At 38.9% G+C, this 72,089-nt stretch overlaps 1 protein-coding gene across 1 annotated transcript; it reads right to left on the bottom strand.

The window, feature by feature from the left end:
* Window positions 1-39,499: 39,499 nt before the first annotated feature.
* LRATD1 (LRAT domain containing 1) lies at window positions 39,500-41,307 on the bottom strand. Its single transcript, XM_084262123.1, has 2 exons — window positions 41,223-41,307; window positions 39,500-40,606 (listed from the first exon to the last, which is right to left on the bottom strand). The coding sequence occupies exon 2, from the start codon at window positions 40,567-40,569 to the stop codon at window positions 39,715-39,717; it is 855 nt and encodes a 284-aa protein (XP_084118249.1). The 5' UTR covers window positions 40,570-40,606; window positions 41,223-41,307; the 3' UTR covers window positions 39,500-39,714.
* Between the last annotated feature and the right edge of the window lie 30,782 nt (window positions 41,308-72,089).

The raw sequence follows: 72,089 nt of genomic DNA, 5'->3' as shown, positions 1-72,089 counted from the left end.
AGGAGCCAGACATCTCAGCTCATCTGAGTGTTGGATTGAGTACCTGAATGGACAAAGTGCCAGTCTGGGCTTTCCTGTAGCTCTAATCAGAAGTGCCAAACCAGGGAGAAAACATGCTGATTACTGCTAACTCAACATATGGTCCTATGGAAGAAGACAAAACATACTGCAATGGCTAATTGTTGAAAATAGATACATTTAGATACGATGTGAGGATGTTTATAGCCACTAGAGCAAATCATTAAGAGAATGTGTAGGTTTTTCACTTCCTAATATCTCCAGATTAAGGCATTTTATGGAAAATATGTGTTAGTCAAAAATGAAATATGAACAAAAAATAACTGGTTGAAAATGAAGGATCTGTGGTGTATACAGTCTGAATAATGCTATGACTAAACCTTATAAATACAGCAGTGGAAAAAACCATAAGTATTAATTTAACCATGAGGAAAACAAGCTCTAGCTCTGTTGTGTATCTGGCATGACACAGGGCCAGATACAGAGTTTAAAAAAAGTGTAAAGTGAACACTAAAAATTAGTAGCAGTTGCCGTTTTCCCAAATCCATTGCCTGTCCTACTGGAAAAGAGAAACTCAGGGGTTAAAGGCATTTTGATTTATTCCAATAAAAAAAAAAAAAGGGATTTTTCCCCACGCACTTCCTGAAGATTATAGACTGTTATTCCCTTTAGCGGTGCACAGGTTCATGAATGATTAATGAAGTTTTAGGTCCAAAATCACTGAGTAGAGGTATATTGCAAGTTTTACAGTGTGATCTGCTACCAGCAAATGTATCTTTTGGTGTTTCATTTGTTGTATATACTGTGCTGTGAACTGGATAATCCTTCCAATTTTCCCCCTTTCTAGAAATTACCAGTGAGGTGGGAGTGAGAACAAAATTTCACTGCCTAAAATGGTTATTGCTGTTAATCACCTTGTTTCTTGTTTGCATGCTTGGTAGGTGAGGAGTTGGGGGAGAGGATTTAGCTCACTCTTTCTGGAATTCTTGTAAAAAGGTATAATTTGCATAGCTTATCATTGCTGCTTTTTTTGCTGCTGTATTATCTGCCCTTTAAGGAATCTACTAATACTTATCTAAGTAGCTTTGTTTGGAAACCCTTGTCATGATTGAATTTTAGAAGCTGAAAGAAAAGGATGTGTCACAGCAAATTTCAGGGTGTTTGTGATCCTGCAGCAAAGATGAATGGAAGAGTACAGGGGTTAATAAAAGTTAGTATGTTTTAAAATATTATAAACCTTGCCTGTGAGTGTGCAAAGTTAAAGAAATGAAAGGGCAGTCTTGTGTTGAAGTTATTAGTGATGCAACATGCTCTGTTTGAGTGGTTTTATTCAACTGCCATAAAGACCATTGCAGAAGTCCATTAAAAAGATGTTGTTTAACTCACTAATTTTAAAATTAGAAAATGTCAATATGGTTTCCCTCCTGAGAATGTCAAAAGTCTGGATCAAATATTGGAAACACTCAAGAGAAGGTAACAAAAATAGCCTCCAGAGGGAGTGTCAAACAACTTGATTATAAAGGTGAATATGACATGCAGTTAATGAGAAGATGTATTAGAAGGGAAGTAAATCAAGGGGCAAACTATAAAATTATAAATATAACCAACTAAGATTGGCCTGAGCTGCAATTCCAAGCTGAAATTGCCAGACTTCACCTCCCACAGGTTTTTTCTTGGACATCTACTCAGTCATATGATTGTAATAGTCTGCAGAAGAGTTTGCTCTTTACAGGCAGACAGACCAAAAGTCTGTACTATCTACATATAATTCTTGGTATAGAAATTATCTATCTAACCAGTAAGACAAATACAGTATCACAGTTTCCAGTTAGACAGACAGTTTTCTCTGTGATTTTTTCAATGTATTAGCTGTAGATTACCACAAAGGTTATGAATTTTAAGTAATGACTGGAATAAGGATCTGAGAGCAATTCAGATGGGATGAGAAGGAGCTATCTTCAAAGTAATTATTTTCTTGATTGGATTAAGCAAAATATACTACATTTAGTTTTGAACTACACTGATCATGGGTGAAGACTACAGGCTTCTGTTTCAGCTCATGCAACCGCTTGTGCTGCTGTACTTTGCTGTTTGCATATAGAAGAGACAAGAGGGCAGAAGGGGAGTTCATGAATGGCAACACAGCAAAGTGATGTGAGAAGGATTTGAAAAAGCATTTACTGCAAATTAAAATGATAAAATCGGCCAAGTTCAGGGGTTGTTAATGTTAAAGTACAGCAGAAGTTAATTATAATTTTTAACTGAATTGATTAAAAAAAATTATTTCTGAACTAGATAAATAGATTAAATAATGTTTATACAAAGCGTGTATGGCATATCTTGAAAAGAAACAAATGTATTTAAAAATTATTACTTCTGCAGTGTTCTTCATCTTCTTAACCCCATTATGACCCAGCTGAAAACTACCTGGGAATCTTTTAGAAAAAAAATCTTTAAAACATAAATCTTAACCAAAACCCACCTAATGGATATGAGATATTATTCTTGCGTTAATAACCAAAAAATGGTACTTCATGAAAGACAAAATAAAATACAAGGGGAATTTCAAGCTGACTGATCTTTTAGATAGTTTCAATGGGAAAAATATGGTGGAGGGAAGACAACAAAAGCTGCTGAAGCTGTAATTCAGGCTGTTACACATAAAATGAGGAGCAGGACTGAATTTTTGTATGCAAACTAAAGCATAGATAATAGTGCAAACATGATCTCCCTGGCAGAGCATGTATTCCTTTTAGTAAACCCAGTGGCACCAAAATTATTATTTTTTTTAATTTTATTATTTTTTAAAGGAATAAATACTTTCCAGGGGAAAAATCTTGCATGTATAATGGAACAATGAATTGAATTTTTTCAATAAAATGTTGATATTCTTTCTAGATAATCATTTCTTAGGAAACAAAGGGCAATAGAAAATTTTTTACTTGTTAAGAATTAAGTTATTTTAGATTTGCAGAAATAAACTTAATTAATGCTTGTTTTGAATACTATGGTCTGTCTAAACAATATGAGATGCTTCACGTTTAGGATTTGGACATATCAAAATAGAATCAATCTTCAGACCAGTGTAGGTGAATCCTTTTCCTGAAATCTTTCAGTGTCAGGTTGAGGTAGAAGCTATGGCATAGTGACAGACAGAAAGGATATGGAGCTTTTTTATAAGTAGTCAGCTCCCAGGTGGTTTGGATCAGGTCCTTTTTGTTATTTAATGAAAATAGGTAGCGTACTTCATGATGAGATTTGCAAATGTTCCTCATAAAAAAAAAGAAAACCCAAACCAAACACTAAAAAAAAAATGCCAAAAAACCCTAAACCAATGTCTGTCAAGGTCTGTCAAGAAAAGGTCATTTACAAATAATTGTAGAGTTAATCCATACAGAATACTGTCTTTCAAATTGTGGGATTCTTGGCTATTTTGGATTGTGCAACTGTTCAAAAAACTTACTTTGTTGCCATGACAATGAATTTACTGTATTTTCTTACTCTTATCAACCCCAAAACAATCAAACTACGTTACTGAAACTTCCACAAAAAATCATGCTTTGGCAACATCAAGGATGGAGAAATCTAATATAACAATAAACCCTTCCCCAGCTCCCAAAACCAAACACATGATTAAGAACAAGTGATTGTCATGAGTAGGGTTTTTACTTTATGTTTGAAATATTTTTGTAATGCCAAATTGCGTTTTAACTAGGACGTGGCAATGTTAAGAAACTGTTGAAATATATTATCTTAAGTCCTGCTTAAAATGGGGATGAGAAACTGAAGTCCTGCTTAGATCCAACACTGCAACGTCATCACATATTCTCCCACACTGTTTTCTGAATGGTCCATAGTTTCCCTTGATGCTTGACTACTGATATGAAAGCATTTGTAGAAGCACACTGATTTGGAAGGGCTGATACCTGATTAGCTTCCATGGCAATCCAGGTCCTTGAAAGGCCTAAACTTTTGTGGTCTTGATCATGATCTTGAATATGATGATAAGAATATGATGATAAGAACCATTACAAGGGATGTGAGGCTGGTGATGGGTTACTTACAAGCTTATTATATCACATATTCAGTCAAAAAAGCAATAGATGTTTGGCTTGGAGGGAATTAAATCCCTATCATTCACAAATAGTTCTTTTTGAACAAAGAAGAGTGCTCTTAGTACTAAGCCATTGGATAGACATCACAAGCATTTTCACAAAAGAAATATCCTTGAAGCTTATGTCATTAAGTTCACAGGATATAAGGAAGTCAGGACATAAAAAAGGCTTGTGGTTAGCATACAATGACAGTGTTTGCAGTTACCTAGTTACTATTTTGATTACTGTGCTTCCATTTTTGTTTTCTCTTTATCCTTTTGATCTAAATTAGTATATAAGGAACATTGTAAGGACACACATTTTATTGACACTCATTTTCTTTTAAGCATGCCCCTTCTATCAGGTTTATGACATCCAATCTGTTTTGGGAAGATCATGGATCTTGCAACCTTGTATGTGAGACATATGAGCTGGATATTGTTTAGTGAAGAGTATGACACAGAAATGCTAAAACATAAGGAGTAAAGTACTTTCTTAGAGAGCAGAAGGAATGAGCTCGAATCTCCTTAGATTAAGGATACTCTGAAATTACAGTTCTTTCATTCCTGGCAAGTGATATAAACCATAAAATATAGTAGAAGAGTAAGACCACATTTTGTACACATCTTCTTTTCACTAGAGCCAATCTACTCTACTAGCTGTTGATTTTAAGAAAACAATCAGACAGCCTGGATGTAAAGCCTAGTTGGAGGGTGCCTGGTGTTTCCTCCTTATTTCTTATACACTTATTGAAAAAGGCAGAATTCAATTTTTTCACATTTTTGTTTACTCAGCTTTTTCTTCACTCTAAAATAAAATATTAAATTGCTGCACAAAACCATAGAATCATAGAATAATTAAGGTTGGAAGAGACCTCCAGAACCATCTAGACCAACCGTTCCCCTACCACCTATATTACTTACTAAACCATGTCCCTAAGTACCTCACCCAACCTGTCCTTAAACATCCCAAGGGATGGTGACTCCACCACCTCCCTGGGAAACCTGTTCCAATGCCTAACCACTCTTTCTGAGAAGACATTTCTCCTGATTTCTAATCTGAACCTCCCCTGATGCAACTTGTAGCCATTCCCTCTTGTCCTATCACTACATATCTGCGAGAAGAGGTTGACCCCCAGCTCACCACAACTTCCTTTCAGGTAGTGGAAGAGAGCAGTAAGTTCTCCCTTGAGCCTCCATTTCTCCAGGATAAACAGTTCCACTTCCCTCAGCCACTACTCATAAGTCTTGTGTTCCAGCCCCTTCAGCAGCCTGGTTGCCCTTCTCTGGACACGCTTCAGGGCCTTGATGTCTTCCTTGTAGTGAGGGGCCCAAACCTGAACACAGTATTCAAAGTGCAGCCTCACCAGAGCTGAGTACAGGGGGATGATCACCTCCCTGGTCCTGCTGGCTACACTATTCCTGCTACAAGCTAGGATGCCATTTGCCTTCTTGGCCACATGGGCACACTGCTGGCTCATGTTCAGGAGAGTGTCAACCAACACCCCAGGGTCTTTTCCTCTGTACAGTTTTCCAGCCACCCTGTCCCAAGCCTGTAGTTTTGCCTGTGGTTGTTCTGACCAATGTGCAGGGCCCAGCACTTCACCACATTGAATTTCATCCCAATGGCCTCTGTCCATAGATTCAACCTGACTAAAATGTACCTACTGATCTTCTCTACTAGGTATGTAAGAGAAGCTTATTTCTTATACAACTGGATTCTTTATTTCTCACGATTGAGAGTTTTCATGTTCACATATTCAGTACTGTGGGTTGTTTTGAATAGTTTGGGAATCTTTGTGTGATTTCCTGGAGGAAATTCATCTGATACAATAGCTGGGTTTTATCACACCTTATTTCTGATGTCAGGAGGTCATACAATCCAGCCTTCTGCTCAATCCACTTCAACATTCATTTCAGACAACGATGCTCAGGGCTTTATTCAGCCTGAGGTCAATGAATCTGCCTACTCTTTGGATAACCTGTTCCACTGTTTGACTGTCCTCATGGGGAAAAGTTTTTTCCTTATCTCCAGATGGAATCTCTCTTGATTCAGTGTATTATTTTATCTCTTACCTTGCTACCAAGCACAGCTATGAAGATCGTGGCTGCATCTTCTTGAGGATCTCTTCACAGATATCAGGATGTTGCTGTTAGGTACCCAAAAAGCCATCTCTTCTCCAGACTGAACAAGCCCCATTTCCTCAGCCCCTCCCATAGGGCAGTGCTCCAGCCCTCTAACCACCCAGTGATCACAGGCTTGGTGCTGTGCTAGGATGCACTGCTGACTTATGTTTACTGTGGAACCCATCTCTGCAGCAGACTGCTGCCCAGTCAGTCCATCCCCAGCCTTTATCATTATAAGGGCTGCTTCTTTCCCGGGTACAGGACTTTTCCTGAACCCTCACTGAATTCCATGAGCCCATTCCTCCAGCCTGTCTAGGTCTCTCTGAATGGCAGCTCTGCCCTCAAACATATTGATTGCCTAACCCTCAAGGAACCATATGTTTGCTTTTATTATATTATCATAATCAACGTTTTAATTCATCTCTCATAAGAAAGAATGGAAGTTACTAAGGAAGCAAACAAGACAGTCAATACCTCGAAACTGAGAAAATTAGTATTTCAAGCTATTAAAGTTTTGATACTTTTTTTCTTTGTAGTGGTATGACTATAGTCTTTCAGTGCTTAGCAACACAGTGAGTCTGACCTAAAGATGCAGGGTGCTGCTTATCTTTCTGTTCCTGATTACTATCTTTTCAGTAACATTTAATAAAGAACCATGCTAACATCTAGCAGAGGTTTCTAGCATCAACTTTAAAAAAAGCCAAAAAACAAATAACAAACAACTCCTGGGGGTTAAAATTCTCATCTGAAATTGCAAAATCCAGGTTTAAATCCCGAGACTGAGGGTAGGCTGACCTGATAGACTGTAATATGGTGTCTGAATATTTGTGCCTGCTTAAGCAATAAAATACTTAAACTGCGGTTGCACAAAGTTTCAAATAGTCTAGATATTCTAGGCTATGTGGATTTCCATGCTTATTGCAGAAGATTGTTGTCAAAATTTGCTCTGATGCCTCTACTGTGCTATATTATCAGTTGGACAAGCTAGGGATTCAGAAAGATGCCTGCTAATCCTAGTGCGAAAGCTCTAAGTCATATCTGTTCTGAAATCTATCCTTTTATTTTTTAAATATTTTCTCTTAGGAAAAAGTTGTTCAACATATGCAGAACAAAAACACATTTCACAACTGTGATTGTTTTATTTAAATGAAGCAGATTTTCTGCTTTGCAGTCAGATATGCCTACAAATATTGCTACATAGCTTTCAGTAGTTTATTTCCTCAAATCCTTCTATTTCACAGATTGTCTGCCAAAGTGTATATGGTGTATACAACACAGAACCCAAAAAAATTGATATACTTTGATGTTATTTTAGCTGAATTTGCAAATCAGTGCAAATTAATTTACTCTGTTTTTTTCTAGTAAAAAAATATTAAATAGATTAATCTCTTTTTTTCCTAACACTTAATTTCCCTGAAAAGACCATCTGGGACTGAGAAAATAATTTAACATATATAAGAAATGTTCAAGATGGCTATATTATTAATTTTTTCTCCAACAGGCTAATGAACTATTTCTGATATAAACCTAAGATGCTGGAGCTACATTTGAAGGCCTCAATATCTTTGGTGTTCCTATGGATGTGGTGACTGAGGGACTTTGTTGATTCTTCAGAGATTTGATGCATGGATTTCTTGCAGTGATCTGAACTCCAGTTAAAATGCACACAGACTTCCTGCCAAAGCTTAATAAAGCATTTTTGTCCAATGGTTCTACTGTTTGTAAGCTACTGGACTTGAGGAAGGAAGAGAAGGTCTGAAGGAAACTTGTGTGAGAGGTGAAATTCTGTACTAATCTCAAGTCCTGCTATACAGATTGAGCAAGTAACTTTATATAGAAATATAGCAGCAGCATCCATTTTTTATCCAGTGAAATGCAGAGCTAGTTATACTGGCAAACAAATGGGTTTGAGATAAGCTGCCAGGAAAGGTTTAATAAATATCCTCAGACAGGTGTTTGGAGATAACAATTCTGATTGAAATTTACAAGGTGGTCAATAGTTGCAATGCTACAATGGAAAACTAAATGACCCAAACTAGAAGGCTAACTTTAAAATTAGCGGAGGTACTTGAGCGAACCATAGCTGTCAGGAACAGCACATGTGGTAGCTTAGCTTAAACATATGGGTTCAGTTATAAATGTTCTCATTGGCCATCTAGCTGCGGCCAAAGCCTATGCGAAGTGGCTGAGCTTTGCCTGAGCTGCAGTCAGAAGGTACAGCCCAAGCACTGTAAAAAATCAATGAAATTACACCAAAAAGCAACAAGTAACAGAGACGTGTTGGTTGAGTAGTGCTCTGTTTCTGGAGAACAACCCTACTTCTCCAGTAACTCATAAAAGTTGCTTCAAGTTTTCAAAACAGTGTAGGGAAAACTGAATTTTGTCACCTCAAGGATGAAGAGCTCCCAGAGCTAAAAGGAAAGAGCTGAAGAGGGATAATAAGTCCTGGTATCGGGCAGAGAGTTTGCAAGGAAGGAAAACTCTAAAGTTTCAGGTTGTTCTGTCAGGTGGAAATACTCTCTTTGAATACTTGTGCATTTTTTGATTTCTACACTTTCTGATTTCTCCTTCAGCTGTGGGGAATCGGTGTTGTAAGATATGGCAGGTCACAGGTCTGAGCTCATTTGTCTCTAGGTATTTGGCTGCTTACAACACTACTGCCTAGTACCAGGCTTGACTCCCAGTATGATTGTATTGCCTTACAGAAGCTAGAGCTTTGTTCACTAAAATTGAGTATTGCATGTCTGGAGGACAAAACAGATTAAAGAAGTCACCATGTGATTTCTGTGGTTTTGCCCTTTGCTGCAAAATTTCACACTGCCACTGTGTCATGCTCCTTTTTAATTGAAATTAGATATAATTTTTAGAGGCAAATATTTGTTTAATTGTAGCTTTTTTAACTCTCCTTGGACTCTTTTTTTTTTTTTTTTTTGAGGTACAGCTGGAGTGAACTGCATCACAGTGATGACCCTGACTTTACACCATGCTCATCATGATACACAGTGTCAGCTTGAGTGGTACAATTAATGTGACATGACCTTATGCCATACTGAATGTCACAGCAACATTCTGTTTTTTTCTCCTTCATTCCAGGAATAACTGTCATACATAATTTTTTATTGTGTCAACTACTCAAACACTTATATCCACAATGTTATGTGTTATAAAACATTCAAGAGCCACACTCCAGGTCTCCAAGAACAATTTGAGTGAAACCCTGATCAAAGCTGAGGAGGAAAAAATGCCTGCCATTTTAATTCAAACTTTCCATTGGATGAGGGTAAGGGTTTTTTGGTCAGATATTAACATAAATTATTACAGTCAATGAACCTTTGGTGGTTTGCGTCCCCTGAACATCTGTTTTGGCTGAGCTCGGGCAAAGTGCTTAAATTAATATTAACCAGAGGATGATTATCTTATTTCTGGGCTACAGATTTTATTTTCCGCCAGCTTATGATACCTCAAATACTTGCTGCAAATATTTGGCTTTCCTCACTCCACTGAAATAATAGCCTCCACTGTAATAATATTCCTATTTTGGGACTCAGTGCAACTCCCGTTAGAGCTATTTATTTAATTAGGAGAGAACTGAAGTAATATTCTCTTGGTGACCTTTTGCTCTGGAGTGCAGAGAGCTGATGTCTGTCACCCTTCAATTCATTTATTGCTAAGATGCTTCTGTTGAGTTTGCTTTACTGTTATTAGCATAAAGTAGCTCCCAGTTTATTCAGAGTTGGTCCTTCCAATGTAGAAGTGATTTATCCTTTCACTGCAAACTTAAGATCATATATTTTGCTCATTTTTGAAATAGGAAAGAAAATAATTCAGGCTTTCTTAATGATTCAAAATGATTAAAACTTCTGTTAGCAAATTCATCTTTGATACAAAGAAAGGTAAAAGGATTTCTCTATGCAGTCCAACTGTGGAAACCTTGATTTATTTGCCCTAGTTAGGTTAATAGTCCTCCTAGGTTGTACAGTCACAGGAGAAAGATATGCTCCTTCTTAAGCATGAATCCTTATAAAAGTTACCTTTGGTGGTGTTGATCAGCCTTTAGATGAACCCCTCATGCTTTCTCCGTTGACTCTGTTCATAATCCCATAAAACAAAATGAAGAAAAATTCTAAGAAGTACTGAAGGCAGCCTGATCTTTCCCCAGTATACTCTCTACCTCCTAGCAATAGTGGTTTAGGTAGCTGCTGACATGGAGATTTAATTTGGACCACTAGTACTCTGAAATAGTTCTACACATTTGGTTTGATTATTCACTGTGATATTTTTTGTGTCTTTTAGTGCAGGTCTGTCATTTAAGAAATATTGTTTTTGGGGTTCTGGATGCAGCTGAAAATACCAAGCTTTCTGTTTCACTCTCAGTTTTCTTGCTAATAATTTCTTAATTTTATATTTCCTTTTTGACTTCTGTTAAGCAGGCATTGCCTTACAAATATCTGCAGTGACTCAAAAAATTCTGTCCTCTAAGTGATAATAGCTCATTTAGAATCTATCATTTTATATACAGTTTTCCCCATGGTTATTACTTTCCATCTGTCAACAAAGAATCATTTGTATACTTTATTACCCATTTGCTTCTATAACTCTGTAATCAAAATTATCATTGATGTCCTTGATTGTGTATCATCAGCAAACTTTGTCACCTCACTGTTCATGTACTTAACTGAATTATTTTTGTTGATACAGTAATCTCTTGTCCTAATTACAGTAACCTTCCTGGTATCTTTTTTTTAGGTTTGAACTTATTTTCTTATTTTAATCAGTTAATAATCCATAAGTGAGACTTGTTCTTTATCAATGAATTATCAATGATAATTAATTTTTCTAAGAATCTTCTGACAGGAATATTGTCAAAAGTTTATAACAGCTTTGTGTATGCAGGTCTGACTGGACCACCCATATTAATGTGCTATTTAATTTCACAGAAATCCAATAGGTTTGTGAGGCACACCTTTCCTCTATAAGATGTTAATTATTGAACTTTGTATCTCAAATTTATCCTGGTATCTCCTCAAACTTATTCAACTGTTTATCCCTGCAACATTCCCAAAACCTTGTCTTTAGAGATAATTTTTGTATTCTATTACCAAATCCAGCTACCAGCAAGTAATAGTTCATTATTATTAGTGCTATAAATTTATACAAATGAAGTGTTTAATCATAATTATCTATATAATTAAGTTAATCTAGAACTTTTGAGCGTGTTTATAATCAAATATATGTACCTTCACACGTACATAGCAGAGAAAAATGGATTCAAAAAGGTTCTTTAAAATTATTAGTTTCTTCTTATTTAGGTTAGGAAATCTCAACATTACCGAGTTGTAAAATGTTAGGATTGGGGTTGGGGTTTTTTAACTTAGAAAAAACCCCTTCTATTATCCCCTCTCCCAACAACTAATTTTTAAAAATGCCTTAAATAATCCTATTTTAAGTTTATACAATAATTTAAAATTGAGAACATAATTTTGTGTAGGGATAGCCAATGTCTCCGCAACTAAGAATGAGGCTGCTATCATTGTGCTGTAATCAACATTTCTGATGTTTACTCAGGCAGTATAATTGCAATTTATTGTCTTGTTATTTCTGTCACTTCATCTCTTAAAAATGAAAATGGAGTGCTATGTGCCAGAAGTTGACAGTGAATGACCATAAACAAAGAATTACCATGCTCCTTAAAAACACAATTTTAAGACAAAATCAAACCTTTCACTGTACAGAATACAAACATGGCATTTTTCCAGAAACCTACAACCTACAGATTTAGGAGTGGCAGCTGTTAAACAAACAAGGACAAATATGTGAAGTGTCATTTATTACTAACTGGAAGACATTCACAAAGCAATTAATTTATAAGATTAGCAACCATATACAGCTAAATATGAAAAAAAAAGGAAAAGATGGAGAGAAGTTAAAAAAAAAAAAAAAGAAAAGAATAAAGAATGAAAGCAAATGAGAATGAGAACAATGTACAGCTTTCCAGGAGCAGTGTGTAACTATACCAAAGGATAGACATGGGGATTCTGTCTCCACTCATTTTAGTTTCCTTTCTTTAGAAAGAAACCCATAGTTCATTGCCAGTTAATATAATCCTCCATTAAAGGAGTGTGACAGACTGGTGTTGGTCAGCTACACAGTAGCCTGTTGCTTCTCGACTGAGAGTGTAAATTCCTCAGGATGCCTCATCATGCTTCATATTTTGTGCCAGCACAAGACAGCCTTGTGCCATATGTGAACACCAGTGTAATGGAGACAATGAATGATAATAAAGGGTTCAGGTAGATAGAAAAAATAAATTAGGGAGGGGTAAATCACTGCCAGATGCCTACCAAAGCTGCTCTATCATTCCCCTTTTCAGCTGGACAGGAAAGAAAACGTGTTGAGAGGATTAGGAGTCAAGGACAGGGAGAGATCACTCAGCAATTAACGTCACGGGCAAAACAGACTTAACGCAAAATAAAATTAATTTAATTTATTTCCCAATCAAAACAGAGTAAGATAATGAGAAATAAAACCATATCTTAAAACATTTCCTTCTTCCCAGTCTCAACTTTATTCCTGAATTCTCTCCCCCCGGCAGAACAGGGGTACAGGGCATGGGAGTTGTGGTCAATTCATCACAGTTTGCCACTCCTTCCTCCTCAGCGGGAAGGACTCCTCACACTCTGCCCCTACACTCAACCCCATATCCTGCAAGGTCCCTCCCATGGGAGACAGTCCTCCATGAACTTCTCCAAAGTGACTCCTTTCCATGGGTGCTTCAGTTCTTCACAAACTGCCCCAGTATGGCTTCCATGCAGTGCAGACCTTCAGGACCAGACTACTCCAGGGTGGGTCTCTTCCATGAAGTCACAAGTCCCCCCAGCAAACCTACTCTGGCATGGGCCTCTCTCTACATGGGCTGCAGATCTTGCCAAGAGCTTGCTCCAGTGCAGGCTTCCCACTGGGTCTTACATCTTCCCACTCCACAAAAAGCAGTTGCTTGAGGGTTTTTGTTTTTCTCTTAAATGTTATCACAGAGGTGCTGCTATCATTGCTGATTGGTTTGGTCTTGGCCAATGGTAGGTCCTTCCTTAAGCCTGGCTGTTACTGAGTCTCTTCCCCTTCTTGTAGGGGAAGCTTCTAGCAGCTTCTTGCAGAAGCCACTCCTGCAACCCCCTCCCCACTACCAAAGCCTTTCCACATAAGCACAAAACAATCATTTGCTTCTTGTAAACCTCTCTCCATAACTTGATGGTTAAAGCAGGAGAAATTGAGAATTCATACTTGCTGGAGCAGGCTCTTGACCCATCTGACAGTAGAGGCATTGTGGATAAAGAACATGATGAACCAGGCTTACAGGATCTGCCGTTTCTCACAGTGATGTCTACACGAAACGTATTTTATTTGTACTTTCCTGCAGTAGCTCATGGTTTTATTCTCTGTCAAGAAAAACTGTTTGCATTCCTGTTCTTGCTCTCTATTATAAATAGCTTCCAAAATTATTCTAAAAATAGATGTGTTGGGAAGATTCCTAATGTGTATATCCCTGAATTGCAGCTTCAAGGGAAAAAATCTGGAATATTCCTGTTTTCTTTGTGTATTCTTTTGTGTAAATTTTTCTCTTTTCATTCATTTCCAACAAAAAGTTAAGAGAGACATTAAAAACATAGCATGCACTTAATTTGGATAGATCCCAAGGGCCTTACAGAAATAGTTATCTTTTACTGTGACTTTTTTTAGGAATAGATATTGATATTTCACTCCCGCTCTGATTCACTGGCAGAAGCAAAAATTAATGCAAGGACAAAAATCACATGTGGAGTAATATCTATTCTATGGCTAATTTAATTAAAGTCATTATACCTACTGGTGGCTCTGGATTAGCTTTCTATCAACAAGGGTAAAAATACCATCCTAAGAAAGAGGACTATAATTTGTTGATTGGGAAATGCGAATTCTTCAAAACTCATACTTGTGTTCTTTTTGTTTCACAAAATCGGGTTCATAGAGACTCTTACAGACCTTTTGGGCAGAAAATTACCATAGAGCATATTCGCACAGGGAGTTTTATCCTCCTATATCATTAATGAACTCAGTTTAACTTTCTCTGTTTCTTTTTTTTTTTTTTAAAGCTTTTGTGTGGCAGCTGAACTCTTGGTTAATATGACAGGGACTGAGCCAGGAACTTCAAGAGCTAAGAACATTAAATGCAACAGCTTGAGCTAAAAATCCAACCCTCTGTAGCTGGGAGCTATAATTCTCATATTCTCTGTGAATAACTCTCTAGTATGTTGATGTTGCTCTCACTGCTCAGCTCTGATTTACTTTGCATAATTTAAACCTAAACTTTTTGTTCACATATTTACACTCAAATACTTTATTCATTTTTGCTTGGAGTTTAGCTCCTTGTAAATGGTAGACAAGCTTTTCAGATAAAAGTGGCAGACACACAGAAAGTGTTTCCTCTGATGTCCTGTGAGGCTTACTCCAAGGATATGAGATGCCATTTAACTTCAGCTGTCTTTTCATGGTTTAACCCCAAGCAGTAACTAAGCACCATGCAGCCACATGATCACCCCTCTCCCAGCAAGGAGATGAGGAGGGTAATAAAAAAATAGTCAGTTGAGATAATGACAGATTCATAGGATAACAATGGAAGAAAAGAACAGTAAGAGTGAAAGAGTAAGTGTACTAATAGCACTAGCAATATAAAATACATGTGATGCTCCCCATGTGTGAAAGGGAAAAAAGCCAACCAGACTGATGCCCAGTCTATTTCCAAGCTTCAATTCCACCTTCTGGTTGGCTTCTCCAGTTATATACTCAGCAAGACCTTCCATGATAGGGAATACAGAATCGTAGAATGATTTGAATTTGAAGGGACCTCAAAGATCATCTAGTTCTAACCTTCCTGTCATGGACATGGAAAATCTTTACTAGATCAGGTTGCCCATATCCATGTGGCCAGTTAGGGCCAGCTGTCCTGGATGTGTTCTCCAGCTTCTTGTGCCAGGGCTTGGGATGCTGAAAAGTCCTTGACTTGGTGGAGACTCTACAACTACCTAGCAACAACTAAAAGCATCAGTGTGTTATCAACATTATTCTTATACTAATTCCAAAACACAGCATTATGCCAGCTACTAGAAAGAAAACAAACTCCATCCCAGCTGAAACCAGGACATATGTAAAACAAAGTTATAGAATCATAGACCTTTAAGATCCAACTGTTAACCTAGCACTGCCATGTCCACCACTAAACCATGTGCCTAAGAACTGCATCTACATGTCTTTTCAATGCCTACAGGGATGGTGGCTCAATCACTTCCCTGCACAGCCTGTACTAGTGCTTGACAACCCTTTCAGCAAAGCAAATTTTCCTAATATCCAATCTAAATCTCCCCTGGCACAACCTGAAGCCATTTCTTCCTGTCCTGTCACTTGTTAGTTGGGAGAAGAGACCAACACATGCCTCGCTACAACCTCCTTTCAGGCAGTTGTAGAGAGCTACTATGAAGAAAATTAAGAACCAAAACCAGCACACCACCGTTGGATGCATTCCAGCATCTCAACATCTTTCTTGTAGTGAGGGGCCCAAAACTGCACACTGTATGTGAAGTGTGGCTGCACCAGTTCTGAGCACATGGGATAGTAATTTCCTTAGTCCTGCTGGCCACACTATTTCTGATAGAAACCAGACTGCTGTTAGCAGCCATGGCCACTTGGGCACGCTGTTGCCATTTCATATTCAGTTGATTATCAACCAATACCCCCAAGTTCTTTTCTGCGGGGCAGCTTTCCAGCCACTGTTCCCCAGGCCTGTAGCATTGCCTGGGTTGTTGTGACCCAACTTCATGACCCAACAGTGAGCCTTGTTGAACCTCGTGCAGTTGGACTCAGCCCATCGATCCAGTTAGTCCAGATTGCTTGTACATACCATGTGATGACATTCAAGATTATTTGCTCCATAAGCTTTCCTGGCACTAGAAACCTGTAGTTTTCCAGATCCTCCTTCTGGCAGACATGTGCCACATTTGCTAACCTCCAGTCAACTAGGAACTCCCCGTTTAGCCAGGACTGTTGATAAATGACAGCAAGTGGCTTTGTGAGCACTTCTGCCAGCTTTCTCACTCCCTTTGTGTGCATCCCATCTGTCTCCATAGACCTATGTGTGTAGGTGGTGTAGCAGGTCAATAGCCATTTCCCCTTGGATGATGGGGGCTCCACTCAGCTCCCCATCCCCGTCTTTCAGCTCAGGGGGCTAGGTGCTCAGAGCCCTACTGGTCTTACTGCTAAAACTGAAGCAAAGAAGGCATTAAGTATCTCCGCCTTGTCCTCATCCTTTGCCACTATGCTTCCCATTGCCTCCTACGAAGAGTGGAGACTCACTCTAGCCCTCCTTTTGTTGTTGATATGTTTATAGAAACAATTTTTATTGACTTTTACAGAAGTAGCAAGATTAAGTTCTTTGGCTTTGACTCTTCTAATTTTCTCCCTGTGTAACCTCATGACACCCTTGTAGCCTCCATAAAATGTTTGCCCTTTCTTCCAAAGGTCATGAACTCTTTTTTTCATTTTTTTTTTATTATGAGTTCCAGCCAAAATATCTAACTGAAAATAGACAACTAAGCTACCTTTACAGCCAATGGAAAGAAACTTGAAAAACTGCTCATCTCATTATTTCATTAGGCTGTTCAAGTGGAATGAATAAATTCTAGAGACACCAGTGCCTCCTTTGGGTGATAATCTTTTTCACCTGCAGCGAGAACCAGGTTCTGAAATATGGGTGTTCAGTGCTGTTTGAGATAACACTTCCACTTGGCTTTCAGCCATCACTCAAAAACTGAGTGGATTTTTTGGCATGACTTTTGTGTTATGCCTGCCAACTCCGCGCTGATGTCTCAGATACCCTACAATACCTGAAAGTGAAGTGCACCTATGCGTAGGTACCTGAATTTTTCCCCTGACCATAGACATGAAGAGTGGTAAGGGAGTTAGCTACACTTTAATTCCAAATTTCATTGACATCCCTAGCAAAGCAGATTTAATTTTAGTTGTGCAGGTGCAGACCATTACCTCCCATGAGCCTCAGATTAGCAAAAAAATACACCTGACTAGACAGTCTAGATGGAGAGTATTTGCCAATAATTTTCGTCTCCTTTGTCGGAAAATGGTAAGTATCAAAGATAGATATGCATGATTATTTTTCAGTAGAAAAAAGGACTCAGTGTAAGATTGCCAGCTGGGTTTGAAAATTTTGTATGTTAAATAACTACAACAACAAACTCCCCCCAAATGCCCCCCCACCAACAAACAAAAAACCACAACACCCTACCCACCACCACTAACCTCACACCCCCCAAAAAAACTCAAAACCAAAAATACCCCCACACAACACCCAGCTGGTTCAGAATATGAGTGAATAGTGAATTTTGCAGTTTGTTAAGTTTGAAGTTTCACTGCTAGGAATATCTTTATTTCTAATCAATAGAACAAAACCAAAGAGTTTTAAAAAGAAATGTGCATGATTACATTATACAGTCAAACAATCTATGCCTGCACAGTTTTGTTATGGAAAGCTGTTTGCTTTGTCTATTAAGAAACTGTATATTGTTTGATTTCAATGCAGTGAAAAGCAGTCTGACAAATAGTGGAGGGACTTAAATCTCAGAGCTGTCCCCTGCTTTGATGTTTAAGTCCCTTTAAGAAGAGATTTCTACAGAAGAGATGTCTACAGAGACTTTTGGTGGGTTTTTTTTTACACTCCTCATAATATTATGTGATTAACTAGTAGATGCAAAAATACTTCAATTCAAAAGAAATATGCATGTATGTAATGTACACATTATAGCAAACCCAAAAGAATTCATGTATTTGTAAAAAGATTTATGAAAATGTTTTAGCTGTTTACAATGCTGCAGTTTTTCTGACAACTTTAAGAACATGATCATAAGCCCTTCTGAGGCTAAAGACTGTCTTAAGTGGCATCTTGCTGTGTGACAACAATGAAGCAAGACATAGTCATTTACACACTTTTAGTGGCAGATGTAAACCAGAAATAAATGGAATTCCTTTGAAAAATTGTTCTGTAAATACAAATCATGTATTATATCGTGTATACAGGCCAGTTGTCCAAAATCTTAATAGTTTTATCTCCCTCTGAAGAAAAATAAGAGAGATCAGTTTACATCTAAGTTCAACCAGCTTCAGGAAAAAAAGGAAAGAAAAAAAATATAGCTAATCTTCTCTGTAGATTAGTATGGCATTTCATTGAAAAACAGAGTTGGTGTATTGCAAAATTACAAAGGTTTAAAACATCCACCAGATGCACACTGAAAACTAGTAGGTGCAGAAGAGTCTCATAGCTTTCAAGCATTTAATTTAAACAGGTAATGTGTGTGTTGCTTTGTTTATCACTAAAAACTGAAGATATTTTCCATATCCAAACACTTTTAAAATATTGGATATTTATCCTTCCCTTCCACTGAATTTTAATTTTTTTGTTATGTAAGCTAGGCAAAAGAGGACTCTTTCTGAATGTGCAGTAATGATACTAAATCTTCATAAATGCATCGAAGAAGAAGCAGGGCATCAATAAAAAGTACCTGAAGTGGAAAGAGTTTTGACAATAAACACATTTTTAAAAATTAAAACTAAACCAGCAGTCTCCAGCCAGACAGCAACATGAATCATTGATCATATAACTTTCCATGTAATTGTTTCCTCCTTAAATTCTGCAGATATAATTCAAGTCTGGTAAGAAAACCACTAAGATGGCATTCCCTGCTAGGCTACTTAAGCTATTTCAAACTCTTGGAGTGTTTAAACTGAGTCATGTCCAAGGAGGTATTTCCTCTTGAGAAGCAGACCTCTTGGCAATGAGATGAAAACTCAGGTCTCCGAATGCCATGGACCTCAGGAGCTTTTCACACTCAAAGGCACTGTGTTGTGGACAATGTAAGATACTTTCTGCAGGTCTAGATGTTTGTGCTTCTAACTCGTTGGTTTGCCTTCTCCCAACAGGCTGAGAGCAATGACTAGGGAAAGATCATTATTACCTTAATGATCCCATATGGATTCACAGAAGTTCTAGATTTTCCAGTTCCTCCAGAGTCCTGCAACTGATATTTAACTTCTTCAGGGGCCAAATACTAAAATTCTGCACCGGATACTATTTCTGTCTAATTCTTACTTCATGACTTAGAGACCTCTGTTTACCCATTTAAACACTGGCAACAGATCAAAGTTGACACCTGCCTGGAAAAGCAAGAACCAGAGCACTCCCAAAATGAGTGGTTCTCTGAGCACAGATGGATGAACAAAGTATGAAGTGAGTCAATGTTGAACTTCATAAACTTCCTTAGCCCAGGATAGTCTTTAAGTTCAGTGAAAAAAAAAATAAAACCCTCTAATTCTGTTGCTGAAAGCAAAACCATTTTACCTACACCAGATTCAGTGACTGGAGATGGGAATGTCACCATTTACTGATGTTCAGCCTAAGTGTAAAGCAGCTCACATGCTCTCCTAACAGCTTTTTAGCCTCTATCTGTGACAGCTTTACTCCTATTGAAACATAAAAATAAGTTTTCGGCTTTTGTACATTGTAGGCTGAGTTCTTTCAGTTCTCTAGCCATTAGTACTGCCATTAGTATTTTTTCAAAAACTTACTATGCAATTGTGGATACTGCTGATCACAACAAATCTTTAGAAAATGTAGCCCCGCATCTATTTACTTCCCTAATGACTGAATTTCACATCATTCTTCTGCTGTCAATTTTCTCCTTGGAAACTAGAACTTATTTATTTATTTAATAATTTTTGGGTATGCTTAAGACAGCCTGACTCAATTGCCTCTCAGTTTAGGGATAATTACATATTAGATGCTATAAATGGACACAAAGAATATATTTCCCTAAGAATCCGGAAGAGGAGGAAAAATAACAAAGCACAGGCTTTAGAAACACTTGTAAGCCACTTGTCTTTCCATAGCAGCTGTTTGACACTAGCACTCTCCTTGAAATCATTTTTAGACTGAAATCACACAGTGATGCTGCTTGTGAAATTCTAATGTTTTCATGTCTAAGGCAAGACTAGATTATTCTCCCCTGAAGTTTTTTAGCCAGCACCAACAACATTTTGGAACCCTACTGTTGACAGTGTAAAAGAGCTGCCTTCTGCCGTGCTTTCAGGGAATAAATGCTCCTTGTGACTCACAGTGTCTTCTTCCTCTTGAATGCAGCTGTCTTTTTCTCATCAGAGTTCAAGTAAATTTATAAGGGTGCTTTAGTGAGAGAAAACTGAAAAGGCTGCTTATTCTCCAAGCTCACTATGTTGGCTTTTTTCTGAGAAACACTCATTGTTCAATAATGATATTCCCTGCCGAACTCACAAATTGAATCTGGGGGAGAGACAGGGAGGATGTTTAGAAGGTTAAATTAAATGACAAGTTTTATCAGAGTGGTCCATAAAGATCATAATGTGTTATTTATTCAGGGATTTTTCTGAGACCACGATTGTACAATGTGGAATTTTTCCTGTGTTTGGAGCCTAACTACTCCGATAATCCACCATGGATTTCTGGTGTTCCATTAGTGTAATGTGAAACTGGTTATATACTTCTGATCTGGGCACTGTGGGTTGTAGCCACTTCTGACCACTCAGGTTGAACCAAGGAAGTAGGAGGTCTTACCCTCTCTGTATTGTCACATGTCCAGCACTGACACAGGAAGATTAATTTAACTACAGCTCTGTGTCCTTTCCTGGTGATGGGACTGCTGAAGGTATGCTGTATGTGTGTCTGAAGAGATGATCATAAAGATCTTCAGGGAAAAAGCAAAGACAAGATGATGGGAAAAGTAGGAAAGAACAAAACAGCACTGTTACCAGCACTGTTGTGGGCTTTTTTGGGTAAACTCACACAGGCAGCACTGGCCAAGGTTGATTTTTTTATGCTTTGGGAACATCCTGAATTCCCTATTGTGACAGTATCATTTGTCACTGTTAGTGGTGCAGTGAATTAGCAGCTTTGCTCCATCTCTCTTAGCAAACCTGCTTAACAATAACTCAAAAGGTATGCTACATTTTTCTCATAGCCAGCCTGTTTCCTTAGAGCACCAAAGGACTTCCTTTGTCTCTTAGGTGCTGGGTGAGTACTTTGAAAAAAAAGAAAACAAAAACTTGTGTGATCCTGTTGAAACCAAGGCTAGATCAAAAGAAGCAGCAAGCCAAACTTTTGGGTGCACTCAGGAGAAAGGGAAAGCTGGAAGGAAGTGACAGCAGACAGTAAAATACTGCATGCAGTGTTTTGCAAATAAAAACCTAACATCTCAGGTGACTTTGCAGCAGATTTGGTTGAGTGTTACATAGGTGATTGCAGAAAATGTTTCAAAAAAATGTGGAAAGTTTACTACGCTTTAATTCTCTGCAAAACTGAATTACTGCCGCCATTTTGGATTGAGGCCTAACAACTTCTTTAAACCTTTAATAATTGAAAACCTGCAATTCCTTTATTGCTTTCATTTGAGAATGGACCTTCAAAATATTTTTAACTGCTATAGGAGGAAAGAAATCTTTATCAGGAACTAATTTGAAATTTCATCTATATTATGCCAAGTTTTTGAGTAAAATGTTTTATAACATGATCTCACAGTCTGAGGATAAAGAAACAATTTGCTTAGAGCAACTGTGTAAATTACAACTCCAAACCACTTAATCTGTTCTTTTCCTATTTGCCCTAGATTTGTGTCAAATAACGAGAAGGGCCTGACAGTATTCTTTAAAATCTGTAGAAGAAAAATAAACCAGAGAAGAATGTTAATAATTATATTAAGTTGGTACAGGTAAACACATTTGCTTTAAAAGGATAAAGATGTTAAGATGTTGTTGCAGTTTAACTCCAAGAAGTAATTAAGCACCACACAGATGCCTGCTCAGGGGATGGAGAGAAGAATGGGAAAAAAAAGCTCATGGGTTCAGATAACGACAGTTTAATAGGAGAAAGAAGATGATGATGATTATGGTGGTGGTGATAATAACAACAACAATAATACAAGTGATGCACAAATGCAATTGCTCACCACGTGCAAAAGAAAAATTAAACAATCTGATGCCCAGTCTGTTTCCAAGCAGTGAACCCACCTCCTGTCTAGTTTGCTGAGTTCTAACCAGACATTATACATTATGGAATATCTGTGTGGACAGTTGGGGTCAGCTGTCTTGGCTGTGATCTCTGAGCACCTACCAGGGCATGAGAAGTTGAAAATCCTTGACATGGTGTAGCCATTACAACTACCTAGCAACAACTGAAAACATCAGTGTCATAGTTTCACCCCGGCTGAGGGCCAAGATCCACGCAGCTGCCTGCTCCTTAAAGGAAAAGAGCAGGTTAAAGGGAAGACGGAGGGGGGTGAGAAGGGAAGAAGTTTACTAAGATAACAGAAAGATACAATTTAACAATGCTAACAGGACTTCAGAGCAAAAATATATGAAGCTGTTGATACACAATGCAGTTTCTCACCAAACCCACAACTCAGGCCGTGCCACCCAGAGCCGTCCCAGAACCTGACCGTCCCCCAAGAACCGCGCGTCCCGGAGCCGCCCCCGGCCTTCCTCCCGTCAGCCCCCTGATATCCTGGGCAGGACGTAACTGGCGTGGAATACTCTCTTTGGTCAGCTCGGTCACCTGTCCTGGCTTCGCCCCTCCTTTCTCATGAAGAGCTGAGAAAGTCCTTGACTGTCTGACAGCAATTAACAACATCAGGGTGTTATCAGCACTACTCCCATTTTAACTCCCAAACACAGCATTCCATCCGCTGTTACAAATGAATTTAACTCTATCCTGACCAAAACCAGGACAATAAGTGTGTTATCAACATTATTCTCATTCGAAATCTAAAACACAGCACTATACCAGCTACCAGAAAGGAAATTTACTCTATCTCAGCTGAAACCAGGACAAATGTATTAAAAAGACCCCAAACCATAGTGTATACAGGGAGCTTTAAAACGTCTTTATATAAAATCATGATGCAAATTAGTGAGCTGTATTTGGAGCCTTGTCAGTTATGTAGCAATAGCAAGAAAAACATTACTTAAGTGGAAGGAGTCCGAGATGGTCACAAAAATGAGGCCTAGAAAAATTCATAATTAAATCACAGTATGTTTGCCTTTTTTAGCATGGTGAAAAATTAAAGCTAGAAAATCATAAGTAGTATATTGAAAGAAGATTGGGAACTTCTTGCTGCATCTTAGAACAAGAATTGATTTTACATAAGAAATAGAAGCAGGATATCAAAACAGAATATGCTAAGTCAAGAACTTAATTGAAAACAAAGTGTGTGCAGATGTTTGTAAGTTCTACAGGCTGCTCAGAATTATAATAAATTATAATGAATATTATAGAAAAGACGTTTTGCTCTTTTAAAAATTAGAGAAGACAAACACCTACATATTCTCTTATGGCCTCTGGTACTGGTCACTGTAAAAAGATACAGTAGTGAGTTGGATTGATCTACTAAGGCAAAAATACTTTTAAAATTGAATGCATGTAAGTTAAAATTTGGTAGTTAAGGTTTGAAATTGTAAACTCAATTTAGAGACTTAACAGTTCACTGATCAAAGGGAGAGGAAGCCCAGTTTAGGGAATACCATAGGACAAACCACAAAAATTAATAATCTAGGGAACTACCTAGTGCTTTTTTGTTGATATGCTTTGTGTACCTACAGAGGGAACCTGAAAAGATATATTTTTGAGACTTTTATTTCCCTGCCCTGAATACTATCTACTTTACAGTTACATGGATGCACAAAATTGAGAATAATCCATTGGTGTCAACAAATCATAGATATTCTCTATGGTCAAGCTAAGATTCTAACTCTCAGTACTCTAAAGTGGCTGATATAGTCATGCACAAATTTTCAGCTGATGTTAATCATAAATTGGCCATGAGTGAGTGCATTGTTTTATTTCTGCAGCAGAGGATTGATTTTATCTCCATTCTTATTTTATCTTAATGGCTATTTCACCCACTGCTCCCTGATTACCATCTGCTGTCAATGTCTGAGAAAGCTGAGGACACGTGAGCCTCCTGTGTAGAAAATGTATTCAAAATTCCTTGTTTTGGCCACAAGTTTACTCTCTGATCTATTGAAATTTAGCAAAAAAAAGCAGCAGACCCTGGGAACACAAAAATGGATTTTGAAGTTTTGTGGCATTTTTTTATTGTTGGTTGGGTTTTTTCTCATTTTGTTGGTACCAGTAATTCAGTATGTTAAGACAGTATGGGACAATCTACCCAGAAGTCATGACAAAATTCAAGTCTACATATTTTTACAGTTGAAGCCCTTTTTTGTTAACTTGTTTGCTTGATTTTTCATTTCAAGAGTCTACCAAGACTTAATGATAAGGAGTCATACACACGCACAAGGAGAAAATAAGCAGCTTTGATAAAACTAACAGGCAAACGTGAGACTCTCGTGTTGATACTATCACATGACAAATAGGTAATGGCAAGAAACAGTGTCTGATGATCATTCCACTGATGTTCTTTGGTCCCAAATGCTCCGTATAGTTTCAATCTATTCCTTCAGCTATTTTAGTCTCATCAGGGGAATCAGTATTGTAATTCCTCCACTTCTACCACAAAAGATTCGGGAAGTTCTCGTAGCATAAAACTTACAGTTCCCACCTCTTTTACTCCTGCCTTCTCTTCCTCCCAGTAAAGAGGTAGTAAGTTTTTTAATAATAATAATGACTTGAATGCAGGTGTATAGAAGAAAAAAATTCAGCTCTAATGCAGTGGTGTCTTGATGAAGGTCCTTCTGAATCATTAATTGTAAGACTGACTGCAGAGCTGACATCTGCAGCATTGCAGAGCTTGAGAAGCCTAAAATGATGAACAGGTAGATTATGAAGCCCTCTGAAGAGAACTAGGGGACAAGGACTTATAGTAAGTCCCCAAATGTAGTCATCTCTGATGTTTTCTGCTGAATCAAAGAGCAGATGGTATGGCTGCTATTTGGTCTTCAGAATCTTAGGCAGACAGCTATACTGTGAATAGGAAGCTATTCACTGTTGTCTATTAAACTGGATGTCAATAAGCAACTCAATAAACCATGTTTTGGTTCTTCTATTTGTTTATGAAAAGTCCAGGAACTAGAATTTCTACTGCAGATGTTTATCTGTCTGTATGTTTTTAATCCTTCCCAATGAAAATTACTGTCCTGTGGTGTTAAAAAATCTAACATGACGTAAAATCCAAATACATTCAACTGCATCATTGGTTGCTGTTTATGTCTGATGGAGTAAATGGAACAAATCTGAAGATCACATGAAAGGAATACTTACCTAGCTTAGTTTTTGATACTGTGACCAGAATCACCAGTGAAACAAAACCATTATTTGTCCAGTTCTAGAGATCATCATATTTTCAGAAGATTATTTTCAGATAATTGTTTGAGCAACAGAAGTTTAGTGTGTTATCTGAAAACAGGAGGAAAAAAGATTTATGTATTAAAATGTTCTAATCCTCAAATGAAATCAGGAAATAGAATTAATTATGTCTACTTCTTACAAGTGAAAACATGTTTTCATCAATGGAGATTTCAGAAATATTTAAATTCTCATATGCATTTTCAAAATTTATTCTAAAATGCACTCATAATGAGTGAATGAAGAAGTAACTAGTTCACTTTAAGAAAACAAATGTTAACTATTACATCTTCCTATGGATGGATATTAAAATTTTTTATTTCAGGATGGGATTATTTAAATGTATTTGTAAATTCTTCCAGTAATGAAAAAAAAAACCTGAATAAAGGTCAATCTTTTGAATAAAGACCTGGTATCAATATATATAATTATACTACTGCAAATAATATTTCAGTTTCATCCCTGCTTTATCTTTGATCTTCTTTTATGCTTCATGGGGAATGGCTTAAGCATGGACCACAGAATAATGTTGGAATTTCTTAGGCAGCCATTTTCATTAGATAATTTTCAGTCAAGTGTGAAATTCACCAAGGGAGCATTTAAGATTTCTGCATCTCATTTTTTAATCTGGGTATCCTTTATTAATCTGTCTTTCTAGATAAGAAATGTCATTATTTCATGGCATTTGATAGAGTGATTTATGAAGTCTGATCAATCAGAGCTTATGGCATCACAGCAAACTTGAAAAAGTATGGATGAGTAGTGAAATAAGATATACAAATGTTTCCTGTCTTTGTAAAATTTGTCAGGGAGGACCTAAAATTCAAGGAATCAAGACTTCAAAAAGAGCATGTGCAGAAAGGCAGCTATAATTTTTTATTAAATTCACCTTTGATATTAGAGAATTGTGCAACATGAGCACACCAGTGTCTTCCTAATTTTAAGTGGTTTCTTTCATATTCTGTCTCATGGCAGCTACAGACAGACTATAGCCATGGACAAATTGAGTCTAGAAAGAGTTTCAGAAGCAAGTCTACTTGCTTCTCATTCAAACCCCTTTGAAATGGAGAGAGGGTCTATGTTGGCTTTGATGAAGTCCTGGTTTCAGCTAGGATAGAGTTAATTTTCACAAAGAGCTAAGACAGGCGAGCTGAGCTGGCTAAGGGAGTGTTCCATACCACATGACTTCATGCTCACAATAAAAAGGGGCTCACTGGGAGGGGAGGTTCCATGTGGCTCCAGGATGGTCTGAGTGTGGCCTGAGCATCTGTCTGGTCAGTTTTTGGGTCAGTAAATTGCCTTATGTTATCACTGTTGTGTATATTGTGTTGTAAGACCTACTGTTGTTATTTCCCTCTCCCTTTGCTGTCTCAGTAAACTGTCCCTATCCCAACCCATGAGGTTTGCCTTTGTCTTTCCATTCTTCTCCCCATCCCTCCAGAGGAGGGGTAAGCAAGTGGCCATGTGGTGCTCAGATGCCAGCTGGGGCACAACAGATGGACTTTGGCTTGAACTCTTCCAGCTTCCACAGTGTTGCATTCTTGCTCCAGATTACATGAATGTATTTTTTTCTTCAGTTACTGCTTATTTATATGTATTGAACAGCACTTGGAATAGATTCAGGAATACAGGACTTTTGCCTTCCAGGATGCTTCTTTAACAGTGAATGCAATAGTTATTTTTATTTTTATTTTTTCCCCAAGGCCTGATTTGCTACAGTGATGCCTATTTTGTTTTAGGGGGATCTTCCATCACTCCAGAATTAGGCCAGGGTGACTGGACAGGTGAGGGTAAAGGAATAACTGTCTACATCATAACTACTTCTGTTACCATTCAGGCCTGAGTCAAAATTGCACGTATCAAGTTGTAGCAGAAAATGGTTTTCATTGCATTTCACTGGTTTCCAAAGCTGCCTGAGTGTGGGAAAAGGCAGGAGCACAAGCATTATGAGAAACTGTCAGACCAAGAGCAAGGTACCTGGGAAATAAACTAGAGATGTGGCTAAGTGTTTTTGTGAATTTAGAAAGTAAGGCTAAGTCTTTGGAAGTTTGTGGCCTTTCCCTCCACTCTCTGTGAGTGGAATGTGCTGATCTAAGAAAATGAGGAGGGGGACAAATGGTCCACCACCTGCTGCCTGAATCAAGCACTTACCCGCAGGTCACCAGTCTTGTCAAAGAGATTTGCATTGATGGAATATGAAATGGCATTGCCATCAAAACATATAAGATTATCTTTCCTTTAAAGAAAAGCAACAGCTACACTACTTTTGAAGTTTGAGGACATTAACACAATTAGTTCAAAGTACTGGACACATATGGGGAAATTAATTCAATGTTGCCACTAACAGAAACTGACAGTTTGAAAACCTGAAAGATAGGAATAACACATTTCAATGACAAGTCCCCAGCTAGTGAACTGATTTTGGACCATAAGAATGGAATCACTTGAACAACCATGTCCAATCCTCAAAAAAGTAAATCTTTCTGCTATAGCTTCCAAAGAACATCTACTCTGTGTGCTGCCATAGCCTCATGAGCCACAAACTATGTTCTGATAATCCACATGCCACTGGAATAAAGCAGATGAGATTGTGGGAATTGCACGAAATCTGCTAAATAAAACTCTGTGAATGATCTTAGAAACACTATATGCTATAGAGAAAAAACCCTTCTCCACTTGCAAAAGACTAAATAAGAGTCTGTTTAATGGGAAAATCCTTGAACATATGAATAAAATACACCAATTAAGCAGTGGATTCTTAAACATATCAACTTGGATCTTCTGGTTGCCTTTAGCTCTGTCTTAACTTCAGCTTTCTTCAGTTTACATGTTAATCACAAAGGGTTACATTCATTTCTTACACTTCATTCTCCTGAAATACAATCTGGTGACTTGCTGCTGGGCTGACCATCACTATCAGCAACTGAGTGAGTTCTGATGAAGACAAATGGATATTTCTCCAGCTGACAAAACATCTTGTCAACCATAGACATACAGAGCATAAGTGTTAAAGCCCTTACTAGTATGGTTACACAGCTGGTATTCTAGAAGATCTATTACTGTATAAGAACTCATAATTTAGTAATGCTTTCTCATTATCACAGGGTATCTTTTAAAATGTAATTTATCTTAGTTACCCATATTTTTTTCAGCCTGTGTGCAGGCTACCTAAGACTAAGATAAGACTAAAGTCAACAATCACTTGATAATTTTTAACAAATAGAGAATATATCATTTAGGGTTTAAAACAGAAATTGCTCTGTCATAAACTGTTAATATTCATAAATACGTGCTGATAATGTTTCTTTTTTCAGACAAACTTGAAGGTGGTGTTAACAATATTTAAAACTGAGTGGTATGGAAATCAGCTTTATGTTAGAACTTCTCTCTCACTATTTCCCCTGATAAAAGATCAAATAAGTTGCAGGTGTCCTAAATTGGGGCATCGGATTAACATTTTCTTAGCTATCAGTGGTGGATTCTCACACTGGAAATCTATTCCTCTGGCAGGTCACCAGAATTTAAATTTGGCAGGCTGCAGTGCAGTGTAAGGTTTACTTGTTCAATCAAGCATTCAATTAACTAAGATGTCAGTATGTTGGTCCTTTGTGAGACAAATAAAAGGCAGCTAAAGAGCACTGAGCCATCTGAATGGATAGTTGTGTAATTAATATTTGTTTTTAATTTATTGTAAGATGTCCAGATGCTCTGATAGTCAGTTCCTGGGAAATCCTTAAAATAATTGACTGAGTTCTGTAAACTTACTAGAGGGCAGCAGGTTTTCCTTTGTGTGTGATTAGAATTGGCCAGATGATTCAGGAGACCTTTTCAAAATTTTTTTTACCTATTTTTTGATTAATACATTGTTTGCAGTTATGATATAATTTCTGTCCAATTGCCTATTGGCTAAATATTAGGATTTCTCAATTATTTACAATCTATCTAAGCCTGTCATTTTTTGGGCTCACACAGCATTCCCCAAATCAGTAAACTAAGCTTTACTAGTCTGAGGTTTGACAAAGCAGCAAAGTTCTTCCTGGAAGAGAAAAAAGTGTGTAATTTCAGGATATTTTTTTCCATCTCATCTTTGTTAGCTATTCTAGCAGTAATCTCTTCCTAGTTGTGAAAGCACTAAACAGAAAGAAAGGCAATTGAAGTGTGTGATTTTATGACGTGTGCTGAGAGAGGATAAGTTGTTCTCTGAAAGCATGGCTCTCTACTGCTTAGATGAGTCACTTGGCTACAGATACCACTTTTAGATGAAAAAATTGGAGGGGAGTGGACCTTTCAGTCAGTTTTTATCTCACTTAACTAAAGTACATAAACTACAAGCATTGCTACACTAGATACCTCCTATAGCCCATGGAGATGCAGGCATCTTCAGAGAATGATAGAGCTTGGACACCCCATTCCCATTAAGTACTGAAAAAGCCTAACCCTATATTGATAACTGAAATCAGATGACTTGGATCTTTATGTAACAAAACTTCGCATTTTTCTAAGATCTCAGAGTAAATGGGATGCTTCTTAGCTAACCAAAAAAGATAAGCCTCCAGGCTGACCAGCTATACTGCACATTTTATATTTACATAACCTGATGACACTGACACCATGGGAATTGCAAGGACATTCTTAAAGAGCATTTCACTGGTTGCTGTTTGTCGAGCTCATGTGATACTACAGGCCCAAGAGGGAGGACCATTATGTATGCCATCTCCAACATACTATTTTGTATGTTTGATAAGCCCTAGAATTGATTTTTATCTCCATTCCCTGTTGCATTTTCATTGCTCAGCTATGCATTTCCCCCACTCATGCACTGGATGAAATGTCATTTGCAGAAGAATCATTCCCACTACTACCACCCTGGCTTACTTTTCCTCTGACCAAAGTTGCATTGATTTTTCTATTGCCTTCTTCCTGACTAACAGTTAATGATTGCACTCAATGTACAGATAATAGAGATGCCAGTATCCCTTTAGTTGTTAGCTGTGATCACACAGAGCCATTGTCACAGAAAAACAAACAAAAGTAATAACAGAGATCCCATAAGCATCATATACATAGACACATTTATTTGAATGATAATGAAAACCTCACCAAGAAGGTATAGATTAGCTCCTAAATCAGATTTAAGGTATATCTTTTCAACCTCTACATCTTGCATTCAAGATACAGAGGGTTCATTTTTAAGATAAACTGCTTAGCAACCACCTTTTTTACAAGTGATACACCAGTGCTAACCTGTATGTTTAAAAATCATAGTTATATTTAATGTTTAGCAGAATTCAATATTGAATTTACGTTTCCTTAAGTTTTATTTTACAGCTATGAAAGCTTTTTAAAATATGTGAGTAATATTTTCCAAGCCTCACTTAAATGGTCTTCAATGTTCACTTTGCAACTGCAGTCTGCTTGGGGGCTTCATTTTTCAGGTTGTAGATGTTTGACATTATTTGGGAAAAATAATGAGTTTTTGAGATCTTCAGTGAAGTACTGAGAAGATGAGGCACCACAATTGACTAGTCATATTTGTGAAACACTAACCATTATGAACAAAACTAAGTGTTTCACAGTTTTTAGCTGGTCAATTGGAAACCAGTTCATATAAGATTTGCAGTGGTTAAAAAATAGTATTTGAGTTTTCCTACCCATATGACAACTCTATTAAACTCAAACCAGTACATTTTTCTTTTCCTTAGTATTCTTTTCAGTAAAGCACACCTGAATTTTGAAAAAAAGACCTGTGGATGTTTCAAACTGAACTGCTCCCTAAATATCAATAGAAATCATATTCCTGTTTCAAGGAAATAAGAAATATATGACAGTTCATAGCTGAACATGAAACAAAGCCTTCCTTCGAAATTTTTATGTTCTTGCTTTATTTCCATTCACGTTATCTTGGACATTAATCTCAGGTAAGTCATTAAAACTCAAAGTTATGTATGAGATCAAGGATTTCCGGAGAAAGAAATTGAAGATAAATTTTCAGTACTGGGGTCAGCTGCTGTATGCAAACATTTGACATTTCTATTGCTCTTGGGGTACATTATCTGCAGACAGTGAACTCAACTTTGGGTTCCTATGAGTTAAGAAAAGTTACTGTGAAATGGAAAAGCGAAAGATTACTCCCTTTATACAGTGCACATACGCAAGCTTCTAACTTGCCAAAATTTAAAGGGTATCATTTCTATAATTTGTGCTTCTAACACAGGGAAAGTTTTATCTGCATGTTCCTGAGTTCATCTGTATACAAAGAAAAAATATAAAACCTCAAGATTTCTGCTGAGCATGATTTTTTTTTAAACCTTTTTCTTCTGCCAATCTTTTCCCCCTATTCCTTCAATTTGAAAGAGAAAGAAAGTAGGAAATTCTTTTACAGCCCTTATCTAGAGCTAATGGGATCCAGGCAATATCACTTCTAGGATAAATCTGCATATTAACTGACCCTTTGTGTAGGGGCCTAGCACTTGACACTCTTTTATATAGCCATAATTAAAAGGAGTTGATGGGTCAATTAAAGTGAACTTTTCAATATTAATGACCTTTGATCACACATAACTCACGAATCAATGGTATAAAGCCAGCACAGGCTGGAAATACTAATCTAGAAAGCCCATCAGGTAGGCAGACATAACACGTACCAAGGATTGAATTTAAAGCTAAAATAGGGCTTAGTCATATCAGTAAATAAAGTGTTGTTTCATATTGTTACATTCATCAAAGGTACCTCTGTTCAATGAAGTTACCACTTGATGCACAATCTATTCTTAAAAGTAACATCCATAATCTTTTATCAGGTGAGATAAAAGCTTAATGTGCGAGGCCATGGAATAACTAGGCTGTTCTGGTTCTTGAAATGAAGTTTCATCTGTCAAGGACTTGGAAATAGAACTCTCGGCAATCCAGTCCACACAAAGCACTCACAGGTCTTGAAAGAACTGATTTCCACCCTAGATCTATTAGGTAAGATTTCTAAAAGCAGTCAGTGTTAGCCTACCTATGACCCAAATAACTTTGGTGAAAGTTCAGTGGAGAAAGAGTCAAATCAATAGTAAGTGCTTTTCAAAGTCCCACCATTTAGCTTTTGAAATAAACATATCAAAGAAAGATAAGATGAAAAAAGTAAATAAATATCAGTGCCAGATGCCGCTTTACTTAGGAACAACTATACAGCAATAGCTGTGCATGTCTGAACACCCAAACACAGCTAATTTCAGTGTTATTCAAAAATATTACAGAGGGGAAAAACATTCGAATTATTAAAAAACCAAAACAAAAAACCTTTGTGGCACTATCCATTAAAATAGTCAAAGAGAAAGATGGATTGATACTTCACTAGAGCATTTTTTTATTTATAAATACACAAGTCAGTAGTAGCACAGTTCATTCTAAAAGGGTACTTCATTATTGCAAAGTGTAGTGCTCCTTGATATTTTTCCTCCAGTAAGTAGCAATATGTCAAAACCCACATATTTAACTCACTTCTCTTGATGTCAGAAGACCATGGCATACCCTAAAGAACAAATATTTGAATAGTGTTAAAATCCTGTCAGTGAAGTCTTGGGTATCCATCTGTTGCACATATACATACTGAAATGATTGCCATTTATTACCAATGCTAACAAAATAGTCAAGACTTGGTGTGTGTGTGTATATGCATAAAATTCACACACAGAGTATGCATATGTATGTTGTATACAAGTATTTCTATTAGTTATATATCAATATGCATATAAATTTCTGCTTAAATATTTACAAACAATTAGTGTATTTTTCAGACTCAGTTTTATATTGCTTTCAGCTGACTGTTGGGGCATATGGAAACAATGGGAACATATGGAAAAAAAGATCTGGTTTAAGACCAGATTGGGATATGTTTACTCATATTGAAAAACATACGAGGAATATTCTTTCTGTGGCATAAAGTATTCTGCTGTGAAGAAGTGCCACAATGCAGCACTTTGCATTTACATATGCTGCTAGATACTTGTCATTTCTTTACCTGTAGCAGCAGTAATGAGTCTGAACTAAATCTGGGCTTTGTTTCCTTTATTTGCAAATTCTACCCCATAATTTTCTTGAATCAGGGTTACTGTTTGATTTATACAAACTGAGAAGAAGCTCTTACCTCTTCTGTATAGAAATTACTAAGAAAGGTCGAGGTCTCCCAATTAGAAGCATTATGCTGCTTAGTTTTTGAGCTTAAATTCAACTTTTCGAAGTAGATTGCCAATGCCACTCTGTATCCAAATAGTGTTTAAACTGTGGAAAATGATGAGACACTGCATATTTTACTCACCCTATTTTGACTAGGCAGTAGCATGGATCTCCAAAGTGTGAATGGTTTTATGTATGAGGGGTACACAGTTACTCACCCTCATGCACCTTGGAGAAGAGAAAGAAAGAAAATTTCAAGTTTAGCGCTGAACATCTTCCCTGAACAGCCTGAAGTTGCAACTGCACTCTCCCACATTGGTTCCAAATTCAACCTGAGTTCCTGTCAAAATAGCTGGAGATACCAGCTCTATAGCACTTCAGAGGCTGAAGCCCATAACCCATACACTAAACTCCAGTCTTGTATTTGTGCCCAACACACATACCCACACAGCCACACACGAGAGAAAGTCAAAGGGATGTTTGAAAAGCATTAACCCACTGTACCTAGGAAAATGCCAATTTGCATAGACGATTACTATCTGTACAAGCAAGAATATACAGTTAAGGCCCTTCTGGTAGACATCACGCATGTAAGCCTTCCACTGAATTCTGTAGGAGGTTGATAGTGAGGTCCTGATTCTGGCTAGTCCTGCTCCTTGATTTTAGCCCAAAGTAAACGCCAAATGAAGGGGCTAGATTTTCCTGCAAACACTGGAAGAGGCAAGCAATTTTACACACATAGATCACCACCAGAAATGCCTCAAAGCCCCAGATTAAACATATGGGGGAAAAAAAGTGTCACCATATCAAGGCATAATCCTAATCTGAATGGCCTCTGCTAATGTAAATTCTATGACTCCTCGAGATACATCTACCTGAATATGTTTGTGCTTGATGCAAAATATTTAAAATTAAGACAGGAAAGTGCTGCTCAGTTATAAATCCTATAGATTCTAGTTTCTTTCTCAAAGGTAGATATGGTTAAAGTAACTGTTAATTTCAATGGCACGGTGGTATATCAATATACAAAAAATAGAACTTCACAAGGGATTTGTATTATTTAGACAAGGTAATATTATTTTACAAAAGAGATAATGCAGAGTGACACAACCACCTCAAAAAAATAAATACGGCGCTAGTAGTTTATATCTGTATAGATTGTATCTATATAATCTGGAGTAAATCCACTGATAAAACAAGTAAGAGAAGATTCTTAGTTCATTGCCTTTTACCAACCTACATTACCCTCTTTTTGATTTACAAGCAGTTCAGTAAAGTATCTGATCCCAGTATTCATTAATTTTCTTTACAATAAATCTGTAAAAAAATTGGACAGATTAAACTAACATTGTGTCAGAGGATCCATGAGCATAGGGCAGTTTTACATGTCAAATTTGAACTCAAAGTACAGCAAAGTTAAATATTTCATAATAATAAAGTAAGCAAATAAATTCCAGACTTGCCATGTAAACACTGACACTCATGAACTATCAGCAGCACTTGATCACACTCTAGTCATATATTATTATCCTCTAGACCCTAATTCTGCAGTGAAACTGTCTTCAGCATGGTAACCCAATCATAACTCCTCACATATTTCTGGATTAATTCTTTGGGACCAGGACTTTAATCTTTCTCCTGTGCTATAATGCAGAATACACACTGCAGAGCATAAGCAGCAACAACTTTTTAGTCACAGGCAAGTATAATTATGGACAGATCACATTTAAGCTACTCTAGAAGAAATGTTTGATAGAAAACAACTAAATCTTAAAAGTAGCAGTAGCAGTCCCTTCCTGTGTGGCTGCAGAGAGGGATGGGAACCAGGTGGGCTGAGGTACCTGATCCCACAAGCTGTGCATCTTGAGTAAGGTCCAGAATTCTCTCAACTCCAGCGAAGATTGGTTGGAGTTACAGATGTTCAACACATCATATAAACAGGTCTATGACCTGTGACAGATTTTTGCATATCACTTACCTGAATATGAAAGACACTAAAACAAATGAGGCAGGATAATTAAGACTATGCACACCCTAGCACAGATCATGGACAATTTCTTGTCGCACCTTGAAGGCTGTATCTTGTTACATCCTGCTTTTAATCTGAAATCCATATCTGGATCAATAGCATATTGCCCTAAAAAATACGCTATGATGTTTTGTTTTTTTTCTATTTTGTGCAACCATAATGACTTGGAGGGGAGGGTGGGAAACCTAACAAATGAAGACACAGTAACCTGGAAAGCATAAAATGAAGACCAAATTGGACAAAACCTATTTTGCTACTACTCCCCCTTACAGTCCTCTACCTACATGCACAGCCAATAACCAGCAAACATTTTGATCATGACAGTAAAACATACCACAAAGGCTCGAATTGAATTTTTAGTAAAATGTTAGCCTCAAAGCAATTGAGGCTGTATTTTGAAGAGCCAAAGAAAATTATATCCAAGCAAAAGGGATTCTGTAAAACCACTACCCAACTAGCTAACAGAAAGCTAAAAAGGTTGAAACATAACACAAAAGAATGATGTGCAAAGCATCCTAATACTGCAGTCATATTACAAGTTAGTACTTCAAGAGCAATGTGTAAGATATAAATATTTACCCTAGGTAGCTAGGCTGAAGGATGTAAATAGATTCCACAGATATAATATAATTTGTCAATATCTTTACTGCTAGAAATGGAAATGTTAACTCAGGCAGGTCACTGATCCTGAAAGACGAGTATAATCAATTACCTTTTTTACCTGTCAGTCATTCACATCATGGCCTTTCTCACAGCTGACTGCTCCCCTGCCTTCTTGATCCAAAACTTGTTGTTTCAAGGCACTGAACAACTTTTTATACCCACTTTTACTTGGTCTTTTTTCACTATTTTGCCTACCTCCACCTCAGATTAATATTGTTTGTTCCAGGATTAGTCTGTTTGCTTTTTGTCACAGTCTTGACTGTTCCCACTGGCTCCCATCTCAGAAAAGCATCCCTTCTGGTCTCTGAAATGCCTGCTTAAATCTCACTTCAAGGGCCACAAATTTTAACCACCTCCTAAACAATAAAATCTGATCCAAAGATCACTGAAGTCAGTGCAAGCCCTTCCATTAACTTCAATGGACTATGAATCAGGGCCTGACTGCTGTCAGTAACTCAGGGCTGAAATCTATTGGAAGAAAAGACCAAAAGGGTCTGTGTGGGTATCTCTGTAGTTAATAACAGACTGCCACTTGAATGTAGTCATGGCAATCCACATTAATACCATTTGTGAATATTTGCAATGTATTTTCTCCAGACCTTATAGAAAGGACTAAGGCCTTAATCTTGTTGTTACCTTTATTTGTACAAGTTTGGAGCAATGCCAAAGACTTCTGCTAGAGCTTGAATAATGAAGCATAGGCTAGTCCCTTTACAAACTGCAAAATACAGCTAGCTAGGTAAACCAAGGAAAACTGCCATACTTACAAACCAGGTTAGTAAACGGTTATAAAAATCCCCAGAGTTCAAATGGCTGTTTAGAAAGAGTGATGGGGTATTTGGAAAGCACAGTGAAAAGTTTAAAGCCAGCATATTTTAAGTTCTCACTAGTGAGGGCATGCAATGCTCTTCTTACAGGGATCCACTCTAATATTACTAATCTAAGAGCAATTCGAAGAAAATAGCAGTAACAAAAAAAAAATCCCAAAATATTCCTCCTGTGTTGAAAAGCGTTTTCTTTCTTTACATAAGTCTCCCTGCTTCTTTCTACCCCAGCTTTCTAATGCATATCTTTTATGAGGGGAAAATAAAACACTTCCACTCACCCTGCCTTATCCTACCTTTTAATTTTCTGTAAAAGTAAAGGGTGTAAAGCCCGTGCCTTTCTGCAGTCCCCCAAGCGATACAGGGAAATCTGTTCCAACAGACAATGTGAGAGATCTAATGCAGTATAACCATTATGATACACAAAAGCTATGTAGAGGACTCTGTTCACATTATGGGAGAAAGCTATCATCAGACAGCAAGTATTTCCAATATAAAGCTACAAGAGTACACATTTATTAAAAGGTACCTTGTGATTTGAGGCTATTTCAGCAGTAGCTTGACAGTAATGACAATTCACATTTTCATATCTTTACCCTATGTTGTACTAACCAGGTACTTTAGGGGAACAACATAAAAGTAACACCACCTATTACCACATAACTTTGCTACATGTATCAGCAAACACAAAGCCAGTTAAATGACCTTTACTGAAAGGGTGCAGTTCCAGTTTTTTCTTTCAGTGGCTGTTTTTTGTTACTTAAAAAAATAAATATATTTATGCTGACACTTTCATTATAGTGAAGTACACTCCACCCTCACAGTTTCAGCTACAGGAGACAAACGCTTCATAGAAATGAAATTACTATCGCAACAAGGTTGCTTATGACATAGTTTAATACAAAAAGGAGCCAGGACACAGTACATTGATAGGGGGTGGAGTGTATTGTATATACAGAAGAGGGGTATTACTTCTATTCTGCCATCTGACATTGATGGGGGAAGAGGGGACAAAAACAAACGCATTTTCTTTCCAGTACTGAAACATGCAAAGACAAAATGCTCAACACAAGTTGTATGCAGCTCAATAATAACTAAAAAAAGAGACAGCTCTAGATATGCCCCAGTATGCTTAATCTGTTTAGATTTTAAAAAATATTTTTTTATATTCTGATCTTTCACTTCAAAACTTAGAATTAACGAGTGAATAGGATCTGAAATACAGACAAGGCATTGCTCACATCACATTAAAAGGCATCTTTTTAATGCAGCTGTGGATTTCTAAACTTAGACTGAACAGGATTTTTACTTGCTTGGAATTTGAAATACAAGATGAACTTGGTCACATTACATCTATTTTAAGTGGAATTGTAGATACGCAATAAATTGCTGTTTTGAAGAGGCAACATGCAGAATTCAAACCTATTTCTTTCTTGCAGGATTCTGTTGACCTGTGCGTGAAGAGGTATTGAAGCAGTGGTGCAGTGAGAATCACTACAGAGATACAAATCCACAGCTCAAGCATGAGATCCTAGAGGCTGGATCTCTGAGGAGCAACACTGAGTATACCTCTCCAAAATACACCACTTCCTTTAACCAGTGCACTTAGTTTTAGGAAAACAGCTGTTCACCAACTTTTTCCAGAAAGGTAAAAAAAAAAAAGCAGGGAGGGTGGGAAGAGGTGGTAAGAGCTTATGGATTATGATGACATTTAGTGAAGAGCTGCAAACACAAAGCAAAGACAACAAATATTTTAGATGCTAGATTTCAACCAGAAATGTGAAAGCATTTTCCCTGTTAGTATCTTGCCAGAGTTGTCTGGGACAAAATTTGGGTTGCAGCTACAGGCTAAAGCAACAGTATTGAGAAACAAAACAAACAGGCATTTACCCTTCCCTCCCAACCCCCCCACCTTTCCCTCCCAGCTAGCAAAGTATGACTGATGCTTTTGGTTGGCTGCAAGGCAAATACTAGCTAGAAACTCATTTAGCTAGCTCCACATCCATGGCCCCAGATGTTTAAAACTTATCATGGATTAAAGCCATGAAATAAAACTTAAAAAAAATTTCAATTTGAAATTTTATTGGCATGTTGCTAGAATGGTCAACATTGATCAACAGGAGACTTTGTCCACATATTCTGAGAACAGCCTTCCTGCACCTCCCCCCTTTTCCTCTCTCTCTCTTTCAGCATTAATGCTATTAAAAGCCAAACAAAATACTGGCTATGGGTGTAAAGAATGCTGGTTTTTTGGAATGTTGCCATGGATCCTGCTTCCAGTCGCGTCCCACGGAAAGAGGGTGCAGCCTCCTGTCTCTGCGGCAGGCTGGTCTCCCCGGGCAGGGCAGAAGGAAGATAGCCACGTACCCCTGCTAACTCCCTATTCCTTCCCATCCACTATAGCCAAATCTTTGATCACCCTCAGTTTGCCACTGGCATCGATCCTGCGCTTCTCGCGTATTAGGTCCTCCAGGCTGTGGAACCTCACCGTGTGCACTTTGTTCTCCGCCAAGTGGATCTTGAGATAGTACTGCTGCTGGTGCTGGGTGCCGGCGGCAGCCTGCAGCTCCCCCCCGGCTTTGAACTCCCTTTTCCCGAAGCGGCACCAGGCGGCGAAGCTCTCCGAGTTAGTCCAGCAGATCTCGTCGCTTTTTAAGCCCAGGTGCCCGCAGGCGTTTTGCACCACCAGCTCAGACACCAGCGGGCGAAAGCGGTACCAGCTATTCACCACCCGGCCCACGTTGCCCGCGGCAGCCTCGTACAAGCTGTCCTGCCGGATCTGCCCCTGGTGCAGGTGGATGATCTGCCCGCTGCCCACGTACACTGCCCAGTGCGGCGGCGGGTGCTCCGACGGCCCCAGGTAGAGCAGCTCCAGCAGGTCCCCCGGCTTGCAGAGGGCAGGCAGGGCTGACACCGAGTAGACGCTGAGGTCCCCAGCCTGGGGGCCGCTGCTGACCTTGGAAAAGATGCATTCCTGGCCGCGGAAAGCGGAGAACTGGGTCTCGTTCAGCACCAGCTGGTGGTGGAGGTGGTGGGTGGGCGTCTCCTGGCCAGGGCTGCCGGAGCCCTTCACGCTGTACTTGTCTGGCTGGCCTCGCTCGTCCAGGTCCTCCTCCTCATCCGAAAAGAAGTAAGCCACCCCGACGCGCAGCTCGTCTTTCTCGATCCCCGAGGGGTCCCCGGTCGGCAGCTCGCTGTAATTCAGGTGGGTGATGCGATCCAGTTGATTTCCCATCAATGACAGGGCGAGGCGAGGGCAGGAATCGCCGGATCTGAAGGAAGGGTGGGGTGAGCAGGGACAGAGAGAACAAGAGAAGGGGAGAGCAAACAGAGAGAAGAAAGAAAGAAAAAATAAAGCAAGGCACATACAAAAGATTTCAGCAATTCCGCTCTAAGTCCCCATTCCTCCCCCGCTCGTGCCCTCCCCTCCATGCAAAGGAGAAACTCCCAGCGCCCATCCTTTCCCCTGCCCTCGAGGTGGAGGGCAGGGCAGAGCCCCGTCTCCCCCGAGCCGCGTGGGTTGTCCGAGCCCCATAGTCCCAGAGCGGCCGGCTGTCGCGGGAGGAGGCTCCCCGCCGCCTGCCAGCTCCGCACGGAGGGACGGAGTTGCTCTGGGAGCCTCATCTCCCCGCTCTGCAAGGGGAGAGAGATCCCGGGGAGCGGGGAGGGTCTGGCTGGCCCAGAGGGTCCCGAGCCCTTCCCTCCGCCGGCGCGCAACCGAGCCAGGCAGCGCTTCACGGGGGAAGGCGGCTGAAGGAGCACACGGCCTCGGAACTGGCACCCCTGCCTGCCCGATCCCCGCAGCCCGGCCGGGACCCCAACAAGGAGCAGGGAAAGAGCAGGCGATCAGCATCCCCCCAAAAGGGTCCCGCTCGCCCCGCTCCGTACCCGTGGTAGCCCAGCGCCAGAACCCCCCCCAAACTCCTTTAAAGTCGTCCTGTCCCCATGGGCGCTGCAGAGGAGGTGAGCACCGTCCTCCCCGCTGCGTGCCCAGCTCCTCCGCCCGCGCCGCCCCGCTCCGCTGTGGGCTGCCCGGCCCCTCCGGCGAGCCTAAGTACCGGCGGCGCCGCTCCCGAGCCCGCCCCGGCCCCGCTCATTGGCCGCGCCGCGCTGCGCCCGGCGGCGGCAGTAGCGGGGCTCCGCGGCGTCACTGCCCGACCGGGCCTCGCCGCTGCCGCCGTGCAGGGCCCCGCCGGCCCCGGTCACCCCCGGGCCGGCTCTGGGGCCGCGGCACGGCGCGGTTCGGTGTGAGGAGGAGGGGTTCCCCAAGTGGCAGGATTACAAAGCGTGTCCACCGCGGTATGCCGCTGCCGAGCGATGCCTGCACCCAAAGGAAAGAAAAGAGGGGGGGAATAAAAGCACAAAAATCATTTCCATCACAAAGAGAGAAGCACCACAACAGAACCCGCCGGGCTTCCGCGGGCAGGCTGCACGTGTCCAGGCGTTGCTCCGCCCCTCGAGGCTGGGGACGCCCCTCGCCTAACTTCAGCCTCCTCAGGGGTACCTGTGCGGTCTAAGCGGATCCTCCGGAATCCCTGTGGTCCGGAGAGACGTGCATTTTCAGAGGGCTGTGCCTCTCGCCTGTTGCTCGGCCTGTTCTAGGAAGGGATGAACCGCCCTAAGGAGGGGCCCGTCTCCTGCGTCGCCTAGATGGGACGTTGGAGCCTTAGGTGGTTGACTTGAGGTGAGATGACTCCCTGTGTTTGTCTTTCCACATACGGATGAAGCACCGGCTGTGGGTTGTCCTCATATGTGACCAGAAGATGTCTTGTGTCCAGTGAAAAATGAGACTGCTTGACAGTAGCAATCTACCCCTTCCTAAAATGTGTGAAATGTACAATCTGTCATCTGTAGTAGTTAATACCAATACACACGATTTCCCTGTAAGGCAACCTGTGATAGGACTGTAACCTAGTTCTTCTGAGTTCCGACTCTGGTGCACTAATCATGCAAACTTCTGAGAAGTGAGAATTTAAATATTTTAAGAGACTTCATGAAAAAAATCTAATAACATCCTTTGGTTCATATATGAATCATATTAAAGTACTGTTTTTATCTGGACGTAAATTTACTGCTTTCTTCACAGTGGAAATTGTTTTGTAATCCAGACATAAGTATTTCTACTTTCAGTATTTGTGGATAATGTATTTTTTCACTGCTGGCTTTTTTCCAATGTTCAGGTTTAATTAGCTGAGAACAATAATGCCATCACTTGGTTCTCATGATAGAGAGACGTGCATCCTTAAATAAATACAGCGAATTTCAGTTTTTCAGGGTACAAGTTGTATACCTATATTCATATGGGTCAAATACCAGGTTTCTTAGTTAGACATGTTTGCTTTGACTGACCCTTTTCTTTTTTCCATTCAAATATTTATATGGCTGTCTTTCTAGAACATCATTTTTTTGTTCTCATTATTTTTTAAACATATGCAAAAGCATCACATCATAAATGGAAAAGAAAAAAGTGTGTGCTTAGTGATACAACATTCCAAGACTGACATCAGTTATTTTTCACTGTGCCAATTATACTAATCTGTTAATGGTTACAGACTTCCCATGTCTCATAAACCCAGGGGCTACAGCCTGGGACTCACAGGAATTAAGTTGATTTACAGCAGTTAAAGATGCAGCATTCAGGGTCTGTAGAGTTAGAAAGCGAATTTGAAAAAAAATATATAAAGAAAAGGATTCTACTCTAATGTATGTATTTAAAAGTTTCACAGGACTAAGCATAACAGATGGATGTTATTAATCTCTGGAATTGTGTAATTGCTTTTCTAGTGATTGTCAGAAATTACATTTTCTTTTATGGCATGACCTTCGCCAACTGCAGCATTTTAAATGAAGTTATGAAAACACTGTAATAGATTCATAGTTAAGGCCATAATACGGTATTTGACTATTTTGATTGCAACTGTTAATGTGCTTCATTGTTAAACTAGTCCAAGTTGAAGGCCATTTTCTTTAGGTACATCTTTCATCAACAGTTTCTGTTTTCTAAACACTTAACATTTTTCCCATTTAAAGTCTACATCTTTTTAGGTTGCACTCACACAGTTCACACTTCCCACATTTGCCAATCATCAAGGCTACGTGGAGTAATTTTTAGATAGTCCTAAACAAACAAAACATTATTTCATCTTTTCCATGCAAAATAGTATAGAACAGACTGCTTCAGCAAACTGCAGGTGCAGAAGGAAGGAGTCTGGGTCTAAGGAAGCCTCCGCGCTTCTAACTAGATGGAATATCTCCCACTGATTTTAACCATTTTCTTTGTATCTTCCAACTCTGCTCAATTGAGGGTATTTCGTCTGTTGCTTACAGTCCAGGTCTCTCTGTGACCTCTATTTAACAGACCTCCAACATCCGTTTTCTCATTACATTTCAGTTCTCTAGGCTGCATGCACAGTCTGTCTCCGGTGCTTCATGCTTTACCTCCATCGCTCAAGAAGGATTTTCCCCCTCAGTTTCTCCTCATTCCCAATTTTAAATCATGAAGTGTGAAGAAGCTGCCTTGAGAAAATCCTAACAAACAAACAAAATGGGGAAAAAACCCAACAAACACCAACCTTATAAGCACAGTTATATAAAACTGTGATTAGAGGGCACTACAGAAAAAAGTCATAGAAATTATGTAAACCAACTGCTTGAAATGTAAACGAACCGCTTGAAATAAATGTCTCAGTTTGAAGGCTTCTGTTGATGCTAGAGGATGTGACAAAAGGAGTGCACAGTGTCCACAGAAGTGCATTGCTGGGGCCTACTGTTTCATCTGAGCTATTTTGATTAATGTTTGTCATCGCCTTTCGATGCTTTACTTCTAGGAGTTCATGGAGGCTTGTTTAGCAAGGCAGCAAGTGCAGGCTTGGCTGCCCTTCGACCACGGCACTGGCAGTGCAGCATCACTCTTCACACCAGCTTCAGCCTCATTAACCAGGGTCATAATCTCTCCTTGCCCCAGGACATGGCAATTTGCCATGTTACTAACCCTAGTCCGTATTTACTATCCCTAACATTTTTTGCCTCAGACTGAGCATAGGAAAGAAACCTGGTACATCATTGTATCTGCTTCTGTCCTAGTCTATGCTGGGGGAGTGCACTTGCAATTTTCCATTGCTATTTTTTGCTTTTCTGCCTTCTTCCATCCTTAGTATTTTGTCACTGTTGCATTTATGTTTAATTTATTACAGTGGAAACTCTCAAAATGTTTCACAAAATAGATATCCAGTAGATTATTTTTTAAAATTTATTTTTAAATGTTCTTATCATCTTGCCTTGAGCTGAGCTTTGGAGCCTTGGACCCCTGCTGCTAAAAGTGGAGCTGAAACCTCCGTTGATTTGAATGAGTGGAGGACATTTGTGCAGAAAAATGTAGGAACACATTTCAATAAACAACATGGGATTAAAAAAAAAAAGTGGTGATGAGAGTGGGAACTTTCTTACGTATTATAAACTTTCACTAGATTGTAGAACTCTGTCCATTGCAATTCTATTAATGTTGAATCTCAGATGCCCACAAACTCACCTCTTTCAGATGGCAATCTGGTCTGCCCATAGGCAGGAACCTAGGCATAAAGGCTGCCAGGAAGGATCTTCTTCACCTGAAATTCTCTGAAGTGGCATACTCCATGAGGAACATTCTGGGCAGTGTTCCTGTGGCCTCAGAGGCGTAAGACTTTAGTCCTTCAAGAAACCTGTGATCTGGACCATATTTGATGTAAATGATACAGTTGCTCACTTTTTGCAGAGAGCCTTGCATACATATGTATCCACATACCTTGATCCTCAGAGCACAGATCTGGGATATTCTGGGTAACATTGTGCCCTGCCAGCCCTATAGGAATAGGCACACTAAGTACAGTTTTTACATCTAACTAATCTGGGAGTGTCCTGAGATTTTGATTCTTGAGCATCTTCTGTCATTTTAATCCAGTGATGGTGAAATATGAAAAGTGAAATATAAACTGTGAAAACTCAATCAGAAAATATTTGTGGCCATGATTTTGCCTCTTGCTTCTTTTCTGCTCTTCTGTTTTCTGGTGGCTTCATGATTCTTACATTATAGGATCACTTGCAAGTAAAATTGACATGGGGCTGTTCTCTGTCCTTCACAGAATCACAGAACACTAGGAGTTGAAAGGGACCTCAAAAGATCACCTAGTCCAACACCCCTGCCAGAGCAGGATCACCTAGACTAAATCACACAGAAACGCATCCGGGTGCATTTTGAATGTCTCCAGAGAAGGAGACTCCACAAACCTCTCTGGGCAGCCTGTCCTAGTGCTGTGTCACACAGTGAAAAAATCTCTCCTTACATTCATATGGAACTTCTTATGCTCCAGCTTGTACCCATTGCCCCTTGTCCCATCACTGGCCATCACTAAGAAGAGCCTGGCTCCATCCTCCTGACTCTTGCCCTTTATGTATTTATAGACATTAATAAGGTCACCCCTCAGTCTCCCCTTCTCCAAGCTAAAAAGGCCCAGCTTCCTCAGCCTTATCTCATAAGGAAGGCGTTCCACTCCCTTCATCATCTTGGTGGCCCCATGCTGGACTCTTTCAAGGAGTTCTATGTCCTTCTAGAACTGAGGGGCCCAGAACTGGACCCAATATTCCCAGTGCAGTCTCACCAGGGCAGAGGAGAGGGGGATAACGACCTCTCTTGACCTACTAACCAGCCCCCTTCCAATACACCCCAGGATGCCATTGGCCTTCTTAGCCAGGAGGGCACATTGCTGGCTCATGGTCATCCTGCTGTCCACGAGGATACCGAGGTCCCTCTCACCTACGCTGCTCTCCAGCAGGCCAGTCCCCAACCTATACTAGTACCTGGGGTTGTTCTTCCCCAGATGCAAGATCCTACACTTGCCCTTGTTAAAACACATTAAACTTCTCCCTGCCCAACTCTCCATCCTGTCTAAGTCTTGCTGACACAGCCCTCTGGTGTGTCAGACACCCCTCTCAATTTTGTGTCATCAGAAAACTTGTCCTTGAGGTATGGTATAATGATATAATTGTTCAGCTGAACTCTCTAAACTCCAAAACTGGGTGGCTGCATGCCTATCAGGAATTACTCCTAACCTATTTTAATCCTTAGCCTGTGTGGAAGAATTGTAACTGGCCCATACCAAAACTTCTCAGAAGGCCATGCTACCAGTTTAATACTGTGAATAAGTGTTCCAGCCCTTGGACCTGTGACTTGTCTCTGTGTAGCCAACTATTTGGACTCAACTCAGCTTCTGAAGAAGTGAAGCATGACCAACTGTATTTTTTTTTGTCAGATAACACTTGTAAAGACTCCAAACTTAATTTCTGCTTCCTGACCTAGGGATGCAACCTCAAGATTTTGAGGCCAGATGCGGAGAAACTTCCTTCCTTTTAAACACATTGATCTTCGGAAGAGTGTTATGTAAACAGAATCCCAAATGGGGAAGCCTCATCACTTTCAGCTGTCAGGGAACAGGATGGCAAGGTGCTGGGCAGGGGTAGGCCATGGGGAGTGGGGCATGCCCTCACCCCCGTGTGCAGCCCCCTGGTGACCCAGAAAAGCAGGGGTGGGGACTCGGGCTAGCTGAGGCCCAGACAGGGGGTCACAGCAGCCATACAAAGCCTTCCCAACACAGGCAGCCTCGTCCAGGCATGGGCCAAAGCTTCAATGCATTTCCCATGTCAGGGGCTGAAGGCCCATCCAAGCCTCCTCAAAGCTCATCATTAACTTGGTTCTTCTCCCAGACTTCTGATCCAAAGTTCATCTTGTCAGAGCTCATCTTGAGCACAGGCAGCAAACTCTGAGGAAGCAGAGGAAGAACTTGTAGATCTTGCTAGTGCACTCAGGGCCCTGATAGTACCATCATGTTCATTCACTGGACTATGAAAGAAAAATAGCTGAGAGACTAGATTTTCATTTAGATGTCTGGCTCTCTACATTAAATGGAAACTGAATGCACAGGTATTAAGGTTTGGTTTGGGTGTTTTGTTTTGTTTTTTTCTTTTGGGGGAGAGGGGGATATCAATCTTAATGTACCTACTATGAAATGCAAAGAAGCCTTCCCCAGGATTACAATATCCTTTATGAATTTTTGAAGAACTGGATGTTGATGAGCATTGTTAGATCAATTAACAGTGAATCTTATTTCTTAATCCTTATATTTCCAGGATTATGTCCTTCTCACCCCAAAATGCTTTGACATGCCAGGAGTATCTCTGAACATCCCTAAATGCTCTGACATGCCACCGTTTTCATATAGAGACAGAAGAAACAGAACAATAAGTCTCTAAGTAGACATGACAGGAGTCAAATAGGGAAAAATTGCTTATTCATAGCAGAATACTTACACTTATGCAGGTTGTTGTTTGGTTCAGGATTATAGTCTAAAAGTTCATACTATTTGCATAAATTTCATTTTACTTTTTATCTCTGTTAGGAAACAAAATGAAATGTAGTCTAGCCTTGTGGTGAGCCTAACCAAGAGGCTGTACCTGCAAAATCTGTTTTCCAGTGTCTATGTGTTTGAAAGCTTTTGGTAAAGTAAGCTTGATCTTAAATTTGCTAAGTCAATCATGTATTAGTCCAAGTAAGTTCAATGTAATAAGAGAACTTTTATTCGGTGTTTGCTTTTTGGTGGCTTTTTGTTATCGGTAAAGATGCAGTTTCACATTATATTTAAACATGAATAAGAGGATTCCAATTGGTAGTGAACTTTAACTCCAACTATCCACTCCTTCAACTTCTTTTATAGCTGATCTTGTGATCATGTAGTTACAGGCTGAGTTTAAATTTATAGCACTGCTGTAACAAGATGTTGAATATGTGCCAGATGAAAACATCTTTTTTAAAGGTGTTGGCACTCTGTACTGGTACTCTGAACCTGAAACAGCCACAAGTATTGCTCCCTTCTGAAGATAGAAGTTTGGCATGTCCTTAACAGAGGTGGCTACTTTTTTCCTGTTGTAAAGGTGAATGATAATGGCAGCCAAATAGGAAAAACCCCACAGTCTCCTCTAGCTCTAGCTGCAAATAAATCTAAAATAAAAATGACATCATAACATTTGCACAGGAAAAAAATATTTCAAGAAACTAGTGCAGCTTCAGAAAATAACCTGTCAGGAAAAAAAAAAGAAAACATTATTCGTAACTGTCTTTTAATGCAATCTTAGTAGGTAGACTGCTGGCACAAGACAAATCAACTTTTTGATGCCTTACTTCAACTAGTATTTTACAACTGCAGGCAGCACTCTCCTAGTCAGTTTTGTAAATTGGAAACCTTTTTTAGAAATATCTGGCCATAAGAAGTAAAGCAGTAGTTCTTCACAAAAATGGCATTTTCAGTGTACAGCTCTCCACTAATGATGTGTTAACTCTGTCCCTAAATGACCTAATGAGAAATACATAATAAATATGTATCTAAGTGCACATCAGTTACTTAACTATTATTATCTTATTATTAGCTGTTTTCCAAGCTCTTGAAAGAAAAAAGGCAAAATAATTTCTCCATTAGAAGACATGAATTTTTTTTTTTTTATATTTTATCCTTAAAACTAGAGAGATTCTCCATTGTACGTATGTTTTTTTGTTGAGAAGCTGTTGGCAACCTAAAATTTTCCTGCATGTATTATATGGGGTGTTGGTAGACTGCTGACTGAATATGAGCCAGCAGTGTGCCCAGCTGGCCAAGAAGGCCAACAGCATCCTGGCTTGTATCAGAAATAGTGTGGCCAGTAGGGAGGTGATTATGCCCCTGTACTCCCAATTGGTGAGACTGTATCTTGAGTACCGTGTCCAGTTCTGGGCCCCTCACTACAAGAAAGACATTGAGGTCCTAGAGTGAGTCCAGAGAAGGGCAACCAGGCTGGTGAAGGGGCTGGAGGATGAATCCTATGAGGAGCGGCTGAGGGAGCTGGGGATGTTTAGTCTTGAGAAGAGGAGATTGAGGGGAGACCTTATCACAGCCTGAAATTACCTGAACAGAGGTTGTACGGAGGTGGGTGATGGTCTCTTCAGCCAGGTGACAGGTGATAGGACAAGGGGAAATGGCACGAAGCACCAGGGTAGGTTCAGATTAGATGTTAAGAAAAAATTTTTCACTGAAAGAGTTGTCAGGATGTGGAACAGGCTGCCCAGGGAGGGGGTTGAGTCACCATCCCTGGATGTGTTTAAAAAAATGGGTAGATGAGGTACTTAGGGATATGGTTTAGCATAGAGTAGGAACGATTGGACTTGATGATCTTAAAGGTCTTTTCCAACCTAATGATTCTGTGATTCTGTGGTAAGAGGGCTGTTTGCATGGCCCTCTCCTTTTTTATATGTGCTTTGGCATCCTTTATTAAACTGTTGTCCTGTAACTGCATTCTACTGTAATTCTGCTCATTTTTAATATGTATGATATTTCTGCTGCCCTGAAGGACTCCCATGAAAATTAAATGTTGAAATAAAATGATCACCCAATGCTTCTTTCTATTAGGCTAGCTAATATTTTATAAAATATATTTATCTGTGATGCTTTCAATACCTCAACTCCAAAATGGCTTTCTAAATATTATAAGCAATAACAAATACCCCTTGACTGAATAGCAAAGATGAAATTCAATCTGTGTGACAGTTGCTATTCATAAACTGCTTGAGTTTCACTCTCATGGTTTATGATGTTAGCTGAACCTTTTTGACTGAGTTACAGAGCTAGATTCAGTTGGAGAATCATACCTTGATATTTATAAATACCTTTTGGAGTTAGCCTCTATTTTTCTCTTTCAAATATAGAGCCCAATTCCAAAGACCTAAGTCATTCAAAATTCATATCAATTTTACTGCCAGACCAGCATCATCTTGCTTATAATACAGAACAGGCTGTCACCAGATACAATTTCTTTTCTATCCAATGAAATTTCTGTGTACATTCAAAGAAAGAATACAGCTTTGGATGTTCAGAAATGACAAATGTATACAATTAGAGTTCATTCAGTTCACTAAAGTGTATAAGTATTGAATAAAATCATTGAGACTGCACTGTGATACTTTTAAAAATAAATTTCTGCTCAACAAAAATTGAGTAGTCCAAATTTGTAAACTCAATACTATTTCCAGTAATTATTTCCAAATAATGTTTTTCCATAAGCCTCTAAGCAAAACACTGGGTCTCAAATGGAAGTTGGTGTCTATTCATTTATATCATTCTTCCAGCTAAAAGTCTGACTGATGTAATTAGACTCGCTGGTTCACCTCTTATGCTCCTACTTTTTTTTTTTTTAAATTATTATGTCCATACTAACCTATCATATACAAAGGTTTTTTTAGAGGTGTAGCATACTAAACTTTAACCAACTACCATATTTATAATGCATAAATGAGTGTAGAGTACATCTCATTTTACTTAGCTGTGTTGCTTCTTCAATAATAATGGAAGTAAAAAAAATCTGAAGTTTAAAAGAATGTAATATGACTTGAATGTAGTCAGAATAAGTTGCACAAGGTATGACAGTACTTTTCCTTAAATTCTTGCTCCCCCTAAAAATCCCCTCAACAAAACAAATGAACAAATATACAAAAGAACCCAAATCAAAACAAACAACCCCCCTCCCGAATGAAATAGATATTAATGTGATCCTGATAGAAAAAAAATAGTACTTAAAAGAAAAAAAAAACAGACTTGTTTGAGATATGGCTCATTTGGACCTTTTCATTTTACTTTCAGCTGTGCTACAAAGTCTCTTAGTGACCATGGTTATGTCACTGTGAGCTAAGCAGGTGCCATCATTAATTATCTAAAGTGAAAGAATGAGATGCAGTTTTCTGTTTTAAAATACAGCCACGTTCCTTATCTTAGGTCTGAAAAGTCTGGGTTCAGTTCCATGCGTAGGCACAGTGGTTTAAGTCTCTGCCATTCACTTTAAGTGTACCTACTAGTTAGAAACACTACAGGCTCTCTGTCTGTTCTCCAGTCATTGTGTTGTAACCTTGCCCTTGTTAAGAAAATAATTCAAGGAAACACGAACAAAACTTTTAACCAAGTGATTAGAGTATTCACCTGAAGGCAGAGAAACCCTGGTTCCTATTTCTGTTCCCGTAGTTCAAAGACTGTTTAATGTAAAAATGGAAATAGCCTTGAGATGAGAATGTTCCTCTAAAAATAGGTGCTTCATTCTTTCTTGTAAAGAAGTAAAAATAACTGAATCCTACTTTCCTGATAACGGGTTTCTGATTTGACTGCTGATTACAAAATTTGTGGTCGAGTGCATCACCGTTTGTGGCAGGCGTGTTTCAAAAACCTGGCGGCTTTGTGTTGTGCCCAGGCCTGCGGCGGATGGACGGACGGATGGGTGGTTGGTGTTGCAGAGCACAGCGCAGAGCCCCAGGAAGGACCCCCCAGGGACTGAGCATGAGTTCACAGCAGGCCACTGTTGATAGCTGCACTGTTGGTAACACTCGGGAAACTTCAGGCATACCTATAATGAGAAACACTAACCTCTTGTAAACTCCGGTCTGCAGTCTGCCTTGGGTTTAAGTGCCTCCAAGTTTAGGCAGCAGCTGTTTCTTTGCTTTTCAGATTACAGTTTTCTACCTAAATGCCTCCATTTTTCTCCAAATCCCGCTTTAGATGTTTAAATCCATTATTGACTCTACCCCTTAATCTCTGTACTGCCTACCTTCCCCTATGTAAATGGTAACCGTTCATGCTTCTTTCACCACTCTTTACCTTCTTTGTTGCCTGATAGCAGTTATAAAGGACAAGGGCTGTCTGTTTGCTCACAGGAATTCTCACAGATCTTTTACTTTTGGGGACTGTTCAGATCTTTACTGGGAATCACATTTGTGCTAGAAGAGTTAGGTGCTAAATAATGTAGTGAACACAGTTGTTCCTTACTAGATAAATACATAAATCTGTGGTAATGTGAGATGGTAATTTAGGACATGAAAGATAAAAGAGCTGCAATGTCAGCGCTGGTCTGGGGAGACAATGTAACACTGTTAATGAAACAAATGATCTTAATACATCTCTGCAGAGGACATGTAAGTGAAATGCAACAAATGTAGAATATGGGGGTACTGTCAAACAGAAAGGAATTTAAACAATATAACTGAATGCTCGTTTCATTTCACTTACCTGTTCCATCACTGATGTTTCACATGCAGTGCTGTAAGAACTATATTATTTGGATGTCGTCAGCCTTGGGGGGCAATAATCCACAATATGGATGAAATTCTGGGTGTGAAAGCACAGCCTGTACAGCCCCTGCATTGTGTTTGCAAAGTATGAGAGAACTGGTAATGATAAAAGGCCTTTGAAGACTCTGATCCCTGGGATAAGCTTGTACAGATTGTTGTTCTGTGACCATTTCGTAGGGAGATATTTGCCTGAGGCTGAGATAGTAACCACATCTCCAGAATATGATGAAGTTCACAATTATAGGGCGCTGCTATAGCCAGTGACTTTTTTTAGATCTGTTAAAAAATGCTGCTGAGTTGTACTGCATTCAGAACTTTGCTAGACATTGAAAAAAAAAAACCTACAGAAAAATTTAACCTATAAAAAAAGTAATTTTCTACTAAGTCAAAATTTTTGACCTGAAGAGTTTTAAATATGCACTTTTTTCACTTGAAAGACATAGATTATTAAGTATGAAGCATAAGTAGGTGGAAAGTGAAATTTTCTTTTGAAAGATGAGGGTCTTTTTCTCCTTTAATACTGATGTCAAAATAAAATCCTTAGAATCTTCAAAAATGCAGATTATTTTTAGGTTGAAAGGTTGTGCTAATTTTAACTTGGACTTGAAAAACATTTTTGATGATTGGGTAATATATTTCTTGGTGCACAGAGTATTTGGCAAAAGGAAAAAATAAAGCAAAAGGAAAAAGCTGTTCTAATAAACCATCCTGACAGTAGCATGTGAGCTGGGCTTGTGGCAACAGTAATACATGGTATGGACATATCAAATGCTTTTCCAAGACCAGAAATAGGTAACTCCTTGCAAACTCAGAGTCACCTGTGAAGCAGAACTGGGCTTTGATAACCTTTTCTCATAAATGTTATTGAGCCTTATTATGTGGCTAGTTAAGGATTAAAGAAATACATGAAGCTAATAAAAGAGCCAACTCTAGTAAATTAAACTGAAAATGTTGTAAATCACATACGTTCATCTCAGCTTTAACTGGGTGTATGATTCTTAGTGAATTGTTTTTTTAACACATTCCTTTTTTTTCCCTCTTTTTCCCAAGTATCTTATGAAAAAACAGCTACTGTATTGATTGGGCAACAGTGTTTTGTTGAATAATTTCCATGAACATAAACTGCTTCTTCTTATCATATTCTATTTCTTGATTATTACTTTTGCTCATGAACAGAAACTTGTAAAAAATACTTATGGTATGAAAATATTTTGGGTGCACAATTCAAACTCCACTATTAATTGCTCTGTGTAAATAAAATAGTGGGAATTTCCATAATTCAAGGACAAAATCCCATCAGTACAAGATAACTGGAAGAAAGATAAAGCCAAACAAATCCAAAGGAGAAGCAAAACATTGTATTTTTTTAAAGCAAACTATTGTCTGTTAAAAAAAAAAAAAAAGAGAAAAAAAAGGGCAATGCAATGCTTGTGCTATCTAATGTTCAAGTCAGAGTCAACCTTCCCAAGCAGTCATCACAGGTGACTTCTTGCAGAAGCCATCTTTGCACCCCCCCTTTTCCACCAGAACCCAGCTATGCAAAACTATGACGGTTGCTTTCAATATAATAAAAATAACACTAAACACTTTCTTGGGTTCATTATCCTGTTACCTTCCTCAGCAATATCTTTGAGTGCTGGTAGTTCATGTACCTTGTTTTGAAGGTCTTTACAGTTTGAGGGTTCACAATCTCCCAGAAGATCTATCTCACTTCACTATTCTTACCATTGTTTTACTATTTTTGAATATTCTAATCCTAATCTCAAACTGCTACAGTTTGAACCCATTATTTCTTTTTCAATTTCTTAGGTCACAGAGAATAGTGTATGACTTCTCTCCTATTTGCAGCCTCTTATATGTTTGAAGAAATTACCTCCTTAGTTTTCTTTCTCTTTATTTTTTAGGTTAAATAATCATATTTTTTTCCAGGCTTTTTTTTTCTCTCCAGTTATGTTTTCTAGGTTCCAGTTGCTCTTATTATTCTACTGAGCTCTCTTCAATTTTACATCTTTCACAAACTGTGGTGCCCAAAATTGGAAAAAGAAACCCAGCTGAGGCTTCTACAGAGCAGAGTAGAGCAGAATTGTTTACAGTCTGTCTGTCTGTTTATACCTTTCGTTATGGTCTATGCCTTTTTGCAACAGAGTGACACCATTGATTCACATTTAGATTGTCATCCAACTACGCCTTTTTCTGCGAAACCGTTACATTGTCGGGTTGAGTCTCACATCCCTGCTTCTGACCTTGAAATTTTGGAATCTGCGTGTCTTGTAAAAATCACTACTTATTGCCCTGGAGATTATTTTCACAATTTTTCTTTTTTTTTTTTTTTAACAGAACTCTGTATCAATAAAACTCTTGTTGTCAGAGCAGTCCATCTGTATATTCTGAAAGACCCTGAAGAGAAGTCAGACTCTGCAGAGAGAGTTTGGATAAGATTTAAGGAATAGATGGTCTTTTACAGAGGAAAAAATTACTTTCAAACAGTGATGTCCAGTAGTTAGAATTAATTGAATCTCCAGGTAGAATTCATTTGTGGAAATGGAGTGGAAAAGGAGTTGTGAACATAATTAATGTAAAAGCTTTTAAGAATGGAATATGTATTAATGGAAATTATTAGTAATGGTTGCCTAGCTGTATTCTTATTTCTAGGTAATTCAGATTTCTTGAAGTACACTATTTGGAAGGGCTATGGTTTAGCAGCAGGGTATTTTTTCTGTCATAGACTCATAGAAGTAGTAGTTGGAAGGAATATCTGGTAGTCCATCTAATGCATCTCCTGTTCAAAGTGAGGCTAATATAAATTCTGGATCTACATCAGCTGTGACTTTTTTTAGTCATGTCTTAGAAATGATAGAGATTTCACCATTTGCAGACTGATCAGGTGCAGTGCTATCTGTATAGTGAGAAAGCTTTCCCTAAGCTGCAACTTGTTGGAGCTGCCTTTTGTTAAATTTTCAGCAGCTACAAAGAAGAGTTTGGCCGTGTTATCTTTGTAAATGCCCTTCTTCAGGCAGTGAGTTGCTTTTGGATTAACCTTGTTTTTGCCAGACTAAATACTTTCAGGTGCCTCCATTTCTTATAGGCTATGTGGTCTAGGCTCCTGAACAGCTTGTTTGTTTTCTGATGGACCCTTTGCAGTTTCATTCATTGTTACCATGTCATCCCCATCCATCAGAATTCATTCATTTGGTTGCTGACTTGATTTTTCTCCATTACTCTTTCACCAACATAGATACATAGATCATCAAGCATATCGAATGATGCACTACTACTTACCTTAGTAATTATGTGGCATCTCCTTAGTATCAGTAGTCTCACTGTCCCCTAAAAATGATCCTTCTATTGTGCTGTTCTGTGGGAGAGACCTAATATCAGCAAACTTACTATACTCAGCATTCCAGAAATAAAAGGGGGGGTGTGTGCACCTGTATTTCAAATTATGTGAATGTTTAGTTTGACACTGATCTCAGCCTCTTTTATTTTGCCAGTAGAATATTCATTGACTATTCTGGTTCCTCTTCTTCTAGTCTGGTGTCTGATTAACAATATCCCAGTCCAGCCTTTTCCCCTTAGCCATGGGCAAGCTATAGCAAATGTTGTGCAGACCTCTGATGTGCAGGAACCGTGAGGGATAAAGTGTGCTCATTCATTCGGTTGGGATGACACATATGTGGTCAAGTGTTGTGCAGCACCCCCAGTCTCTCTGAGACCTAGAGAATGTGTGATTCTATGCACAGTACTGAGATCTGTGTTAGGTCAAAGCAAGTTTTTGTTTGTTTTTTTTTTTTTTTTTCCTAGAGTATGAGCTTACAATTGTCTTTTCAAGTATTTAGAATTTGATAAATTTATATATATATATATATATATATATATTTTTAAGGTGGTATAAAGCACCCTGGCTGCAATTGTGATGTCTGGCCTTCAAAGAGCAGTTTGGCTTTATAAAATGAGGCAGCTAGCACTTTTTTATGTTAATTTTCCCGTAATTCAATTCCCCCAATTGGTTGAGTTGTTTCATTGAATGTTGCCCACCAAAGAAACAGCCTCAGGCAGGCATCTGTCATAGAAAATTTCAGCCCAAATCATAAATATTTTGCAAAATTATAAGCTATGAAATGAGGATTTGTAATATGAAGTGTCAGGGAGCCTCAACAGTACATTAGGCTACTACCTTCATGAACCAGTAAGTTACTGATGTGTGATTATATAATAAAGTTATTGAACTAGGGCTTTTTTTATTATTACGTTATTTTTATAAATGAGTGTAAGAATTTAGTTTAAAAGTGCTCTGGATTTGTGTAGTTCTTTGTTAGAACACCTAGGCATAAAAGATCTGTTGTAATAGTGAAATGGCAGTCTGAATTCAAAATGCCCATGCTTTTGTGTTTTGATGTCTCAGCTTTCAAGCTATTTTTATGTTGTTTCTTTCATCTTTAATTTTACTAAGAGATTCATATTAGATGCATTATTAATCCCTGTAACACTGCCTTCCCTTTTTCTGCACAGTATGAGAGATTTCTGGCTTCAATAGAAATACTAATGTGTGAGATTATTTTCTACATTTAATAACGTGAATAAACAAATAAACAATGTGGGGTTTTTTAAAATCTCCATGCACTGTAATTTTCTTCCAAAGATTCCACTGATGCATTAGGACTGAGAGGCATGAGCAATCACCAGAAGCTTTTAAGCAATGATTTTGGTTGTGCGCTTTATAACCTGAGAATTCTCAGCATGCAGCACATTACAACGCACGCTGCACTGGAACAGAAAAATGAAGTATAGTAACTGGACTTTCCGTAGGGGTTTGACATAGAATAAATGAAACACAATTCCAACATGTTGATGAACTGCAGACCAATTAGAGAATGTGCTTTGAAGTGTGAGTGGTACAGTTATGATACCTGCATCTGAGAGTGGGAGGCAGGAGGAGGGGGAATAGGAATTGTGAATGAATAGTGGAAAGACTGCTTGTTTGGGAGCTGGGGTCTTTTGTTTGTTAGGTAGAAGAAGCTAATTACAAATACCGATCCACTTTGAATTAAGATTAATTAATGTTCTTTTAATGTTTTTATTCATTCTGTAGATAATATTACAGCTGCACAAACTGGTCAAAGAAAAAAGAGCAGCATGTAGTAGTGAAAGTCTAGCCATAGTATTTCTACATAACTACAATAAAAAGGGAACTCACGGGGCTTCTACATTGCTGATCACAGTTAGCAAAATAATTTGCTGGACATCAGGCTTCCATTCAAGCTGGGGAGCAGCAATAATAATCCATTTGAACAAAAAATATATTACTGAAGGAGTGTTTTGGGCGCCAACCATCAGCTGGAAAAAGGCAGTGTGTTTCTATGTTAGGCAATGTAGTGTCTTTGTAGCTGATCTCTTTTCATCTATTAGAAACAATGATCATTGTTAATGTTTCCTAAAATCTGTAAGCAATTTGAAATCTAAGTCTACTTTGCAACTGTGCTGCAAGACTTCTCCCACTGGCCTTACAGAGACACAGATGTGCTTCAGCTGTAGGTGTAAAGGCAATACAGCTGCTACTGTGTGGGTCAGCCCTGAAGCTGGAAGCACTGTGAGACTCTTTGAGTAACCCCTTTCCACACAACCTAATTAGGATCTGTAAGTAGACCTGCCATATCCTCAAAGCATTCTGCCCTTACCAACAATAACAGCCCCGTTAAGGTTCTGGGTCCATTTTTCAGGTTACAAAGTTCAGTTCAAATCTCTCTCCTGTTTGTGCCCATAGTACAAATGAGAAGGGGCTATGCTAGCAGCATTGTCCCTCTCTACTCAGCATGCCTCATGTCCTAAGGTCTGTGAAGTGGGATGGGCCCATGTGCCCAGATTGCCGTCCAGAGAAGATCAGTCACTTGTGCTTCAGAACTCTAAAGTGTGTTAATGTTCCAAAAATATAGTGATAACTAACTTAAATTATACTTCTAGTGAAAATGTGCATTAATCTAAAGCCACAAGAGTTGCTGTGTGTTCTTTAGAAATGCTAAAGCACACAGGTATTAAAATATGCAATATTTTTATTTTATGAAAACTAAACCCCTGATAGAATTAAATCTGGACAGGGATATCAAGGACAACAAAGAAAATCTTTTATAGGTACATCAGTGTTATAAGGAAATGTGGGCCATCTCTGTAAGGAAATGGGGGACATACTTAGCCAGGATATGGAGAAGGCTGAGGTACTCAACCAATTTTTGACTTAGTCTTCACCAGCAAGGGCTCGAGTCACACTGCCAAAGTCACAGAAAGGAAAGACAGGGACTGGGAACATGAAGAACTACCCACTGTAGGAGAAGATCAGGTTCAAGACCACCTAAGGAACCTGAAAGTGCACAAGTCCATGGAACCTGATGAGATGCACCCGTGGGTCCTGAGGGAACTGGTGGATGAAATGGCTGAGCCATTATGCATCATGTTTGGGAAATCTTGGTAGTTCGGTGAAGTTCACACTTATCCTGGTTTTGGCAGGGATAGAGTTAATTTTCTTTCTAGCAGCTGGAGTAGTGCTTTGTTGATAACACCATGCTGATGTTTTTAGTGGTTGCCAAGCAGTCAAGGACTTTTCACTTTCTCTTACTGCCCTGCTAAGGAGAAGGCTGGGGCATACAAGAAGCTGGGAGGGGATACAGCCAGGACAGGTGACCCAAACTGGCAAATTTGAGGAGCTGAACAGCAATTGAAGGAACTGGTGTGGCAGTTGAGGGCCTGGCATAGCAGCTGGGGATCCTTCACAGCATCGACTTCGGGGTGAATACCTGCCTGCTGATGAGAAGAGGACAATGACTTCCTTGGTTTGCTTTGCTTGCGGGTGTGAGCTGAGTCTGGACAGTCTGAGGGGTCTTACATGGCAGCTGGATGGAGGACTCATCCAGCATCAACTTTGAATGGAGAGAAATTGTGCTGTTTGTCACTTGTTTTGTGTATGTATTAGTATATATTATTATTATCTTTTTGTGTGTGTTTTATTAAACAGTTTTTATCTCAACGCATGAGTTCTCTCACTCTTATGATTCTCTCCCCCATCCAGCCAGCAGAGGAGGGAGAGGCTTCATGGTGCTTAATTGTTGACTGGGGCTAAACTACACCACCACCGACAGGAAGAGGTGAAACATGACCCCTATTTTTAAAGATAAAAAAAAAGAGAAAACCTAGGCAACGACAGGCTTGTCAGTTTCACCTCTGTGCCTGGCAAGATCATGGAGCAGATTCTCCTGGATCCCACCTGGAGTACTGCATCCAGCTCTGGTGTACCTAGTACAAGAAAGACATAGAGCTGTTGGAGCGAGTCAGTAAGGAAGAACTTCCCTGTGAAGGTGGTGAGACACTGCACAGGTTGCCAAGAGAAGCTGTGGCTGCCCCCTCCCTGGCAGTGCTCAGGGCCAGGTTGGATGGGGCTTTGGGCACCCTGGTCTAGTGGAGGATGTCCCTGCCCATGGCAGGGGGAACTAGATGGTCTTTGAGGTCTCTTCCAACTGAGACCACACACACAAAAAACCCCCAAACAAACTAAAAAATACAACCCACATAAAAAAGACAACATTTTTCCAGAAAAGTGACAGGATGATTCGAAACTCTCATAAAAGTGCTAATTCTTCCACAGTTTGATTAGAAACTGAGTGATAGTAGTTTAAACTGAGAAAAGACAATAAATGATAATTATTTTTAAATAACAGTTTAAGCAACAGTTTCAAATAACATAGAAGTAAGCACTGAAGTGTGTAAACTAGATTCCTATTTTAATCACCAGTTATCATGATTCCAGTTTAAATTCAATGAAATCAGAAGAATTATGCTGGTGTATAATAAGGCAGTTGAGCTGGGTCTGTATAGGATAGAGACAGTTTTAATCACAGGAGCTCATATGGTGCTATGTTTTAGATTTGTTGTCAAAGCAGTACTGAAACACAATAATCTCTTTTTTACTGAAGAGTGTTTTCACAGCATTAAGGTCTTCTCTGATTCTCTGCCCTGCCCCAGAGAATAGATGGGGAGATATGCAGTAGGTTGAGAGGGGGCACAACTAGGCAGGTGACCTCAACCAACACTACCATAACATGCTCAGTAATAAAAGGGGAAAGAGTGTGGTTTAGGGAGACTGGCCACCTTTAGTTTAGGAACTGTCTGGGCATTGGTCTACCAGTGGGGGGTGGTGAGTTGCTTAATTGCCTATGCAACACTTGGGGTTTTTTTGTTGTTCTCTCTTTTCCCACTTGTTCTTCACTTACCTTTTTTTTTTTTTTAAATCTTGACCCACAAGTTTTCTCGCTTTTATTCTTCCTTTCCTTGTTCTTCATTCCTCATCCCACTGGCAGCTGGGGAAGCGAGCAAGCGGCTGTGCAGTGCTTAGTTGCCCACCAGGGTTAATCCACAACAGGCAGTACAGAAAGACGGCAGCAGACCTGCCTTGTTTCATATCTTCTTCTCTGCTGATATACAAAACCTGCCTGGACATGATACTGTGCAACACACTCTAGGTGATCCTGCTTTATCAGTGGGTTGGACTAGATGATATCCAGAGGTCCCTTCCATCCCTATCATTCCATGATTCTGTGACTCTGTAACAGTACTAAGTTAGGATAAAATTTCCATGTTCTGCTTTGGAAAGATTACAGTGCAATGAAGATGAGTGCTACTGGTTTCAGTGAAGACACTTCTGACTCAAGCTGTTCTACCTACAATGATTTCATTGTCTATTAAGACTTCATTTAGACTTACTTGCATAGTACTTCTCAGTGAAAAATATTTCAAAACAGAAAACAAATATAATTCAGTAGAATACATGATTCATAGAACAACACCTGCTGTTCCAAGTCAGGATGGAAAAACACAAGGAGACATGATAACATAATGTGAAACAAATGCTGAAATGGTGTAAATGACTGTAGTTCCATTGTATTCAATGTAAGAACATGCATTTAGCCTTGTTTATGTGTATTTAGACTAGAATTCAGCAGAGTTATTATCAAAGTTTTAATAAAATATATAAGTACAAGGCAGCTGGAGCTAGTGCATTCTGCTTTTCTTGGTTTTGTTATTGTGGCTGATATTTCTCATACAATAAACAAGCACTGTTAGAAATGTCCTCTTCTTAAAATTTTAATGGAATTTAATCCATAAATACTTCTCTAAATACCTCTGGTTTACTAATCATAATGGAATATATTCACGGCAAGAGTCATAAAATAGATGAGGCAGTGAAAATGTTTAGAGAATGTTAGAACTAATAATGATAATGATGCTACTAGAACAGTTGGAGCACAGCACACAAAGACACAAGATGTTATAGTAAGCTCCATACAGTCGGTGAAGAGTCACTGGTAATCCAGGATTGTATAACTGGTATTACCGGCTGCACTGGAGTTGGTGTCTGCCTCTGGGATTAGTTTGTGTTAGCAGAGCCAAAAATAACATAAATGTTCATTTGACATTTAAAGTATTTCCTCTCACTCAGCATTTGTTCTTCTTTCTGACTCTTTACAGAGTTTAGACTGAAGATTTTTGTTTTATCACTACCTTCTTCTTTGGTCTTTAGTTTCAGTTTGTGAAAGACAAATGGTTAATTTTTTTCTGTTTCATTTGAATGTGCAATGCTCAGTAAACCAGCAGTTATACCATATCAGGTCTGAATATATCATCCAGAGGTGCAGAGCTGTGCTGCTGACTCACCTACCTGTTGGGTTTTAGATGATTTTACAGAAAGGTACACTTAAAATGCTTTTGGCAGGCAACAGAGAAATCAAACAAATTTAAGTTTCCAAATTCGCAATAGCTCAAGAATAATCTGAACAGAACAAAGTTTTGGTGTGAAATAAACAAAATTGGTGTTCAATAGTATGTGTTTTTAAATTCATAATGAGTCATTTTGGATGACTGATGGTGTGTATGTTGCATAAAGAATCAAACAATCACAGACTGGTTTGGGTTGGAAGGAACCAAAGCTCATCCAGTTCCCACACCTGCCATGGCAAGGACACCCTCCACTAGACCAGAGTGCCCAAAGCCCCATCTAACCTGGTCTTTAACACTGCCAGGGAGGAGGCAACCACAGCTTCTCGGGGCAGCCTGTGTCAGGGCCTCACCTCCCTCACAGGGAAGAATTTCTTCCTTACACCTCATCTACATCTACCCTCTTTCATTTTAAAGCCGTTACCCCTTTTACCCCTTTATTACCTCTTTAAAGCCATTACCCATTATCCCTATCACACTCCCTGATAAACAGTCCCTCTCTGGCTTTCCTGAAGGCCCCTTTAGGTGCTGGAAGGCAGCAATAAGGTCTCCCCTAACCTTCTCCAGGCTGAACAAGCCCAACTGTCTCAGCCTCTCTTCATAGGCGAGGTGCTCCAGGACTCTGATCATCTTTGTGGCTCTCTGCAGGACTTGCTCCAACAGCTCCATGTCCTTCTTATGCTGGCAGCCCCAAAGCTGGATGCAGAACCCCAGGTGAGGTCTCATGAGAATGGAGTAGAGGGGCAGAATTAGCCCCACTCGACCTAGTGATGACACTTCTTTTGATGCAGCCCTGGATACAGGAGTGTTTTCATGTGTATGTGTGTTACGAGCGCAGTGATAGTGCCATCAATTTAAGACACATTTTAGCTTGGAATACCTCCATAAGAAGAATTTACAAGCTGAGCTTTGCTGGAGTTTATTGATAATATCAACATTAAGAAAATAAGTAGCAAAACCCCTTATGCTGCAATATGGAAGATGGTAGAAGAACCTAAATATAGTAAACCATAAATAGGAAACCTTCACAGAACTAGGAAAGAGGATTTTGCTGTGAATTATGTGTGTCCCTACCCAAGGTATATTTGTCTTCCAAAATCACCACACATATTCTGCCCCAAGTATCCATATTTACTTTAAGCTCAAAGATGTCTATGTATCTGCTGTGAAGACTTTGTTTCACTGTGTAGAAATTAATTCTAGATTTGATAATGCATAATTAACTAATGGTGACCTATACTTCAGAAGATTATCAATGCAGATATTGTCATAAATAACTGATAACCTGACAAATAATACAGTAAAAGTTAATTAGTGCACAGCACTACATGTTTCAGGAAGAAAATACTGTTTTTCAAAGACTCCGTTTTCCTAATCCTGATTGATGATTCCCTTTGAGCTTAATAGCCATTGAAAAATGGGATCAAAAATTGCATCCTTGCTAATGTTTTGAAGTTATTGAGCTATTGTGTAGAATATTGTAACTACACTAAAATAATGATTGGCTGAGGGTTTGCTGCTTTTTGGGTTGGGTTTTTTTTTTTTGGCTTCACTGGTATTTTTCATCCACACCATGACAAAATGCTTCACACTACTAAACTAATCAATTACAGTGTTTAATACAACAGTGATTCAAAGAAATTGAGAGGTTCTGGAAAGGGGGACAATGTACATGTTCAGAAGAGATCTGGAAATAAATGAAAAGTTGGTGATGAGGGATGCAGGGAAATGCAAATCTAAGTAATAATACAAAATAAAGTGAAAAATGAAAATACACACAAACAAAATCTAACTACAGAAAACCCAATTTTCCAGGCTGCAATGGTAGTATTTTGTATTTCCTTGTATTCTTCTCTTGGAAGTGACTATATTAAATGCAAGTTTATGTTCTAATGATTTTAAATATGTAAAACTACCAGGTTTCATTTTGAATTGAATGGATGTATCCATTCTTTTTCTGCCTAGGGCCCTCTTCTGCTCCGTTTGCAATAATAGATAAAATTCTCAAATTGCGAATGTAAGCATGAGATTGGGGCTTGGAAAACAAACTCTACTAAATAAAGGTAAAACTAAGAAGGGTCATAATATATATACATATATATATATATATATATATATATATATATATATATATATCTGTATGATGATATCATCCCCTGGTCCAAGCAACATGGCTTTCACCTCCTGGGAAAAGTTCTCTTGTCTCTGCTACCATGTCCCCCTAAGTCTGTCTGGGGTTGCTTAGGGGCATGCTACTAGCAGGGACCAAAGCTGTACTAGCAAGAATGGTGACAATTAATATGGATTACGAAAGTCCCATCTCTCTCCTCTGTCTATTTTGAACAGTCATATAAGCATACTCCTTGAGGTCACCTATCTGCTGCCCAGGAAAGCAGTGAGTCAGAGGGACTTTCCCAGTTGCTAACCAGCACACTGGAAGCTTCCACTGTGAAGAAAAGGCAGTAACTGCCTTGGAAAAGGGGACTAAACAGCAGAGGAACACCTGAGACACAATGTTTGAAACATCTCTCAGTCAGCTTTCTGTCTGGTGGCTTATCAGGGACCAGTGAAGCATATCAGAGTAATTTACAGGGACACCTCAAAGATGTTCTGAAAGGCTGTGATCCAGCACACTAATATATATGCCAGCTAGAATTTCACCAAGTGAAAGAGTAATGGCAGCTGTGGGTACAGCCTCTCCTCTGTAGCACCAGTACCACAGCCACTTGCTTAGGTACCAGTGGGATGAGGAATTAAGAATAAGGAAAGGAAGAATAAAAGCAAAAAACCTCTGGGGTTAAGATTTTAAAAAAAAAAGAAAAAAAAGTTTAGCAAGTGAAGAATAAATGGAGAAAAAAGAGAAACAAAGAAGGAAAAACCCCTAGTGTTGTGTAGGGAACTCACCACGTCCCACCAGTAGACCATAGCCCAGCCAGTTCCCAAACAAAAGGTGGCAAACATCCCTGCATAGAGCTAGGGAGGAAATGGAAAGGAACCTCATGGGCTGAGATGAAAACAATTTAATAGGATAGCAAAGGAAGGTAACAACAACAATAACAACAGCAACAATACAAGTGATGCACAAATGCAATTGCTCACCACATGCAAAAGGAAAATAAAAACAATCTGATGCCTAGTTTGTTTCCTACCACAATCCATTCCCCAGTTCTATCCAGAGCATGACAATCCATGGTAGGGAATAACACTTTGGGCACTCATGGTCAGCTGTCCTGGCTGTGCTCTCCCAGCTTCTTGGGCACCTGGCAGGGCATCAGAAACTGAAATGTCCTTGACTTAGAATCAACACACCTACCAAGCAACAACTAAAAACATCAGTGTGTTATCAACATTATTCTCATACTAAATCCAAAACACAGCACTGTGCCAGCTACATGAAAGAAAATTAACTCTATCTTAGCTGAAACTAGGAAAGCAAAGCTATTGTACATTCTGCTTATATCTATGAACAGATGTTTTTTCTTAGTAGTTGAGCTGAAAAATTGGTCAGAGAAACAGTTTGGTGCTGACTGGTTGTTTAAGGGTTAAGAATTTTTTGCTATTCATGAATTGGCACACCTGACACAATTTTAAAATGAAAAAAATAAAGCATTCAGCACAACAAGCTTTTTAGCCAAACTCTTTCATTAAGGAGCAATTTTCATTCGGAACTTTTAAATTTCTCAGATGAAATTATTTCCTGTAATTTAGCTAAATTGATAAATACTTTCCTTTATCTTAAAAATTATGACTTCTGACAAATTTTAAGAACAAAGTTCATGCATTTGCACTTAAGGAAGATTATGACATGCCAGCGAAGCCTAACAGCATTACATGGCCTGTAGGCACTCAAAGTAATACATATAATGTGAAAGCTATTATGAAAGTTAATTTGATTCTGGTACATTAAAAATAGACTATTGTACAGATTTCAAATATCACTTCACTTCCTACCCTGTGCATTGTGTGGCTACTGAACCCTTCTACATGCAGATGCAGAAGAGTGGCTGCTTGCAGTGCTACTTCTGCTGCGTCTTGAAGAAAGGAATGAGTTTGAGCTCAGGCTTATGAGTTCTAAAATGTCTTCTGTCAGGCAATGTGTGAAAGCAGTGCATTATTTCTGGCAGGCAATCCAGACAGGCCAACACAGCCAGATCATCCTGTCATCAATTTTGCAATTTATACTTTCAGGCAACTTTCATGTGAGGACGTCCTTATGTGGCATGGCCAGATCTGTAACATGTAACCAGTATTTGCTTAATTACCCGCAACTATAATTTGAATATTCTAGAATGGTTTTGATTGGAAGGCACCAAAGGTCACCCAGTTCCAAACCCCCCTGCTATAGGCAAGGATACCCTACACTAGCCCAGGTTGCCCAAAGCCCCGTCCAACCTGGCCTTGAACACTGCCAGGGAGGGGGCAGCCACGGCTTCTCTGGGCAGCCTGTGCCAGGGTCTCACCACCCTCACAGGGAAGGATTTCTTCCCAATGCCTAATCTAAATCTCCCCTGTTTTATTTTAAACCCATTACCCCTTGTCCTATCAACACATGCCTTTGTAAAAAGTCTCTCTCCAGCTTCTTCCAAACTGCCTTTGTGTATTGAAAGGCCACAGCAGTCTCTCTGGAACCTTGTCTTTTCCAGGCTGAACAAGCCCAACTCTCTCTATTTTCACAGGAGAGGTGCTCCAGCCCTCTCATCATCTTCACATATTTAGAACCAATTTTTGAATTGGCTATTTTTATAAACACTGAAAAAGTGTTTTCTGGTAGATCAAGACATGTTATCTAAAATGTTTTCCTCATGACAACAGAAGGAGATTTTTAAGATGATTCCTTCCCCCTGCCCCCTCAGGATCCAGTTTGAAAAGCAGTCGCACAAAAAGTATAATATATGATTTTGTCCAATGAGTGGAAAGCTTAAATTTGTTTATTTTCCTTAGACATGTGATAAAAAAGGTTGAAAATTCTGAAAAGCCCAAAGGGAAAATGAATGTTTTTCTTAAATGGCATCCCATTCTATATTCTGAAAGGCTCCTGGGTCCATTTATTTTAATTTACTTACAGTAAATTTTTCCTCTTCTCAGTCTTTGATACTTCATGTGTAAGCAGAACTTATGCATGCAGAAGTTGACAGTAGTGTTTTATTAATTCTTTCATGCAGGCAGAATGTTCATGGCAATTAAAGATAATTCAGCACTCAAATATGAACAAAGGAAATGTTAATATGTCTGTCAAAAACTCAGCTCAAAGATAGAAAAAAGAAAAAATTGAAATAATGGAGTTATTTCTAACAACTTTTTAAATATGCTACAAAAATGTAATAGCAGTGTCAGACAGTGCATGTCAACTTTCCTTTTTAAACCTTTCTTTCACAGTTTTTACTTGGTTCTGAAAATTTACTGGAACCGGATGTTTGATTTTGAAGAGCTTAATTGGGAAAAGTTATTCCTTGTTGCTGGATAAATTTTCAGAAAAAAAACACATTACAGTACTGAGATTAACATTTCTTTTTACAGCCACAAAGATGTGAACAGTATTGATTTTTTGAGGGATTTTTATGACTCATATATACAGAGAAATTCAGGTTTGTTTGTTGTGGGTTTTTTCCCTGTTTTCTTTCAATAATAATGCAACTACTGATGCATTTTAAAAGTTAGAATTTTAACTTTTTAATACATGTGAAAATCAAACAGGAGGGTTACACAATACTGTGTGCAATAGCCATGTCTTGCCCTGTGAACACCAAGTAGTCATGAAAGTGTAATCTCCACCTGAAATAATGTAAGATGGCTAAAATGAGTGCAATGGCTCTCCTGTTTCACTGCTTTTTTTTGCAGAATAAGACATGGACTTCTGAAACACTTTATGTTTTAACATGCCATCAAAAAAATTGAAGTGAACAGCCCCCAAATAATGCATGAAGACTTCACAAAAAAGAAAACGGGGAGCAAGGTCAGCAAACTAAGCCCTGTTTTCTGGAGTTGCATCTCACTGTCACCTAATGTTAGATGCTTATATAAACACCTACATTTCAGGAGGTAGCCTTAGCCATGTGGTGTAGTCCATGGGGAGAAAAAGACACTGAAATTATGCATTCTCATGACCATTTTATAAATCTAAGCTAGGCAATATTGACTGGCACCTAGAAATACCTATTTTCATTTTCCTGGATAACTTTCTGTGGTTGTCTCAAGTTATAAAGATCTGAACCAGAGAGTATTAAGGTACCTTCCAAGCTTTGTGTAGGCTCATTTAAGGTTGGAAGCTGTTAGATCATGAACTGTGGATGATCATTGTGTATTGCATTAGCTGTATTTCTTACCCTCAAATCAAGATATTTGAGAAGTATGAAAAGTGTGTATTTTCTTATTACCTCAGTGAGATACACACATTGTTTTAAAATCTCCTTGATCCTGAGCCTCAGCTTCAGTATGAAGGAGATGTCTGCGATTTTCCTAACCCTTCAGTTTCTGACTGCAGAGGGTCTGGGGCAAAAGACAGCAAGAAGACAGCTGATCTGTACAAGTTGCTTCCAGTTTAGTCTTCCGAGGTTGGGGAGTTGAAGGTACCTGCACAGTTCCCCTTTCCTGAAGTGCATCAAGCTCCTTCTGTGTCAGTCTCATTTGGAAACAGTAGTCTGTAGAATGTATGTGTTCCCCAGTGTTATTTATGCCACTGAGTGAATTATACACAAGTAGATTTCTAAGGCATTTTGTTGTTTGTACACATTTTTTTTTCACATAATGTTTTTCCTCCAATTCTTTCTCCCCACCAAGATGACAGTTTCAGAGATATCCTTTGATGACTTCAAATCATTATGCTTACTAAATTTCTTTTTATGCAATGATCAGCAGAAGCTAATTTGCTCATTGGGTTTTCATTTCCTGCTTGGGTGTGCCTTGTGCTCTCATGTTTTCCCAGGCGCAGTTATGCAACATTGCAAAGGCAGATTAGTGATGGACAAGGGCATGGTTACTCTATGTTAAGCAACAGCTAACTGTATGTTATTTGTCAAGATTCCTGTTAAGACATGTAGCTCAGCTTTCATTTTGAAAAGCCGGGGACATTTTTGGTACTGATAGAGTAGGTTACCGTCAATCAACAATCTTAAATGAAAGAAAATGTATTATTCAAATAGCCCACTTCAATAAATAGGTTTTATTTTTATTGTTTTCACTGGAATTGAAAGGAGTCCAAGTTCTCTACATTTTAAGTAACAAAGTAAACCTGCAAATAACTACTCCAGATTTTCCCTATACCTAAGTGACCCAAGACATACCTTCTCTCTCCAAAATTATTTTCTTCCCTTTTTTCTTAATTATAAATGGGATTTAGGGAAAAAAAATACCAACAAAACATCGCCACCCCTGAAAGCCCTCCACTAGGTTTTTATGAATACTTAGAGGAGACTCACTTAAATCTCAGATTTCTCCTGAGGTTAATGAGAACTGAAGGTATTTTGAGAATTAGATGCACAATAGCATTAATGAGAAAAGTAATAGCTGCTATGATAACGACCTGTCTTGGGTGAAGACCAAGAAATTAGCATAGAAAATTTACCTGACTCTAGCCTGTTAACCAAAGTCTTTACAAACTTTTTAGTTTTATGTTTTTTTATTGGCATTTGTTTTGAAACAGTATATTTTAGAACAGAGCCTTGTAAGGTTTATTATGGCCCTTGCAATCCGGAAAATTCACTTGGTCAGAATGGTACAGTTGCAGCAATTACAGATGCCCAAATAACTGAGTAAATACATCCGCACAGACAAAATTTCTGTAGTGCAAGCTGCAACAGGAATGTGCTTCTGACTCAGAGAAAAGGCAACATGTTCACTGCAAAGTTTGGAGCACTGTGGAGGGAACATACCTTAGCAGATAAACACGGTTCACAGGCAAAGAGCTGTGAATCCCTGGAAGCTCCACTGCTTGCAGAATGCCCAGAAGGAATTGGTCAGGTCACTCCAAACTCTCCAAACTGGTTGTCAGGGAAGAGTACATTATGATCTTGTACCACATGCACTTAGTGGGTCTAAATCTTGGAGTGATAATAACCAGTGATACACAGATTTTCCCTCGGGTAAGCTGTGTTCCCCATGTTTAGTAGGGAAGCAGGCCTTTTTGCTCTTCAGGATCAGATCAGCTATGCAGTGCCTACAAAATGAGCATGACGTACAAAGAAGAGGGGCTTTAGAAAATTCGTAACTAGAAATGGACCTACTTTTGTTCATGAAGCTCACCAGCTTGTTCCAAAAAATAACTTGTCTGCTGAAGGACCACTGGAAAGCAGCTGCCATGAACTCACTGCAGGGTTGCTGGTGAGAGGGGTGAAACTGCAACTGGGTTAATTGTTTTTTAAGTTTGTTGGGTCCAAGGTATTTCCTGTCACTTGTTTATGAAAACAAATTTTAAAGGCAACTTTGCTGTCAGAAGGTACTTTAAGTGCTGTCAGAAATAGTGTTTGGAGAAGGGAGAAAATGTGTCCTAAGCTGTATGTGTGCTTCTCCTTCAGCAGTTCTAAGTAGATGACAGTTCCAAAGGCCTTTTTTTTCCCTGTTTTTCTTTCCCCATATTTGGCAACACAGACTCTATCTGATTATCTTACGCTGACATCAGTCACAGTCTCATATTGCATTAGACTATGTTTCTGCTGTCTGTTTGGGAAGGGCAATCTGACATGGTGAGTTTGATCACGTGGTCAATTTGTGTCATAATTTACATATAAAAATGCAATATTATTGCCATACTATCATATCAATAAAGCTGTGTACTTTAATTAAGACTCTGCAAGCTCTGCAAGCCCCAGTGTACCGCGGAGACCAACATCAGAATTTTTTTTCCTGAAAGGAGCTAAAGACCTCGCAAAGGATATATGTCTTTGCATCCAGGTGTGTGCATGTCTTCTGTGCCTGCTTACTTATTAATTCACAGAGCTCAATAACTTGGACTGGAATCTGATCTGTAACATTCAAGAATAACCTATACAAGCATAGAGACAACACTGTAGTTTAGGAAGGATGCATAAAAAAAGGGCATGCTGTGCTTCCTGAGCAAACCTGACACTGAAATGTTCCTACAGTCTAGTCTGTACATCATGTAAGACATCAGAAAAAAATATCTAATCCTTTCGCTTCACTGTCTACAGTGAGCTTTCATCTTGTATCAGGTCATGTGTTTTTTTTTCTGCTACATAGACAACACATGGATTATAAATGTAACTGGTTAAAAACACAACAAAACCAAAAACCCAACTAAAAAACCCAAATGATACTGCACTAGGTTTACAAAGTAGTTGCCTCAACTGGTCCATTCTGAAATAGTGGCCGTATCAGACTGTGGACTAGTGAAAATGACACTATTTTTTGTCATAAGCATGTATGTTGAGAAGCATAATGGTAGGTAGATTATCTTAGCTTTTTTTATAGCTTCTAAAAATTATATTCATGTGTAAAAGAAATCTTACAATGCCTAAACAGGTAAGAGCAAAACCATAGTAAGTATACACCTTAATACACAAAAGTACAAAATTCATAATTCTTTGAGAACTAAGAGATCTCAGAGGCCTTTCCATTGGACCTTGACTTCAGGCAGGTCTTTCATTCACAGCTGTATGGACAATTAGTCCATAAAATCCAAACTTCTGTCAGAGGAGTTGCTTAGTGGAAAATCTGGTAGAAGACAAATTCACACCATCTTCCAAGTCCGCACCAGTGTAGCTAACTCAAACTATGGATGGAGCAAATGAGTTCAAGATGGCTATGAGGGAAAGGATTTATGAAAAATGTACCAATAGATTTATGTTTCTTAAATATAAGACCATATCTGCTGAGAGAACTAA

Source organism: Gallinula chloropus (genome assembly GCF_964237585.1).
Source record: "Gallinula chloropus genome assembly, chromosome: 3".
Lineage (NCBI taxonomy): Eukaryota > Metazoa > Chordata > Aves > Gruiformes > Rallidae > Gallinula > Gallinula chloropus.
Note: the sequence above shows the minus strand (reverse complement) of the source record. Positions and strands in the feature narration are given on the sequence as shown.

Coding starts and splice junctions, on each gene's coding strand:
- LRATD1 (XM_084262123.1), bottom strand. CDS start 40,569: ATGGGAAATCAACTGGATCGCATCACCCACCTGAATTACAGCGAGCTG.